This window comes from Bombus vancouverensis, chromosome 17 (assembly GCF_051014615.1).
Source record: "Bombus vancouverensis nearcticus chromosome 17, iyBomVanc1_principal, whole genome shotgun sequence".
Taxonomy (NCBI): domain Eukaryota; kingdom Metazoa; phylum Arthropoda; class Insecta; order Hymenoptera; family Apidae; genus Bombus; species Bombus vancouverensis.
Window position 1 is genome coordinate 74,379 of NC_134927.1, and position 72,089 is coordinate 146,467.

A 72,089-nucleotide genomic window follows, 5' to 3' on the forward strand; every position below is an offset into this window, starting at 1 on the left:
AACGTCATATTATATAACCTATTACGTTATAACGTCATACCATATAACCTATTTCGTTATAACGTCATCCCATATAACGTAATAAGTTATAACGTCATCCCATATAACGTAATACGTTACAACGTCATCCCATATAACGTAATACGTTATAGCGTCATCCCATATAACGTAATACGGTATAACGTCATACCATATAACCTATTACGTTATAACGTCATATCATATAACCTATTCACGTTATAACGTCATACCATATAACGTATTGCGTGATAACGTCATCCCATATAACGTAATACGTTATAACGTTATACCATATAACGTAATACGTTATAACGTCCTCCCATATAACGAAATACGTTATAACGTCATCCCGTATAACGTAATACGTGATAGCGTCATCCCATATAACGTAATTCGGTATAACGTCATATTATATAACCTATTACGTTATAACGTCATACCATATAACCTATTTCGTTATAACGTCATCCCATATAACGTAATAAGTTATAACGTCATCCCATATAACGTAATACGTTACAACGTCATCCCATATAACGTAATACGGTATAACGTCGTACCATATAACGTAAGACGTTATAACGTCATCCCGTATAACGTAATACGTTATAGCGTCATCCCGTATAACGTAATACGTTATAGCTTCATCCCATATAACGTAATACGGTATAACGTCATACCATATAACGTAATACGGTATAACGTCGTACCATATAACGTAATACGTTATAGCGACATCCCATATAACGTAATACGGTATAACGTCATACCATATAACCTATTACGTTATAACGTCATACCATATAACCTATTTGCGTTATAACGTCATACCATATAACGTATTACGTGATAACGTCATCCCATATAACGTAATACGATATTACGTCATCCCATATAACGTAATACGTTATGACGACGTCCCATTTAACGTAATACGTTACAACGTCCTCCCATATAACGAAATACGTTATAACGTCATCCCGTATAACGTAATACGTTATAGCGTCATCCCATATAACGTAATTCGGTATAACGTCATATTATATAACCTATTACGTTATAACGTCATACCATATAACCTATTTCGTTATAACGTCATCCCATATAACGTAATAAGTTATAACGTCATCCCATATAACGTAATACGTTACAACGTCATCCCATATAACGTAATACGGTATAACGTCGTACCATATAACGTAAGACGTTATAACGTCATCCCGTATAACGTAATACGTTATAGCGTCATCCCGTATAACGTAATACGTTATAGCTTCATCCCATATAACGTAATACGGTATAACGTCATACCATATAACGTAATACGGTATAACGTCGTACCATATAACGTAATACGTTGTAGCGACATCCCATATAACGTAATACGGTATAACGTCATACCATTTAACCTATTACGTTATAACGTCATACCATATAACCTATTTGCGTTATAACGTCATACCATATAACGTATTACGTGATAACGTCATCCCATATAACGTAATACGTTATTACGTCATCCCATATAACGTAATACGTTATGACGACGTCCCATTTAACGTAATACGTTACAACGTCATCCCGTATAACGTAATACGTTATAACGTTGTCCCATATAACGTAATACGGTATAACGTCATACCTTATAACCTATTACGTTATAACGTCATGCGATGTAACCTATTTACGTTATAACGTCATACCATATAACGTATTGCGTGATAACGTCATCCCATATATCGTAATACGTTATAACGTCATACCATATAACGTAATACGGTATAACGTCATACCATATAACCTATTACGTTATAACGTCATACCATATAACCTATTCACGTTATAACGTCATTCCATATAACGTATTACGTGATAACGTCATCCCATATAACGTAATACGTTATAACGTCATCCCATATAACGTAATACGTTATAACATCATACCATATAACGTAATACGTTATAACGTCCGCCCATATAACGAAATACGTTATAACGTCATCCCATATAACGTAATACGTTATAACGTCATCCCATTTAACGTCATAAGGTATAACGTCATACCATATAACCTGTTACGTTATAACGTCATGCCATATAACCTATTTACGTTATAACGTCATACCATATAACGGATTACGTGATAACGTCATCCCATATAACGTAATACGTTATAACGTCATACCATATAACGTAATACATTATAACGTCATACCATATAACGTAATACGTTATAACGTCCTCCCATATAACGAAATACGTTACAACGTCATCCCATATAACGTAATACGTTATAGCGTCATCCCATATAACGTAATACGGTATAATGTCATACCACATAACCTATTACGTTATAACGTCATGCCATATAACCTATTCACGTTATAACGTCATTCCATATAACGGATTACGTGATAACGTCATCCCATATAACGTAATACGTTATAACGTCATCCCATATAACGTAATACGTTATAACATCATACCATATAACGTAATACGTTATAACGTCCGCCCATATAACGAAATACGTTATAACGTCATCCCATATAACGTAATACGTTATAACGTCATCCCATATAACGTAATACGTTATAACGTCCTCCCATATAACGAAATACGTTATAACGTCATCTCGTATAACGTAATACGTTATAGCGTCATCCCATATAACGTAATTCGGTATAACGTCATATTATATAACCTATTACGTTATAACGTCATACCATATAACCTATTTCGTTATAACGTCATCCCATATAACGTAATAAGTTATAACGTCATCCCATATAACGTAATACGTTACAACGTCATCCCATATAACGTAATACGGTATAATGTCATACCACATAACCTATTACGTTATAACGTCATGCCATATAACCTATTTACGTTATAACGTCATACCATATAACGTATTACGTGATAACGTCATCCCCTATAACGTAATAGGTTATAACGTCATACCATATAACGTAATACATTATAACGTCATACCATATAACGTAATTCGGTATAACGTCATATTATATAACCTATTACGTTATAACGTCATACCATATAACCTATTTCGTTGTAACGTCATCCCATATAACGTAATAAGTTATAACGTCATCCCATATAACGTAATACGTTACAACGTCATCCCATATAACGTAATACGTTATAGCGTCATCCCATATAACGTAATACGGTATAACGTCATACCATATAACCTATTACGTTATAACGTCATAGCATATAACCTATTCACGTTATAACGTCATACCATATAACGTATTGCGTGATAACGTCATCCCATATAACGTAATTCGGTATAACGTCATATTATATAACCTATCACGTTATAACGTCATACCATATAACCTATTTCGTTATAACGTCATCCCATATAACGTAATAAGTTATAACGTCATCCCATATAACGTAATACGTTACAACGTCATCCCATATAACGTAATACGGTATAACGTCGTACCATATAACGTAAGACGTTATAACGTCATCCCGTATAACGTAATACGTTATAGCGTCATCCCGTATAACGTAATACGTTATAGCTTCATTCCATATAACGTAATACGGTATAACGTCATACCATATAACGTAATACGGTATAACGTCGTACCATATAACGTAATACGTTATAGCGACATCCCATATAACGTAATACGGTATAACGTCATACCATATAACCTATTACGTTATAACGTCATACCATATAACCTATTTGCGTTATAACGTCATACCATATAACGTATTACGTGATAACGTCATCCCATATAACGTAATACGTTATTACGTCATCCCATATAACGTAATACGTTATGACGACGTCCCATTTAACGTAATACGATACAACGTCATCTCGTATAACGTAATACGTTATAACGTCGTCCCATATAACGTAATACGGTATAACGTCATACCTTATAACCTATTACGTTATAACGTCATACGATGTAACCTATTTACGTTATAACGTCATACCATATAACGTATTACGTGATAACGTCATCCCATATATCGTAATACGTTATAACGTCATACCATATAACGTAATACGGTATAACGTCATACCATATAACCTATTACGTTATAACGTCATACCATATAACCTATTCACGTTATAACGTCATACCATATAACGGATTACGTGATAACGTCATCCCATATAACGTAATACGTTACAACGTCATCCCATATAACGTAATACGGTGTAACGTCGTACCATATAACGTAAGACGTTATAACGTCATCCCGTATAACGTAATACGTTATAGCGTCATCCCGTATAACGTAATACGTTATAGCTTCATACCATATAACGTAATACGGTATAACGTCATACCATATAACGTAATACGGTATAACGTCGTACCATATAACGTAATACGTTATAGCGACATCCCATATAACGTAATACGGTATAACGTCATACCATATAACCTGTTACGTTATAACGTCATACCATATAACCTATTTGCGTTATAACGTCATACCATATAACGTATTACGTGATAACGTCATCCCATATAACGTAATACGTTATTACGTCATCCCATATAACGTAATACGTTATGACGACTACCCATTTAACGTAATACGTTACAACGTCATCCCATATAACGTAATACGTTACAACGTCATCCCGTATAACGTAATACGTTATAGCGTCATCCCGTATAACGTAATACGTTATAGCGTCATCCCATATAACGTAATACGGTATAACGTCATACCATATAACGTAATACGGTATAACGTCATACCATATAACGTAATACGGTATAACGTCGTACCATATAACGTAATATGTTATAACGTCATCCCGTATAACGTAATACGTTATAGCGTCATCCCATATAACGTAATACGGTATAACGTCATACCATATAACCTATTACGTTATAACGTCATATCATATAACCTATTTACGTTATAACGTCATACCATATAATGTATTGCGTGATAACGTCATCCCATATAACGTAATACGTTATAACGTTATACCATATAACGTAATACGTTATAACGTCCTCCCATATAACGAAATACGTTATAACGTCATCCCGTATAACGTAATACGTTATAGCGTCATCCCATATAACGTAATACGGTATAATGTCATACCACATAACCTATTACGTTATAACGTCATACCATATAACCTATTTCGTTATAACGTCCTCCCATATAACGTAATACGGTATAACGTCATACCATATAACCTGTTACGTTATAACGTCATATCATATAACCTATTTACGTTATAACGACATACCATATAACGTATTGCGTGATAACGTCATCCCATATAACGTAGTACGTTATAACGTTATACCATATAACGTAATACGTTATAACGTCCTCCCATATAACGAAATACGTTATAACGTCATCCCGTATAACGTAATACGTTATAGCGTCATCTCATATAACGTAATACGGTATAATGTCAGACCACATAACCTATTACGTTATAACGTCATACCATATAACCTATTTCGTTATAACGTCCTCCCATATAACGTAATACGGTATAACGTCATACCATATAACCTATTACGTTATAACGTCATATCATATAACCTATTTACGTTATAACGTCATACCATATAACCTATTTCGTTATAACGTCATCCCATATAATGTAATACGTTATAACGTCATCCCATATATCGTAATAAGTTACAACGTCATACCATATAACGAAATACGTTATAACGTCATTCCATATAATGTAATACGTTATAACGTCATCCCATATAACGTAATACGGTATAACGTCGTACCATATAACGTAAGACGTTATAACGTCATCCCGTATAACGTAATACGTTATAGCGTCATCCCATATAACGTAATACGGTATAACGTCATACCATATAACGTAATACGGTACAACGTCGTACCATATAACGTAATATGTTATAACGTCATCCCGTATAACGTAATATGTTATAGCGTTATCCCATATAACGTAATACGGTATAACGTCATACCATATAACCTATTACGTTATAACGTCATATCATATAACCTATTTACGTTATAACGTATTACCAGATAACGTATTGCGTGATAACGTCATCTCATATAACGTAATACGTTATAACGTTATACCATATAACGTAATACGTTATAACGTCCTCCCATATAACGAAATACGGTATAACGTCGTACCATATAACCTGTTACATTATAACGTCATATCATATAACCTATTTACGTTATAACGTCATACCATATAACGTATTGCGTGATAACGTCATCCCATATAACGTAGTACGTTATAACGTCGTACCATATAACGTAAGACGTTATAACGTCATCCCGTATAACGTAATACGTTATAGCGTCATCCCGTATAACGTAATACGTTAGAGCGTCATCCCATATAACGTAATACGGTATAACGTCATACCATATAACGTAATACGGTACAACGTCGTACCATATAACGTAATATGTTATAACGTCATCCCGTATAACGTAATACGTTATAGCGTCATCCCATATAACGTAATACGGTATAATGTCATACCACATAACCTATTACGTTATAACGTCATACCATATAACCTATTCACGTTATAACGTCATTCCATATAACGGATTACGTGATAACGTCATCCCATATAACGTAATACGTTATAACGTCATCCCATATAACGTAATACGTTATAACATCATACCATATAACGTAATACGTTATAACGTCCGCCCATATAACGAAATACGTTATAACGTCATCCCATATAACGTAATACGTTATAACGTCATCCCATATAACGTAATACGTTATAACGTCCTCCCATATAACGAAATACGTTATAACGTCATCTCGTATAACGTAATACGTTATAGCGTCATCCCATATAACGTAATTCGGTATAACGTCATATTATATAACCTATTACGTTATAACGTCATCCCATATAACGTAATAAGTTATAACGTCATCCCATATAACGTAATACGTTACAACGTCATCCCATATAACGTAATACGTTATAGCGTCATCCCATATAACGTAATACGGTATAACGTCATACCATATAACCTATTACGTTATAACGTCATAGCATATAACCTATTACGTTATAACGTCATACCATATAACCTATTCACGTTATAACGTCATTCCATATAACGGATTACGTGATAACGTCATCCCATATAACGTAATACGTTATAACGTCATCCCATATAACGTAATACGTTATAACATCATACCATATAACGTAATACGTTATAACGTCCGCCCATATAACGAAATACGTTATAACGTCATCCCATATAACGTAATACGTTATAACGTCATCCCATATAACGTAATACGTTATAACGTCCTCCCATATAACGAAATACGTTATAACGTCATCTCGTATAACGTAATACGTTATAGCGTCATCCCATATAACGTAATTCGGTATAACGTCATATTATATAACCTATTACGTTATAACGTCATACCATATAACCTATTTCGTTATAACGTCATCCCATATAACGTAATACGTTACAACGTCATCCCATATAACGTAATACGGTATAATGTCATACCACATAACCTATTACGTTATAACGTCATGCCATATAACCTATTTACGTTATAACGTCATACCATATAACGTATTACGTGATAACGTCATCCCCTATAACGTAATAGGTTATAACGTCATACCATATAACGTAATACATTATAACGTCATACCATATAACGTAATTCGGTATAACGTCATATTATATAACCTATTACGTTATAACGTCATACCATATAACCTATTTCGTTGTAACGTCATCCCATATAACGTAATAAGTTATAACGTCATCCCATATAACGTAATACGTTACAACGTCATCCCATATAACGTAATACGTTATAGCGTCATCCCATATAACGTAATACGGTATAACGTCATACCATATAACCTATTACGTTATAACGTCATAGCATATAACCTATTCACGTTATAACGTCATACCATATAACGTATTGCGTGATAACGTCATCCCATATAACGTAATTCGGTATAACGTCATATTATATAACCTATCACGTTATAACGTCATACCATATAACCTATTTCGTTATAACGTCATCCCATATAACGTAATAAGTTATAACGTCATCCCATATAACGTAATACGTTACAACGTCATCCCATATAACGTAATACGGTATAACGTCGTACCATATAACGTAAGACGTTATAACGTCATCCCGTATAACGTAATACGTTATAGCGTCATCCCGTATAACGTAATACGTTATAGCTTCATTCCATATAACGTAATACGGTATAACGTCATACCATATAACGTAATACGGTATAACGTCGTACCATATAACGTAATACGTTATAGCGACATCCCATATAACGTAATACGGTATAACGTCATACCATATAACCTATTACGTTATAACGTCATACCATATAACCTATTTGCGTTATAACGTCATACCATATAACGTATTACGTGATAACGTCATCCCATATAACGTAATACGTTATTACGTCATCCCATATAACGTAATACGTTATGACGACGTCCCATTTAACGTAATACGATACAACGTCATCTCGTATAACGTAATACGTTATAACGTCGTCCCATATAACGTAATACGGTATAACGTCATACCTTATAACCTATTACGTTATAACGTCATACGATGTAACCTATTTACGTTATAACGTCATACCATATAACGTATTACGTGATAACGTCATCCCATATATCGTAATACGTTATAACGTCATACCATATAACGTAATACGGTATAACGTCATACCATATAACCTATTACGTTATAACGTCATACCATATAACCTATTCACGTTATAACGTCATACCATATAACGGATTACGTGATAACGTCATCCCATATAACGTAATACGTTACAACGTCATCCCATATAACGTAATACGGTGTAACGTCGTACCATATAACGTAAGACGTTATAACGTCATCCCGTATAACGTAATACGTTATAGCGTCATCCCGTATAACGTAATACGTTATAGCTTCATACCATATAACGTAATACGGTATAACGTCATACCATATAACGTAATACGGTATAACGTCGTACCATATAACGTAATACGTTATAGCGACATCCCATATAACGTAATACGGTATAACGTCATACCATATAACCTGTTACGTTATAACGTCATACCATATAACCTATTTGCGTTATAACGTCATACCATATAACGTATTACGTGATAACGTCATCCCATATAACGTAATACGTTATTACGTCATCCCATATAACGTAATACGTTATGACGACTACCCATTTAACGTAATACGTTACAACGTCATCCCATATAACGTAATACGTTACAACGTCATCCCGTATAACGTAACACGTTATAGCGTCATCCCGTATAACGTAATACGTTATAGCGTCATCCCATATAACGTAATACGGTATAACGTCATACCATATAACGTAATACGGTATAACGTCATACCATATAACGTAATACGGTATAACGTCGTACCATATAACGTAATATGTTATAACGTCATCCCGTATAACGTAATACGTTATAGCGTCATCCCATATAACGTAATACGGTATAACGTCATACCATATAACCTATTACGTTATAACGTCATATCATATAACCTATTTACGTTATAACGTCATACCATATAATGTATTGCGTGATAACGTCATCCCATATAACGTAATACGTTATAACGTTATACCATATAACGTAATACGTTATAACGTCCTCCCATATAACGAAATACGTTATAACGTCATCCCGTATAACGTAATACGTTATAGCGTCATCCCATATAACGTAATACGGTATAATGTCATACCACATAACCTATTACGTTATAACGTCATACCATATAACCTATTTCGTTATAACGTCCTCCCATATAACGTAATACGGTATAACGTCATACCATATAACCTGTTACGTTATAACGTCATATCATATAAAATATTTACGTTATAACGACATACCATATAACGTATTGCGTGATAACGTCATCCCATATAACGTAGTACGTTATAACGTTATACCATATAACGTAATACGTTATAACGTCCTCCCATATAACGAAATACGTTATAACGTCATCCCGTATAACGTAATACGTTATAGCGTCATCTCATATAACGTAATACGGTATAATGTCAGACCACATAACCTATTACGTTATAACGTCATACCATATAACCTATTTCGTTATAACGTCCTCCCATATAACGTAATACGGTATAACGTCATACCATATAACCTATTACGTTATAACGTCATATCATATAACCTATTTACGTTATAACGTCATACCATATAACGTATTACGTGATAACGTCATCCCATATAACGTAATACGTTATAACGTTACATCATATAACGTAATACGTTATAACGTCCTCCCATATAACGAAATACGTTATAACGTCATCCCGTATAACGTAATACGTTATAGCGTCATCCCATATAACGTAATACGGTATAACGTCATACCATATAACCTATTTCGTTATAACGTCATCCCATATAATGTAATACGTTATAACGTCATCCCATATATCGTAATAAGTTACAACGTCATACCATATAACGAAATACGTTATAACGTCATTCCATATAATGTAATACGTTATAACGTCATCCCATATAACGTAATACGGTATAACGTCGTACCATATAACGTAAGACGTTATAACGTCATCCCGTATAACGTAATACGTTATAGCGTCATCCCATATAACGTAATACGGTATAACGTCATACCATATAACGTAATACGGTACAACGTCGTACCATATAACGTAATATGTTATAACGTCATCCCGTATAACGTAATATGTTATAGCGTTATCCCATATAACGTAATACGGTATAACGTCATACCATATAACCTATTACGTTATAACGTCATATCATATAACCTATTTACGTTATAACGTATTACCAGATAACGTATTGCGTGATAACGTCATCCCATATAACGTAATACGTTATAACGTTATACCATATAACGTAATACGTTATAACGTCCTCCCATATAACGAAATACGGTATAACGTCGTACCATATAACCTGTTACATTATAACGTCATATCATATAACCTATTTACGTTATAACGTCATACCATATAACGTATTGCGTGATAACGTCATCCCATATAACGTAGTACGTTATAACGTTATACCATATAACGTAATACGTTATAACGTCATCCCGTATAACGTAATACGTTATGGCGTCATCCCGTATAACGTAATACGTTAGAGCGTCATCCCATATAACGTAATACGGTATAACGTCATACCATATAACGTAATACGGTACAACGTCGTACCATATAACGTAATATGTTATAACGTCATCCCGTATAACGTAATACGTTATAGCGTCATCCCATATAACGTAATACGGTATAATGTCATACCACATAACCTATTACGTTATAACGTCATACCATATAACCTATTTCGTTATAACGTCCTCCCATATAACGTAATACGGTATAACGTCATACCATATAACCTGTTACGTTATAACGTCATATCATATAACCTATTTACGTTATAACGTCATACCATATAACGTATTGCGTGATAACGTCATCCCATATAACGTAGTACGTTATAACGTTATACCATATAACGTAATACGTTATAACGTTCTCCCATATAACGAAATACGTTATAACGTCATCCCATATAACGTAATACGGTATAACGTCATACCATATAACGTAATACGGTATAACGTCATACCATATAACGTAATACGGTATAACGTCGTACCATATAACGTAATATGTTATAACGTCATCCCGTATAACGTAATACGTTATAGCGTCATCCCATATAACGTAATACGGTATAACGTCATACCATATAACCTATTACGTTATAACGTCATATCATATAACCTATTTACGTTATAACGTCATACCATATAATGTATTGCGTGATAACGTCATCCCATATAACGTAATACGTTATAACGTTATACCATATAACGTAATACGTTATAACGTTCTCCCATATAACGAAATACGTTATAACGTCATCCCATATAACGTAATACGTTATAACGTCCTCCCATATAACGAAATACGTTATAACGTCATCTCGTATAACGTAATACGTTATAGCGTCATCCCATATAACGTAATTCGGTATAACGTCATATTATATAACCTATTACGTTATAACGTCATACCATATAACCTATTTCGTTATAACGTCATCCCATATAACGTAATAAGTTATAACGTCATCCCATATAACGTAATACGTTACAACGTCATCCCATATAACGTAATACGGTATAATGTCATACCACATAACCTATTACGTTATAACGTCATGCCATATAACCTATTTACGTTATAACGTCATACCATATAACGTATTACGTGATAACGTCATCCCCTATAACGTAATAGGTTATAACGTCATACCATATAACGTAATACATTATAACGTCATACCATATAACGTAATTCGGTATAACGTCATATTATATAACCTATTGCGTTATAACGTCATACCATATAACCTATTTCGTTGTAACGTCATCCCATATAACGTAATAAGTTATAACGTCATCCCATATAACGTAATACGTTACAACGTCATCCCATATAACGTAATACGTTATAGCGTCATCCCATATAACGTAATACGGTATAACGTCATACCATATAACCTATTACGTTATAACGTCATAGCATATAACCTATTCACGTTATAACGTCATACCATATAACGTATTGCGTGATAACGTCATCCCATATAACGTAATTCGGTATAACGTCATATTATATAACCTATTACGTTATAACGTCATACCATATAACCTATTTCGTTATAACGTCATCCCATATAACGTAATAAGTTATAACGTCATCCCATATAACGTAATACGTTACAACGTCATCCCATATAACGTAATACGGTATAACGTCGTACCATATAACGTAAGACGTTATAACGTCATCCCGTATAACGTAATACGTTATAGCGTCATCCCGTATAACGTAATACGTTATAGCTTCATCCCATATAACGTAATACGGTATAACGTCATACCATATAACGTAATACGGTATAACGTCGTACCATATAACGTAATACGTTATAGCGACATCCCATATAACGTAATACGGTATAACGTCATACCATATAACCTATTACGTTATAACGTCATACCATATAATCTATTTGCGTTATAACGTCATACCATATAACGTATTACGTGATAACGTCATCCCATATATCGTAATACGTTATAACGTCATACCATATAACGTAATACGGTATAACGTCATACCATATAACCTATTACGTTATAACGTCATACCATATAACCTATTCACGTTATAACGTCATACCATATAACGGATTACGTGATAACGTCATCCCATATAACGTAATACGTTACAACGTCATCCCATATAGCGTAATACGGTGTAACGTCGTACCATATAACGTAAGACGTTATAACGTCATCCCGTATAACGTAATACGTTATAGCGTCATCCCGTATAACGTAATACGTTATAGCTTCATACCATATAACGTAATACGGTATAACGTCATACCATATAACGTAATACGGTATAACGTCGTACCATATAACGTAATACGTTATAGCGACATCCCATATAACGTAATACGGTATAACGTCATACCATATAACCTGTTACGTTATAACGTCATACCATATAACCTATTTGCGTTATAACGTCATACCATATAACGTATTACGTGATAACGTCATCCCATATAACGTAATACGTTATTACGTCATCCCATATAACGTAATACGTTATGACGACGTCCCATTTAACGTAATACGATACAACGTCATCTCGTATAACGTAATACGTTATAACGTCGTCCCATATAACGTAATACGGTATAACGTCATACCTTATAACCTATTACGTTATAACGTCATACGATGTAACCTATTTACGTTATAACGTCATACCATATAACGTATTACGTGATAACGTCATCCCATATATCGTAATACGTTATAACGTCATACCATATAACGTAATACGGTATAACGTCATACCATATAACCTATTACGTTATAACGTCATACCATATAACCTATTCACGTTATAACGTCATACCATATAACGGATTACGTGATAACGTCATCCCATATAACGTAATACGTTACAACGTCATCCCATATAGCGTAATACGGTGTAACGTCGTACCATATAACGTAAGACGTTATAACGTCATCCCGTATAACGTAATACGTTATAGCGTCATCCCGTATAACGTAATACGTTATAGCTTCATACCATATAACGTAATACGGTATAACGTCATACCATATAACGTAATACGGTATAACGTCGTACCATATAACGTAATACGTTATAGCGACATCCCATATAACGTAATACGGTATAACGTCATACCATATAACCTGTTACGTTATAACGTCATACCATATAACCTATTTGCGTTATAACGTCATACCATATAACGTATTACGTGATAACGTCATCCCATATAACGTAATACGTTATTACGTCATCCCATATAACGTAATACGTTATGACGACTACCCATTTAACGTAATACGTTACAACGTCATCCCATATAACGTAATACGTTACAACGTCATCCCGTATAACGTAATACGTTATAGCGTCATCCCGTATAACGTAATACGTTATAGCGTCATCCCATATAACGTAATACGGTATAACGTCATACCATATAACGTAATACGGTATAACGTCATACCATATAACGTAATACGGTATAACGTCGTACCATATAACGTAATATGTTATAACGTCATCCAGTATAACGTAATACGTTATAGCGTCATCCCATATAACGTAATACGGTATAACGTCATACCATATAACCTATTTACGTTATAACGTCATACCATATAATGTATTGCGTGATAACGTCATCCCATATAACGTAATACGTTATAACGTTATACCATATAACGTAATACGTTATAACGTCCTCCCATATAACGAAATACGTTATAACGTCATCCCGTATAACGTAATACGTTATAGCGTCATCCCATATAACGTAATACGGTATAATGTCATACCACATAACCTATTACGTTATAACGTCATACCATATAACCTATTTCGTTATAACGTCCTCCCATATAACGTAATACGGTATAACGTCATACCATATAACCTGTTACGTTATAACGTCATATCATATAACCTATTTACGTTATAACGACATACCATATAACGTATTGCGTGATAACCTCATCCCATATAACGTAGTACGTTATAACGTTATACCATATAACGTAATACGTTATAACGTCCTCCCATATAACGAAATACGTTATAACGTCATCCCGTATAACGTAATACGTTATAGCGTCATCTCATATAACGTAATACGGTACAACGTCGTACCATATAACGAAATACGTTATAACGTCATCCCGTATAACGTAATACGTTATAGCGTCATCCCATATAACGTAATACGGTATAACGTCATACCATATAACCTATTACGTTATAACGTCATATCATATAACCTATTTACGTTATAACGTCATACCATATAACGTATTACGTGATAACGTCATCCCATATAACGTAATACGTTATAACGTTACATCATATAACGTAATACGTTATAACGTCCTCCCATATAACGAAATACGTTATAACGTCATCCCGTATAACGTAATACGTTATAGCGTCATCCCATATAACGTAATACGGTATAACGTCATACCATATAACCTATTACGTTATAACGTCATACCATATAACCTATTTCGTTATAACGTCATCCCATATAATGTAATACGTTATAACGTCATCCCATATATCGTAATAAGTTACAACGTCATACCATATAACGAAATACGTTATAACGTCATTCCATATAATGTAATACGTTATAACGTCATCCCATATAACGTAATACGGTATAACGTCATACCATATAACGTAATACGGTACAACGTCGTACCATATAACGTAATATGTTATAACGTCATCCCGTATAACGTAATATGTTATAGCGTTATCCCATATAACGTAATACGGTATAACGTCATACCATATAACCTATTACGTTATAACGTCATATCATATAACCTATTTACGTTATAACGTATTACCAGATAACGTATTGCGTGATAACGTCATCCCATATAACGTAATACGTTATAACGTTATACCATATAACGTAATACGTTATAACGTCCTCCCATATAACGAAATACGGTATAACGTCGTACCATATAACCTGTTACATTATAACGTCATATCATATAACCTATTTACGTTATAACGTCATAACATATAACGTATTGCGTGATAACGTCATCCCATATAACGTAGTACGTTATAACGTTATACCATATAACGTAATACGTTATAACGTCATCCCGTATAACGTAATACGTTATGGCGTCATCCCGTATAACGTAATACGTTAGAGCGTCATCCCATATAACGTAATACGGTATAACGTCATACCATATAACGTAATACGGTACAACGTCGTACCATATAACGTAATATGTTATAACGTCATCCCGTATAACGTAATACGTTATAGCGTCATCCCATATAACGTAATACGGTATAATGTCATACCACATAACCTATTACGTTATAACGTCATACCATATAACCTATTTCGTTATAACGTCCTCCCATATAACGTAATACGGTATAACGTCATACCATATAACCTGTTACGTTATAACGTCATATCATATAACCTATTTACGTTATAACGTCATACCATATAACGTATTGCGTGATAACGTCATCCCATATAACGTAGTACGTTATAACGTTATACCATATAACGTAATACGTTATAACGTCCTCCCATATAACGAAATACGTTATAACGTCATCCCGTATAACGTAATACGTTATAGCGTCATCTCATATAACGTAATACGGTATAATGTCAGACCACATAACCTATTACGTTATAACGTCATACCATATAACCTATTTCGTTATAACGTCCTCCCATATAACGTAATACGGTATAACGTCATACCATATAACCTATTACGTTATAACGTCATATCATATAACCTATTTACGTTATAACGTCATACCATATAACGTATTACGTGATAACGTCATCCCATATAACGTAATACGTTATAACGTCATACCATATAACGTATTGCGTGATAACGTCATCCCATATAACGTAGTACGTTATAACGTTATACCATATAACGTAATACGTTATAACGTCCTCCCATATAACGAAATACGTTATAACGTCATCCCGTATAACGTAATACGTTATAGCGTCATCCCATATAACGTAATACGTTATAACGTCCTCCCATATAACGAAATACGTTATAACGTCATCCCGTATAACGTAATACGTTATAGCGTCATCCCATATAACGTAATACGGTATAATGTCATACCACATAACCTATTACGTTATAACGTCATACCATATAACCTATTTCGTTATAACGTCCTCCCATATAACGTAATACGGTATAACGTCATACCATATAACCTGTTACGTTATAACGTCATATCATATAACCTATTTACGTTATAACGACATACCATATAACGTATTGCGTGATAACGTCATCCCATATAACGTAGTACGTTATAACGTTATACCATATAACGTAATACGTTATAACGTCCTCCCATATAACGAAATACGTTATAACGTCATCCCGTATAACGTAATACGTTATAGCGTCATCTCATATAACGTAATACGGTACAACGTCGTACCATATAACGAAATACGTTATAACGTCATCCCGTATAACGTAATACGTTATAGCGTCATCCCATATAACGTAATACGGTATAACGTCATACCATATAACCTATTACGTTATAACGTCATATCATATAACCTATTTACGTTATAACGTCATACCATATAACGTATTACGTGATAACGTCATCCCATATAACGTAATACGTTATAACGTTACATCATATAACGTAATACGTTATAACGTCCTCCCATATAACGAAATACGTTATAACGTCATCCCGTATAACGTAATACGTTATAGCGTCATCCCATATAACGTAATACGGTATAACGTCATACCATATAACCTATTACGTTATAACGTCATACCATATAACCTATTTCGTTATAACGTCATCCCATATAATGTAATACGTTATAACGTCATCCCATATATCGTAATAAGTTACAACGTCATACCATATAACGAAATACGTTATAACGTCATTCCATATAATGTAATACGTTATAACGTCATCCCATATAACGTAATACGGTATAACGTCATACCATATAACGTAATACGGTACAACGTCGTACCATATAACGTAATACGTTATAGCGTCATCCCGTATAACGTAATACGTTATAGCGTCATCCCATATAACGTAATACGGTATAACGTCATACCATATAACGTAATACGGTATAACGTCATACCATATAACGTAATACGGTATAACGTCGTACCATATAACGTAATATGTTATAACGTCATCCAGTATAACGTAATACGTTATAGCGTCATCCCATATAACGTAATACGGTATAACGTCATACCATATAACCTATTTACGTTATAACGTCATACCATATAATGTATTGCGTGATAACGTCATCCCATATAACGTAATACGTTATAACGTTATACCATATAACGTAATACGTTATAACGTCCTCCCATATAACGAAATACGTTATAACGTCATCCCGTATAACGTAATACGTTATAGCGTCATCCCATATAACGTAATACGGTATAATGTCATACCACATAACCTATTACGTTATAACGTCATACCATATAACCTATTTCGTTATAACGTCCTCCCATATAACGTAATACGGTATAACGTCATACCATATAACCTGTTACGTTATAACGTCATATCATATAACCTATTTACGTTATAACGACATACCATATAACGTATTGCGTGATAACGTCATCCCATATAACGTAGTACGTTATAACGTTATACCATATAACGTAATACGTTATAACGTCCTCCCATATAACGAAATACGTTATAACGTCATCCCGTATAACGTAATACGTTATAGCGTCATCTCATATAACGTAATACGGTACAACGTCGTACCATATAACGAAATACGTTATAACGTCATCCCGTATAACGTAATACGTTATAGCGTCATCCCATATAACGTAATACGGTATAACGTCATACCATATAACCTATTACGTTATAACGTCATATCATATAACCTATTTACGTTATAACGTCATACCATATAACGTATTACGTGATAACGTCATCCCATATAACGTAATACGTTATAACGTTACATCATATAACGTAATACGTTATAACGTCCTCCCATATAACGAAATACGTTATAACGTCATCCCGTATAACGTAATACGTTATAGCGTCATCCCATATAACGTAATACGGTATAACGTCATACCATATAACCTATTACGTTATAACGTCATACCATATAACCTATTTCGTTATAACGTCATCCCATATAATGTAATACGTTATAACGTCATCCCATATATCGTAATAAGTTACAACGTCATACCATATAACGAAATACGTTATAACGTCATTCCATATAATGTAATACGTTATAACGTCATCCCATATAACGTAATACGGTATAACGTCATACCATATAACGTAATACGGTACAACGTCGTACCATATAACGTAATATGTTATAACGTCATCCCGTATAACGTAATATGTTATAGCGTTATCCCATATAACGTAATACGGTATAACGTCATACCATATAACCTATTACGTTATAACGTCATATCATATAACCTATTTACGTTATAACGTATTACCAGATAACGTATTGCGTGATAACGTCATCCCATATAACGTAATACGTTATAACGTTATACCATATAACGTAATACGTTATAACGTCCTCCCATATAACGAAATACGGTATAACGTCGTACCATATAACCTGTTACATTATAACGTCATATCATATAACCTATTTACGTTATAACGTCATAACATATAACGTATTGCGTGATAACGTCATCCCATATAACGTAGTACGTTATAACGTTATACCATATAACGTAATACGTTATAACGTCATCCCGTATAACGTAATACGTTATGGCGTCATCCCGTATAACGTAATACGTTAGAGCGTCATCCCATATAACGTAATACGGTATAACGTCATACCATATAACGTAATACGGTACAACGTCGTACCATATAACGTAATATGTTATAACGTCATCCCGTATAACGTAATACGTTATAGCGTCATCCCATATAACGTAATACGGTATAATGTCATACCACATAACCTATTACGTTATAACGTCATACCATATAACCTATTTCGTTATAACGTCCTCCCATATAACGTAATACGGTATAACGTCATACCATATAACCTGTTACGTTATAACGTCATATCATATAACCTATTTACGTTATAACGTCATACCATATAACGTATTGCGTGATAACGTCATCCCATATAACGTAGTACGTTATAACGTTATACCATATAACGTAATACGTTATAACGTCCTCCCATATAACGAAATACGTTATAACGTCATCCCGTATAACGTAATACGTTATAGCGTCATCTCATATAACGTAATACGGTATAATGTCAGACCACATAACCTATTACGTTATAACGTCATACCATATAACCTATTTCGTTATAACGTCCTCCCATATAACGTAATACGGTATAACGTCATACCATATAACCTATTACGTTATAACGTCATATCATATAACCTATTTACGTTATAACGTCATACCATATAACGTATTACGTGATAACGTCATCCCATATAACGTAATACGTTATAACGTCATACCATATAACGTATTGCGTGATAACGTCATCCCATATAACGTAGTACGTTATAACGTTATACCATATAACGTAATACGTTATAACGTCCTCCCATATAACGAAATACGTTATAACGTCATCCCGTATAACGTAATACGTTATAGCGTCATCCCATATAACGTAATACGGTATAACGTCATACCATATAACCTATTACGTTATAACGTCATACCATATAACCTATTTCGTTATAACGTCATCCCATATAATGTAATACGTTATAACGTCATCCCATATATCGTAATAAGTTACAACGTCATACCATATAACGAAATACGTTATAACGTCAATCCATATAATGTAATACGTTATAACGTCATCCCATATAACGTAATACGGTATAACGTCGTACCATATAACGTAAGACGTTATAACGTCATCCCGTATAACGTAATACGTTATAGCGTCATCCCATATAACGTAATACGGTATAACGTCATACCATATAACCTATTACGTTATAACGTCATCCCATATAACGTAATACGGTATAACGTCGTACCATATAACGTAATACGGTACAACGTCGTACCATATAACGTAATATGTTATAACGTCATCCCGTATAACGTAATACGTTATAGCGTTATCCCATATAACGTAATACGGTATAACGTCATACCATATAACCTATTACGTTATAACGTCATATCATATAACCTATTTACGTTATAACGTATTACCAGATAACGTATTGCGTGATAACGTCATCCCATATAACGTAATACGTTATAACGTTATACCATATAACGTAATACGTTATAACGTCCTCCCATATAACGAAATACGTTATAACGTCATCCCGTATAACGTAATACGTTATAGCGTCATCCCATATAACGTAATACGGTATAATGTCATACCACATAACCTATTACGGTATAACGTCATACCATATAACCTATTTCGTTATAACGTCCTCCCATATAACGTAATACGGTATAACGTCATGCCATATAACCTATTACGTTATAACGTCATATCATATAACCTATTTACGTTATAACGTCATACCATATAACGTATTACGTGATAACGTCATCCCATATAACGTAATACGTTATAACGTTATACCATATAACGTAATACGTTATAACGTCCTCCCATATAACGAAATACGTTATAACGTCATCCCGTATAACGTAATACGTTATAGCGTCATCCCATATAACGTAATACGGTATAACGTCATACCATATAACCTATTACGTTATAACGTCATGCCATATAACCTATTCACGTCATAACGTCATTCCATATAACGGATTACGTGATAACGTCATCCCATATAACGTAATACGTTATAACGTCATCCCATATAACGTAATACGTTATAACATCATACCATATAACGTAATACGTTATAACGTCCGCCCATATAACGAAATACGTTATAACGTCATCCCATATAACGTAATACGTTATAACGTCATCCCATATAACGTAATACGTTATAACGTCCTCCCATATAACGAAATACGTTATAACGTCATCTCGTATAACGTAATACGTTATAGCGTCATCCCATATAACGTAATTCGGTATAACGTCATATTATATAACCTATTACGTTATAACGTCATACCATATAACCTATTTCGTTATAACGTCATCCCATATAACGTAATAAGTTATAACGTCATCCCATATAACGTAATACGTTACAACGTCATCCCATATAACGTAATACGGTATAATGTCATACCACATAACCTATTACGTTATAACGTCATGCCATATAACCTATTTACGTTATAACGTCATACCATATAACGTATTACGTGATAACGTCATCCCCTATAACGTAATAGGTTATAACGTCATACCATATAACGTAATACATTATAACGTCATACCATATAACGTAATTCGGTATAACGTCATATTATATAACCTATTACGTTATAACGTCATACCATATAACCTATTTCGTTGTAACGTCATCCCATATAACGTAATAAGTTATAACGTCATCCCATATAACGTAATACGTTACAACGTCATCCCATATAACGTAATACGTTATAGCGTCATCCCATATAACGTAATACGGTATAACGTCATACCATATAACCTATTACGTTATAACGTCATATCATATAACCTATTCACGTTATAACGTCATACCATATAACGTATTGCGTGATAACGTCATCCCATATAACGTAATTCGGTATAACGTCATATTATATAACCTATTACGTTATAACGTCATACCATATAACCTATTTCGTTATAACGTCATCCCATATAACGTAATAAGTTATAACGTCATCCCATATAACGTAATACGTTACAACGTCATCCCATATAACGTAATACGGTATAACGTCGTACCATATAACGTAAGACGTTATAACGTCATCCCGTATAACGTAATACGTTATAGCGTCATCCCGTATAACGTAATACGTTATAGCTTCATCCCATATAACGTAATACGGTATAACGTCATACCATATAACGTAATACGGTATAACGTCGTACCATATAACGTAATACGTTATAGCGACATCCCATATAACGTAATACGGTATAACGTCATACCATATAACCTATTACGTTATAACGTCATACCATATAACCTATTTGCGTTATAACGTCATACCATATAACGTATTACGTGATAACGTCATCCCATATAACGTAATACGTTATTACGTCATCCCATATAACGTAATACGTTATGACGACGTCCCATTTAACGTAATACGATACAACGTCATCTCGTATAACGTAATACGTTATAACGTCGTCCCATATAACGTAATACGGTATAACGTCATACCTTATAACCTATTACGTTATAACGTCATACGATGTAACCTATTTACGTTATACCGTCATACCATATAACGTATTACGTGATAACGTCATCCCATATATCGTAATACGTTATAACGTCATACCATATAACGTAATACGGTATAACGTCATACCATATAACCTATTACGTTATAACGTCATACCATATAACCTATTCACGTTATAACGTCATACCATATAACGGATTACGTGATAACGTCATCCCATATAACGTAATACGTTACAACGTCATCCCATATAACGTAATACGGTGTAACGTCGTACCATATAACGTAAGACGTTATAACGTCATCCCGTATAACGTAATACGTTATAGCGTCATCCCGTATAACGTAATACGTTATAGCTTCATACCATATAACGTAATACGGTATAACGTCATACCATATAACGTAATACGGTATAACGTCGTACCATATAACGTAATACGTTATAGCGACATCCCATATAACGTAATACGGTATAACGTCATACCATATAACCTGTTACGTTATAACGTCATACCATATAACCTATTTGCGTTATAACGTCATACCATATAACGTATTACGTGATAACGTCATCCCATATAACGTAATACGTTATTACGTCATCCCATATAACGTAATACGTTATGACGACTACCCATTTAACGTAATACGTTACAACGTCATCCCATATAACGTAATACGTTACAACGTCATCCCGTATAACGTAATACGTTATAGCGTCATCCCCTATAACGTAATACGTTATAGCGTCATCCCATATAACGTAATACGGTATAACGTCATACCATATAACGTAATACGGTATAACGTCATACCATATAACGTAATACGGTATAACGTCGTACCATATAACGTAATATGTTATAACGTCATCCCGTATAACGTAATACGTTATAGCGTCATCCCATATAACGTAATACGGTATAACGTCATACCATATAACCTATTACGTTACAACGTCATATCATATAACCTATTTACGTTATAACGTCATACCATATAATGTATTGCGTGATAACGTCATCCCATATAACGTAATACGTTATAACGTTATACCATATAACGTAATACGTTATAACGTCCTCCCATATAACGAAATACGTTATAACGTCATCCCGTATAACGTAATACGTTATAGCGTCATCCCATATAACGTAATACGGTATAATGTCATACCACATAACCTATTACGTTATAACGTCATACCATATAACCTATTTCGTTATAACGTCCTCCCATATAACGTAATACGGTATAACGTCATACCATATAACCTGTTACGTTATAACGTCATATCATATAACCTATTTACGTTATAACGACATACCATATAACGTATTGCGTGATAACGTCATCCCATATAACGTAGTACGTTATAACGTTATACCATATAACGTAATACGTTATAACGTCCTCCCATATAACGAAATACGTTATAACGTCATCCCGTATAACGTAATACGTTATAGCGTCATCTCATATAACGTAATACGGTATAATGTCAGACCACATAACCTATTACGTTATAACGTCATACCATATAACCTATTTCGTTATAACGTCCTCCCATATAACGTAATACGGTATAACGTCATACCATATAACCTATTACGTTATAACGTCATATCATATAACCTATTTACGTTATAACGTCATACCATATAACGTATTACGTGATAACGTCATCCCATATAACGTAATACGTTATAACGTTACATCATATAACGTAATACGTTATAACGTCCTCCCATATAACGAAATACGTTATAACGTCATCCCGTATAACGTAATACGTTATAGCGTCATCCCATATAACGTAATACGGTATAACGTCATACCATATAACCTATTACGTTATAACGTCATACCATATAACCTATTTCGTTATAACGTCATCCCATATAATGTAATACGTTATAACGTCATCCCATATATCGTAATAAGTTACAACGTCATACCATATAACGAAATACGTTATAACGTCATTCCATATAATGTAATACGTTATAACGTCATCCCATATAACGTAATACGGTATAACGTCGTACCATATAACGTAAGACGTTATAACGTCATCCCGTATAACGTAATACGTTATAGCGTCATCCCATATAACGTAATACGGTATAACGTCATACCATATAACGTAATACGGTACAACGTCGTACCATATAACGTAATATGTTATAACGTCATCCCGTATAACGTAATATGTTATAGCGTTATCCCATATAACGTAATACGGTATAACGTCATACCATATAACCTATTACGTTATAACGTCATATCATATAACCTATTTACGTTATAACGTATTACCAGATAACGTATTGCGTGATAACGTCATCCCATATAACGTAATACGTTATAACGTTATACCATATAACGTAATACGTTATAACGTCCTCCCATATAACGAAATACGGTATAACGTCGTACCATATAACCTGTTACGTTATAACGTCATATCATATAACCTATTTACGTTTTAACGTCATACCATATAACGTATTGCGTGATAACGTCATCCCATATAACGTAGTACGTTATAACGTTATACCATATAACGTAATACGTTATAACGTCCTCCCATATAACGAAATACGTTATAACGTCATCCCGTATAACGTAATACGTTATAGCGTCATCTCATATAACGTAATACGGTATAATGTCAGACCACATAACCTATTACGTTATAACGTCATACCATATAACCTATTTCGTTATAACGTCCTCCCATATAACGTAATACGGTATAACGTCATACCATATAACCTATTACGTTATAACGTCATATCATATAACCTATTTACGTTATAACGTCATACCATATAACGTATTACGTGATAACGTCATCCCATATAACGTAATAGGTTATAACGTTATATCATATAACGTAATACGTTATAACGTCCTCCCATATAACGAAATACGTTATAACGTCATCCCGTATAACGTAATACGTTATAGCGTCATCCCATATAACGTAATACGGTATAACGTCATACCATATAACCTATTACGTTATAACGTCATACCATATAACCTATTTCGTTATAACGTCATCCCATATAATGTAATACGTTATAACGTCATCCCATATATCGTAATAAGTTACAACGTCATACCATATAACGAAATACGTTATAACGTCATTCCATATAATGTAATACGTTATAACGTCATCCCATATAACGTAATACGGTATAACGTCGTACCATATAACGTAAGACGTTATAACGTCATCCCGTATAACGTAATACGTTATAGCGTCATCCCATATAACGTAATACGGTATAACGTCATACCATATAACCTATTACGTTATAACGTCATCCCATATAACGTAATACGGTATAACGTCGTACCATATAACGTAATACGGTACAACGTCGTACCATATAACGTAATATGTTATAACGTCATCCCGTATAACGTAATACGTTATAGCGTTATCCCATATAACGTAATACGGTATAACGTCATACCATATAACCTATTACGTTATAACGTCATATCATATAACCTATTTACGTTATAACGTATTACCAGATAACGTATTGCGTGATAACGTCATCCCATATAACGTAATACGTTATAACGTTATACCATATAACGTAATACGTTATAACGTCCTCCCATATAACGAAATACGTTATAACGTCATCCCGTATAACGTAATACGTTATAGTGTCATCCCATATAACGTAATACGGTATAATGTCATACCACATAACCTATTACGGTATAACGTCATACCATATAACCTATTTCGTTATAACGTCCTCCCATATAACGTAATACGGTATAACGTCATGCCATATAACCTATTACGTTATAACGTCATATCATATAACCTATTTACGTTATAACGTCATACCATATAACGTATTACGTGATAACGTCATCCCATGTAACGTAATACGTTATAACGTTATACCATATAACGTAATACGTTATAACGTCCTCCCATATAACGAAATACGTTATAACGTCATCCCGTATAACGTAATACGTTATAGCGTCATCCCATATAACGTAATACGGTATAACGTCATACCATATAACCTATTACGTTATAACGTCATGCCATATAACCTATTCACGTTATAACGTCATTCCATATAACGGATTACGTGATAACGTCATCCCATATAACGTAATACGTTATAACGTCATCCCATATAACGTAATACGTTATAACATCATACCATATAACGTAATACGTTATAACGTCCGCCCATATAACGAAATACGTTATAACGCCATCCCATATAACGTAATACGTTATAACGTCATCCCATATAACGTAATACGTTATAACGTCCTCCCATATAACGAAATACGTTATAACGTCATCCCGTATAACGTAATACGTTATAGCGTCATCCCATATAACGTAATTCGGTATAACGTCATATTATATAACCTATTACGTTATAACGTCATACCATATAACCTATTTCGTTATAACGTCATCCCATATAGCGTAATAAGTTATAACGTCATCCCATATAACGTAATACGTTACAACGTCATCCCATATAACGTAATACGGTATAATGTCATACCACATAACCTATTACGTTATAACGTCATGCCATATAACCTATTTACGTTATAACGTCATACCATATAACGTATTACGTGATAACGTCATCCCCTATAACGTAATAGGTTATAACGTCATACCATATAACGTAATACATTATAACGTCATACCATATAACGTAATTCGGTATAACGTCATATTATATAACCTATTACGTTATAACGTCATGCCATATAACCTATTTCGTTATAACGTCATCCCATATAACGTAATAAGTTATAACGTCATCCCATATAACGTAATACGTTACAACGTCATCCCATATAACGTAATACGTTATAGCGTCATCCCATATAACGTAATACGGTATAACGTCATACCATATAACCTATTACGTTATAACGTCATATCATATAACCTATTCACGTTATAACGTCATACCATATAACGTATTGCGTGATAACGTCATCCCATATAACGTAATACGTTATAACGTTATACCATATAACGTAATACGTTATAACGTCCTCCCATATAACGAAATACGTTATAACGTCATCCCGTATAACGTAATACGTTATAGCGTCATCCCATATAACGTAATTCGGTATAACGTCATATTATATAACCTATTACGTTATAACGTCATACCATATAACCTATTTCGTTATAACGTCATCCCATATAACGTAATAAGTTATAACGTCATCCCATATAACGTAATACGTTACAACGTCATCCCATATAACGTAATACGGTATAACGTCGTACCATATAACGTAAGACGTTATAACGTCATCCCGTATAACGTAATACGTTATAGCGTCATCCCGTATAACGTAATACGTTATAGCTTCATCCCATATAACGTAATACGGTATAACGTCATACCATATAACGTAATACGGTATAACGTCGTACCATATAACGTAATACGTTATAGCGACATCCCATATAACGTAATACGGTATAACGTCATACCATATAACCTATTACGTTATAACGTCATACCATATAACCTATTTGCGTTATAACGTCATACCATATAACGTATTACGTGATAACGTCATCCCATATAACGTAATACGTTATTACGTCATCCCATATAACGTAATACGTTATGACGACGTCCCATTTAACGTAATACGATACAACGTCATCTCGTATAACGTAATACGTTATAACGTCGTCCCATATAACGTAATACGGTATAACGTCATACCTTATAACCTATTACGTTATAACGTCATACGATGTAACCTATTTACGTTATAACGTCATACCATATAACGTATTACGTGATAACGTCATCCCATATATCGTAATACGTTATAACGTCATACCATATAACGTAATACGGTATAACGTCATACCATATAACCTATTACGTTATAACGTCATACCATATAACCTATTCACGTTATAACGTCATACCATATAACGGGTTACGTGATAACGTCATCCCATATAACGTAATACGTTATTACGTCATCCCATATAACGTAATACGTTATGACGACTACCCATTTAACGTAATACGTTACAACGTCATCCCATATAACGTAATACGTTATAACGTCATCCCATATAACGTAATACATTATAACGTCATACCATATAACGTAATACGTTATAACGTCTTCCCATATAACGAAATACGTTACAACGTCATCCCATATAACGTAATACGTTATAGCGTCATCCCATATAACGTAATACGGTATAATGTCATACCACATAACCTATTACGTTATAACGTCATGCCATATAACCTATTTACGTTATAACGTCATACCATATAACGTATTAGGTGATAACGTCATCCCCTATAACGTAATACGTTATAACGTCATACCATATAACGTAATACATTATAACGTCATACCATATAACGTAATACGTTATAACGTCCTCCCATATAACGTAATACGTTATAACGTCATCCCATATAACGTAATACGTTATAACGTCATCCCATATAACGTAATAAGTTATAACGTCATACCATATAACGTAATACGTTATAACGTCCTCCCATATAACGAAATTCGTTATCACGTCATTCCATATAACGTAATACGTTATAACGTCATCCCATATAACGTAATACGGTATAACGTCGTACCATATGACGTAATACGTTATAACGTCGTCCCATATAACGTAATACGTTATAACGTCATCCCATATAACGTAATACGTTATAACGTCATCCCATATAACGTAATGCGTTATAACGTCATACCATATAACGTAATACGTTATAACGTTTTCCCATATAACGAAATACGTTACAACGACATCCAATATAACGTAATACCGTATAACGTCATACCATATAATCTATTACGATATAACGTCGTACCATATGACCTATTTAAGTTATAACGTCATACCATATAACGTATTACGTGATGACGTCATCCCATATAACGTAATACGTTATAACGTTATACCATATAACGTAATACGTTATAACGTTCTCCCATATAACGAAATACGTTATAACGTCATCCCGTATCACGTAATACGTTATAGCTTCATCCCATATAACGTAATACGGTATAACGTCATACCATATAACGTAATACGGTATAACGTCGTACCATATAACGTAATATGTTATAACGTCATCCCGTATAACGTAATACGTTATAGCGTCATCCCATATAACGTAATAAGGTATAACGTCATACCATATAACCTATTAAGTTATAACGTCATACCATATAACCTATTTACGTTATAACGTCATACCATATAACGTATTGCGCGATAACGTCATCCCATATAACGTAATAAGGTATAACGTCATACCATATAACCTATTACGTTATAACGTCATCCCATATAATGTAATACGTTATAACGTCATCCCATATAATGTAATACGTTATAACGTCATCCCATATAACGTAATAAGTTACAACGTCATACCATATAACGTAATACGTTATAACGTCCTCCCGTATAACGCAATACGCTATAGCGTCATCCCGTTTAATGTAATACGTTATAGCGTCATCCCATATAACGTAATACGGTATAATGTCATACCACATAACCTATTACGTTATAACGTCATACCATATAACCTATTTCGTTATAACGTCCTCCCATATAATGTAATATGTTATAACGTCATCCCATATAACGTAATAAGTTACAACGTCATACCATATAACGTAATACGGTATAACGTCGTACCATATAACGTAAGACTTTATAACGTCATCCCGTATAACGTAATACGTTATAGCGTCATCCCGTATAACGTAATACGTTATAGCTTCATCCCATATAACGTAATACGGTATAACGTCATACCATATAACGTAATACGGTATAACGTCGTACCATATAACGTAATACGTTATAGCGACATCCCATATAACGTAATACGGTATAACGTCATACCATATAACCTATTACGTTATAACGTCATACCATATAACCTATTTGCGTTATAACGTCATACCATATAACGTATTACGTGATAACGTCATCCCATATAACGTAATACGTTATTACGTCATCCCATATAACGTAATACGTTATGACGACGTCCCATTTAACGTAATACGTTACAACGTCATCCCGTATAACGTAATACGTTATAACGTTGTCCCATATAACGTAATACGGTATAACGTCATACCTTATAACCTATTACGTTATAACGTCATGCGATGTAACCTATTTACGTTATAACGTCATACCATATAACGTATTGCGTGATAACGTCATCCCATATATCGTAATACGTTATAACGTCATACCATATAACGTAATACGGAATAACGTCATACCATATAACCTATTACGTTATAACGTCATACCATATAACCTATTCACGTTATAACGTCATTCCATATAACGTATTACGTGATAACGTCATCCCATATAACGTAATACGTTATAACGTCATCCCATATAACGTAATACGTTATAACATCATACCATATAACGTAATACGTTATAACGTCCGCCCATATAACGAAATACGTTATAACGTCATCCCATATAACGTAATACGTTATAACGTCATCCCATTTAACGTCATAAGGTATAACGTCATACCATATAACCTGTTACGTTATAACGTCATGCCATATAACCTATTTACGTTATAACGTCATACCATATAACGGATTACGTGATAACGTCATCCCATATAACGTAATACGTTATAACGTCATACCATATAACGTAATACATTATAACGTCATACCATATAACGTAATACGTTATAACGTCCTCCCATATAACGAAATACGTTACAACGTCATCCCATATAACGTAATACGTTATAGCGTCATCCCATATAACGTAATACGGTATAATGTCATACCACATAACCTATTACGTTATAACGTCATGCCATATAACCTATTCACGTTATAACGTCATTCCATATAACGGATTACGTGATAACGTCATCCCATATAACGTAATACGTTATAACGTCATCCCATATAACGTAATACGTTATAACATCATACCATATAACGTAATACGTTATAACGTCCGCCCATATAACGAAATACGTTATAACGTCATCCCATATAACGTAATACGTTATAACGTCATCCCATATAACGTAATAAGTTATAACGTCATCCCATAAAACGTAATACGTTACAACGTCATCCCATATAACGTAATACGGTATAATGTCATACCACATAACCTATTACGTTATAACGTCATGCCATATAACCTATTTACGTTATAACGTCATACCATATAACGTATTACGTGATAACGTCATCCCCTATAACGTAATAGGTTATAACGTCATACCATATAACGTAATGCATTATAACGTCATACCATATAACGTAATTCGGTATAACGTCATATTATATAACCTATTACGTTATAACGTCATACCATATAACCTATTTCGTTATAACGTCATCCCATATAACGTAATAAGTTATAACGTCATCCCATAAAACGTAATACGTTACAACGTCATCCCATATAACGTAATACGGTATAATGTCATACCACATAACCTATTACGTTATAACGTCATGCCATATAACCTATTTACGTTATAACGTCATACCATATAACGTATTACGTGATAACGTCATCCCCTATAACGTAATAGGTTATAACGTCATACCATATAACGTAATGCATTATAACGTCATACCATATAACGTAATTCGGTATAACGTCATATTATATAACCTATTACGTTATAACGTCATACCATATAACCTATTTCGTTATAACGTCATCCCATATAACGTAATAAGTTATAACGTCATCCCATATAACGTAATACGTTACAACGTCATCCCATATAACGTAATACGTTATAACGTCCTCCCATATAACGAAATACGTTATAACGTCATCTCGTATAACGTAATACGTTATAACGTCATCCCATTTAACGTCATAAGGTATAACGTCATACCATATAACCTATTACGTTATAACGTCATACCATATAACGTAATACGTTATAACGTCCTCCCATATAACGTAATACGTTATAACGTCATCCCATATAACGTAATACGTTATAACGTTATCCCATATAACGTAATAAGTTATAACGTCATACCATATAACGTAATACGTTATAACGTCCTCCCATATAACGAAATACGTTATAACGTCATTCCATATAACGTAATACGTTATAACGTCATCCCATATAACGTAATACGGTATAACGTCGTACCATATGACGTAATACGTTATAACGTCGTCCCATATAACGTAATACGTTATAACGTCATCCCATATAACGTAATACGTTATAACGTCATCCCATATAACGTAATGCGTTATAACGTCATACCATATAACGTAATACGTTATAACGGTTTCCCATATAACGAAATACGTTACAACGACATCCAATATAACGTAATACCGTATAACGTCATACCATATAATCTATTACGATATAACGTCGTACCATATGACCTATTTACGTTATAACGTCATACCATATAACGTATTACGTGATGACGTCATCCCATATAACGTAATACGTTATAACGTTATACCATATAACGTAATACGTTATAACGTCCTCCCATATAACGAAATACGTTATAACGTCATCCCGTATCACGTAATACGTTATAGCTTCATCCCATATAACGTAATACGGTATAACGTCATACCATATAGCGTAATACGGTATAACGTCGTACCATATAACGTAATATGTTATAACGTCATCCCGTATAACGTATTACGTTATAGCGTCATCCCATATAACGTAATACGGTATAACGTCATACCTTATAACCTATTACGTTATAACGTCATACGATGTAACCTATTTACGTTATAACGTCATACCATATAACGTATTACGTGATAACGTCATCCCATATATCGTAATACGTTATAACGTCATACCATATAACGTAATACGGTATAACGTCATACCATATAACCTATTACGTTATAACGTCATACCATATAACCTATTCACGTTATAACGTCATACCATATAACGGGTTACGTGATAACGTCATCCCATATAACGTAATACGTTATTACGTCATCCCATATAACGTAATACGTTATGACGACTACCCATTTAACGTAATACGTTACAACGTCATCCCATATAACGTAATACGTTATAACGTCATCCCATATAACGTAATACATTATAACGTCATACCATATAACGTAATACGTTATAACGTCTTCCCATATAACGAAATACGTTACAACGTCATCCCATATAACGTAATACGTTATAGCGTCATCCCATATAACGTAATACGGTATAATGTCATACCACATAACCTATTACGTTATAACGTCATGCCATATAACCTATTTACGTTATAACGTCATACCATATAACGTATTACGTGATAACGTCATCCCCTATAACGTAATACGTTATAACGTCATACCATATAACGTAATACATTATAACGTCATACCATATAACGTAATACGTTATAACGTCCTCCCATATAACGTAATACGTTATAACGTCATCCCATATAACGTAATACGTTATAACGTCATCCCATATAACGTAATAAGTTATAACGTCATACCATATAACGAAATACGTTATAGCGTCATCCCATATAACGTAATACGGTATAATGTCATACCACATAACCTATTACGTTATAACGTCATGCCATATAACCTATTTACGTTATAACGTCATACCATATAACGTATTACGTGATAACGTCATCCCATATAACGTAATACGGTATAACGTCGTACCATATGACGTAATACGTTATAACGTCGTCCCATATAACGTAATACGTTATAACGTCATCCCATATAACGTAATACGTTATAACGTCATCCCATATAACGTAATGCGTTATAACGTCATACCATATAACGTAATACGTTATAACGTTTTCCCATATAACGAAATACGTTACAACGACATCCAATATAACGTAATACCGTATAACGTCATACCATATAATCTATTACGATATAACGTCGTACCATATGACCTATTTACGTTATAACGTCATACCATATAACGTATTACGTGATGACGTCATCCCATATAACGTAATACGTTATAACGTTATACCATATAACGTAATACGTTATAACGTCCTCCCATATAACGAAATACGTTATAACGTCATCCCGTATCACGTAATACGTTATAGCTTCATCCCATATAACGTAATACGGTATAACGTCATACCATATAACGTAATACGGTATAACGTCGTACCATATAACGTAATATGTTATAACGTCATCCGGTATAACGTAATACGTTATAGCGTCATCCCATATAACGTAATAAGGTATAACGTCATACCATATAACCTATTAAGTTATAACGTCATACCATATAACCTATTTACGTTATAACGTCATACCATATAACGTATTGCGCGATAAGGTCATCCCATATAACGTACAAGGTATAACGTCATACCATATAACCTATTACGTTATAACGTCATCCCATATAATGTAATACGTTATAACGTCATCCCATATAATGTAATACGTTATAACGTCATCCCATATAACGTAATAAGTTACAACGTCATACCATATAACGTAATACGTTATAACGTCCTCCCGTATAACGCAATACGCTATAGCGTCATCCCGTTTAATGTAATACGTTATAGCGTCATCCCATATAACGTAATACGGTATAATGTCATACCACATAACCTATTACGTTATAACGTCATACCATATAACCTATTTCGTTATAACGTCCTCCCATATAATGTAATATGTTATAACGTCATCCCATATAACGTAATAAGTTACAACGTCATACCATATAATGTAATACGGTATAACGTCGTACCATATAACGTAAGACTTTATAACGTCATCCCGTATAACGTAATACGTTATAGCGTCATCCCGTATAACGTAATACGTTATAGCTTCATCCCATATAACGTAATACGGTATAACGTCATACCATATAACGTAATACGGTATAACGTCGTACCATATAACGTAATACGTTATAGCGACATCCCATATAACGTAATACGGTATAACGTCATACCATATAACCTATTACGTTATAACGTCATACCATATAACCTATTTGCGTTATAACGTCATACCATATAACGTATTACGTGATAACGTCATCCCATATAACGTAATACGTTATTACGTCATCCCATATAACGTAATACGTTATGACGACGTCCCATTTAACGTAATACGTTACAACGTCATCCCGTATAACGTAATACGTTATAACGTTGTCCCATATAACGTAATACGGTATAACGTCATACCTTATAACCTATTACGTTATAACGTCATGCGATGTAACCTATTTACGTTATAACGTCATACCATATAACGTATTGCGTGATAACGTCATCCCATATATCGTAATACGTTATAACGTCATACCATATAACGTAATACGGAATAACGTCATACCATATAACCTATTACGTTATAACGTCATACCATATAACCTATTCACGTTATAACGTCATTCCATATAACGTATTACGTGATAACGTCATCCCATATAACGTAATACGTTGTAACGTCATCCCATATAACGTAATACGTTATAACATCATACCATATAACGTAATACGTTATAACGTCCGCCCATATAACGAAATACGTTATAACGTCATCCCATATAACGTAATACGTTATAACGTCATCCCATTTAACGTCATAAGGTATAACGTCATACCATATAACCTGTTACGTTATAACGTCATGCCATATAACCTATTTACGTTATAACGTCATACCATATAACGGATTACGTGATAACGTCATCCCATATAACGTAATACGTTATAACGTCATACCATATAACGTAATACATTATAACGTCATACCATATAACGTAATACGTTATAACGTCCTCCCATATAACGAAATACGTTACAACGTCATCCCATATAACGTAATACGTTATAGCGTCATCCCATATAACGTAATACGGTATAATGTCATACCACATAACCTATTACGTTATAACGTCATGCCATATAACCTATTCACGTTATAACGTCATTCCATATAACGGATTACGTGATAACGTCATCCCATATAACGTAATACGTTATAACGTCATCCCATATAACGTAATACGTTATAACATCATACCATATAACGTAATACGTTATAACGTCCGCCCATATAACGAAATACGTTATAACGTCATCCCATATAACGTAATACGTTATAACGTCATCCCATATAACGTAATACGTTATAACGTCCTCCCATATAACGAAATACGTTATAACGTCATCTCGTATAACGTAATACGTTATAGCGTCATACCATATAACGTAATTCGGTATAACGTCATATTATATAACCTATTACGTTATAACGTCATACCATATAACCTATTTCGTTATAACGTCATCCCATATAACGTAATAAGTTATAACGTCATCCCATAAAACGTAATACGTTACAACGTCATCCCATATAACGTAATACGGTATAATGTCATACCACATAACCTATTACGTTATAACGTCATGCCATATAACCTATTTACGTTATAACGTCATACCATATAACGTATTACGTGATAACGTCATCCCCTATAACGTAATAGGTTATAACGTCATACCATATAACGTAATGCATTATAACGTCATACCATATAACGTAATTCGGTATAACGTCATATTATATAACCTATTACGTTATAACGTCATACCATATAACCTATTTCGTTATAACGTCATCCCATATAACGTAATAAGTTATAACGACATCCCATATAACGTAATACGTTACAACGTCATCCCATATAACGTAATACGTTATAACGTCCTCCCATATAACGAAATACGTTATAACGTCATCTCGTATAACGTAATACGTTATAACGTCATCCCATTTAACGTCATAAGGTATAACGTCATACCATATAACCTATTACGTTATAACGTCATACCATATAACGTAATACGTTATAACGTCCTCCCATATAACGTAATACGTTATAACGTCATCCCATATAACGTAATACCTTATAACGTTATCCCATATAACGTAATAAGTTATAACGTCATACCATATAACGTAATACGTTATAACGTCCTCCCATATAACGAAATACGTTATAACGTCATTCCATATAACGTAATACGTTATAACGTCATCCCATATAACGTAATACGGTATAACGTCGTACCATATGACGTAATACGTTATAACGTCGTCCCATATAACGTAATACGTTATAACGTCATCCCATATAACGTAATACGTTATAACGTCATCCCATATAACGTAATGCGTTATAACGTCATACCATATAACGTAATACGTTATAACGTTTTCCCATATAACGAAATACGTTACAACGACATCCAATATAACGTAATACCGTATAACGTCATACCATATAATCTATTACGATATAACGTCGTACCATATGACCTATTTACGTTATAACGTCATACCATATAACGTATTACGTGATGACGTCATCCCATATAACGTAATACGTTATAACGTTATACCATATAACGTAATACGTTATAACGTCCTCCCATATAACGAAATACGTTATAACGTCATCCCGTATCACGTAATACGTTATAGCTTCATCCCATATAACGTAATACGGTATAACGTCATACCATATAGCGTAATACGGTATAACGTCGTACCATATAACGTAATATGTTATAACGTCATCCCGTATAACGTATTACGTTATAGCGTCATCCCATATAACGTAATACGGTATAACGTCATACCATATAACCTATTAAGTTATAACGTCATACCATATAACCTATTTACGTTATAACGTCATACCATATAACGTATTGCGCGATAACGTCATCCCATATAACGTAATAAGGTATAACGTCATACCATATAACCTATTACGTTATAACGTCATCCCATATAATGTAATACGTTATAACGTCATCCCGTATAACGTAATACGTTATAGCGACATCCCATATAACGTAATACGGTATAACGTCATACCATATAACCTATTACGTTATAACGTCATACCATATAACCTATTTGCGTTATAACGTCATACCATATAACGTATTACGTGATAACGTCATCCCATATAACGTAATACGTTACTACGTCATCCCATATAACGTAATACGTTATGACGACGTCCCATTTAACGTAATACGATACAACGTCATTCCATATAATGTAATACGTTATAACGTCATCCCATATAACGTAATACGGTATAACGTCGTACCATATAACGTAATATGTTATAACGTCATCCCGTATAACGTAATACGTTATAGCGTCATCCCATATAATGTAATACGTTATAACGTCATCCCATATAATGTAATACGTTATAACGTCATCCCATATAACGTAATAAGTTACAACGTCATACCATATAACGTAATACGTTATAACGTCCTCCCATATAACGCAATACGTTATAGCGTCATCCCGTTTAATGTAATACGTTATAACGTCATCCCATATAACGTAATACGTTATAACGTCATCCCATATAACGTAATGCGTTATAACGTCATACCATATAACGTAATACGTTATAACGTTTTCCCATATAACGAAATACGTTACAACGACATCCAATATAACGTAGTACCGTATAACGTCATACCATATAACCTATTACGTTATAACGTCATATCATATAACCTATTTACGTTATAACGTCATACCATATAACCTATTTCGTTATAACGTCATCCCATATAATGTAATTTGTTATAACGTCATCCCATATAACGTAATAAGTTACAACGTCATTCCATATAATGTAATACGTTATAACGTCATCCCATATAACGTAATACGGTATAACGTCGTACCATATAACGTAATATGTTATAACGTCATCCCGTATAACGTAATACGTTATAGCGTCATCCCATATAACGTAATACGGTATAACGTCATACCATATAACGTAATACGGTATAACGTCGTACCATATAACGTAATATGTTATAACGTCATCCCGTATAATGTAATACGTTATAGCGTCATCCCATATAACGTAATACGGTATAACGTCATACCATATAACCTATTACGTTATAACGTCATATCATATAACCTATTTACGTTATAACGTCATACCATATAACCTATTTCGTTATAACGTCATCCCATATAATGTAATTTGTTATAACGTCATCCCATATAACGTCATAAGTTACAACGTCATTCCATATAATGTAATACGTTATAACGTCATCCCATATAACGTAATACGGTATAACGTCGTACCATATAACGTAATACGTTATAACGTCATCCCGTATAACGTAATACGTTATAGCGTCATCCCGTATAATGTAATACGTTATAGCGTCATCCCGTATAACGTAATACGTGATAACGTCATCCCATATAACGTAATACGTTATAACGTTATACCATATAACGTAATACGTTATAACGTCCTCCCATATAACGAAATACGTTATAACGTCATCCCGTATAACGTAATACGTTATAGCGTCATCCCATATAACGTAATACGGTATAATGTCATACCACATAATCTATTACGTTATAACGTCATACCATATAACCTATTTCGTTATGACGTCATCCCATATAATGTAATTTGTTATAACGTCATCCCATATAACGTAATAAGTTACAACGTCATCCCATATAACGTAATACGTTACAACGTCATCCCATATAACGTAATACGGTATAACGTCGTACCATATAACGTAAGACGTTATAACGTCATCCCGTATAACGTAATACGTTATAGCGTCATCCCGTATAACGTAATACGTTATAACGTCCTCCCATATAACGAAATACGTTATAACGTCATTCCATATAACGTAATACGTTATAACGTCGACCCATATAACGTAATACGGTATAACGTCGTACCATATGACGTAATACGTTATAACGTCGTCCCATATAACGTAATACGTTATAACGTCATCCCATATAACGTAATACGGTATAACGTCATACCATATAACCTATTAAGTTATAACGTAATACCATATAACGTAATGCGTTATAACGCCATACCATATAACGTAATACGTTATAACGTTTTCCCATATAACGAAATACGTTACAACGACATCCAATATAACGTAATACCGTATAACGTCATACCATATAATCTATTACGATATAACGTCGTACCATATAACCTATTTCGTTATGACGTCATCCCATATAATGTAATTTGTTATAACGTCATCCCATATAACGTAATAAGTTACAACGTCATCCCATATAACGTAATACGTTACAACGTCATCCCATATAACGTAATACGGTATAACGTCATACCATATAACGTAATACGGTATAACGTCGTACCATATAACGTAATACGTTATAGCGACATCCCATATAACGTAATACGGTATAGCGTCATCCCATATAACGTAATACGTTATAACGTCATCCCATTTAACGTCATAAGGTATAACGTCATACCATATAACCTGTTACGTTATAACGTCATGCCATATAACCTATTTACGTTATAACGTCATACCATATAACGTATTACGTTATAACGTCATCCCATATAACGTAATAAGTTATCACGTCATACCATATAACGTAATACGTTATAACGTCCTCCCATATAACGAAATACGTTATAACGTCATTCCATATAACGTAATACGTTATTACGTCGACCCATATAACGTAATACGGTATAACGTCGTACCATATGACGTAATACGTTATAACGTAGTCCCATATAACGTAATACGTTATAACGTCATCCCATATAACGTAATACGTTATAACGTCATCCCATATAACGTAATGCGTTATAACGCCATACCATATAACGTAATACGTTATAACGTTTTCCCATATAACGAAATACGTTACAACGACATCCAATATAACGTAATACCGTATAACGTCATACCATATAATCTATTACGATATAACGTCGTACCATATAACCTATTGACGTTATAACGTCATACCATATAACGTATTACGTGATGACGTCATCCCATATAACGTAATACGTTATAACGTTATACCATATAACGTAATACGTTATAACGTCCTCCCATATAACGAAATACGTTATAACGTCATCCAGTATCACGTAATACGTTATAGCGTCATCCCATATAACGTAATACGGTATAACGTCATACCATATAACGTAATACGGTATCACGTCGTACCATATAACGTAATATGTTATAACGTCGTACCATATAACGCAATATGTTATAACGTCATCCCGTATAACGTAATACGTTATAGCGTCATCCCATATAACGTAATACGGTATAACGTCATACCGTATAACCTATTTCGTTATAACGTCATCCCATATAACGTAATACGGTATAACGTCATACCATATAACCTATTACGTTATAACGTCATACCATATAACCTATTTCGTTATAACGTCATCCCATATAATGTAATACGTTATAACGTCATCCCGTATAACGTAATACGGTATAACGTCATACCATATAACGTAATACGATATAACGTCGTACCATATAACGTAATATGTTATAACGTCATCCCGTATAACGTAATACGTTATAGCGTCATCCCATATAACGTAATAAGTTACAACGTCATTCCATATAATGTAATACGTTATAACGTCATCCCATATAACGTAATACGGTATAACGTCGTACCATATAACGTAATACGTTATAACGTCATCCCGTATAACGTAATACGTTATAGCGTCATCCCGTATAATGTAATACGTTATAGCGTCATCCCGTATAACGTAATACGTGATAACGTCATCCCATATAACGTAATACGCTATAACGTTATACCATATAACGTAATACGTTATAACGCCCTCCCATATAACGAAATACGTTATAACGTCATCCCGTATAACGTAATACGTTATAGCGTCATCCCATATAACGTAATACGGTATAATGTCATACCACATAACCTATTACGTTATAACGTCATACCATATAACCTATTTACGTTATAACGTCATACCATATAACGGATTACGTGATAACGTCATCCCATATAACGTAATACGTTATAACGTCATACCATATAACGTAATACATTATAACGTCATACCATATAACGTAATACGTTATAGCGTCATCCCATATAACGTAATACGTTACAACGTCATCCCATATAACGTAATACGGTATAACGTCGTACCATATAACGTAAGACGTTATAACGTCATCCCGTATAACGTAATACGTTATAGCGTCATCCCGTATAACGTAATACGTTATAGATTCATCCCATATAACGTAATACGGTATAACGTCATACCATATAACGTAATACGGTATAACGTCGTACCATATAACGTAATACGTTATAGCGACATCCCATATAACGTAATACGGTATAACGTCATCCCATATAACGTAATACGTTATAACGTCATCCCATTTAACGTCATAAGGTATAACGTCATACCATATAACCTGTTACGTTATAACGTCATGCCATATAACCTATTTACGTTATAACGTCATACCATATAACGGATTACGTGATAACGTCATCCCATATAACGTAATACGTTATAACGTCATACCATATAACGTAATACATTATAACGTCATACCATATAACGTAATACGTTATAACGTCCTCCCATATAACGAAATACGTTACAACGTCATCCCATATAACGTAATACGTTATAGCGTCATCCCATATAACGTAATACGGTATAATGTCATACCACATAACCTATTACGTTATAACGTCATGCCATATAACCTATTTACGTTATAACGTCATACCATATAACGTATTACGTGATAACGTCATCCCCTATAACATAATACGGTATAACGTCGTACCATATAACGTTATACGTTATAACGTTATACCATATAACGTAATACGTTATAACGTCCTCCCATATAACGAAATACGTTATAACGTCATCCCGTATAACGTAATACGTTATAGCGTCATCCCGTATAATGTAATACGTTGTAGCGTCATCCCGTATAACGTAATACGTGATAACGTCATCCCATATAACGTAATACGTTATAACGTTATACCATATAACGTAATACGTTATAACGTCCTCCCATATAACGAAATACGTTATAACGTCATCCCGTATAACGTAATACGTTATAGCGTCATCCCATATAACGTAATACGGTATAATGTCATACCACATAACCTATTACGTTATAACGTCATACCATATAACCTATTTCGTTATAACGTCATCCCATATAATGTAATTTGTTATAACGTCATCCCATATAACGTAATAAGTTACAACGTCATCCCATATAACGTAATACGTTACAACGTCATCCCATATAACGTAATACGGTATAACGTCGTACCATATAACGTAAGACGTTATAACGTCATCCCGTATAACGTAATACGTTATAGCGTCATCCCGTATAACGTAATACGTTATAGCTTCATCCCATATAACGTAATACGGTATAACGTCATACCATATAACGTAATACGGTATAACGTCGTACCATATAACGTAATACGTTATAGCGACATCCCATATAACGTAATACGGTATAACGTCATCCCATATAACGTAATACGTTATAACGTCATCCCATTTAACGTCATAAGGTATAACGTCATACCATATAACCTGTTACGTTATAACGTCATGCCATATAACCTATTTACGTTATAACGTCATACCATATAACGGATTACGTGATAACGTCATCCCATATAACGTAATACGTTCTAACGTCATACCATATAACGTAATACACTATAACGTCATACCATATAACGTAATACGTTATAACATCCTCCCATATAACGAAATACGTTACAACGTCATCCCATATAACGTAATACGTTATAGCGTCATCCCATATAACGTAATACGGTATAATGTCATACCACATAACCTATTACGTTATAACGTCATGCGATATAACCTATTTACGTTATAACGTCATACCATATAACGTATTACGTGGTAACGTCATCCCCTATAACGTAATACGTTATAACGTCATACCATATAACGTAATACATTATAACGTCATACCATATAACGTAATACGTTATAACGTCCTCCCATATAACGTAATACGTTATAACGTCATCCCATATAACGTAATACGTTATAACGTCATCCCATATAACGTAATAAGTTATAACGTCATACCATATAACGTAATACGTTATAACGTCCTCCCATATAACGAAATACGTTATAACGTCATTCCATATAACGTAATACGTTACAACGTCGACCCATATAACGTAATACGGTATAACGTCTTACCATATGACGTAATACGTTATAACGTCGTCCCATATAACGTAATACGTTATAACGTCATCCCATATAACGTAATACGTTATAACGTCATCCCATATAACGTAATGCGTTATAACGTCCTCCCATATAACGTAATACGTTATAACGTCATCCCATATAACGTAATACCTTATAACGTTATCCCATATAACGTAATAAGTTATAACGTCATACCATATAACGTAATACGTTATAACGTCCTCCCATATAACGAAATACGTTATAACGTCATTCCATATAACGTAATACGTTATAACGTCATCCCATATAACGTAATACGGTATAACGTCGTACCATATGACGTAATACGTTATAACGTCGTCCCATATAACGTAATACGTTATAACGTCATCCCATATAACGTAATACGTTATAACGTCATCCCATATAACGTAATGCGTTATAACGTCATACCATATAACGTAATACGTTATAACGTTTTCCCATATAACGAAATACGTTACAACGACATCCAATATAACGTAATACCGTATAACGTCATACCATATAATCTATTACGATATAACGTCGTACCATATGACCTATTTACGTTATAACGTCATACCATATAACGTATTACGTGATGACGTCATCCCATATAACGTAATACGTTATAACGTTATACCATATAACGTAATACGTTATAACGTCCTCCCATATAACGAAATACGTTATAACGTCATCCCGTATCACGTAATACGTTATAGCTTCATCCCATATAACGTAATACGGTATAACGTCATACCATATAGCGTAATACGGTATAACGTCGTACCATATAACGTAATATGTTATAACGTCATCCCGTATAACGTATTACGTTATAGCGTCATCCCATATAACGTAATACGGTATAACGTCATACCATATAACCTATTAAGTTATAACGTCATACCATATAACCTATTTACGTTATAACGTCATACCATATAACGTATTGCGCGATAACGTCATCCCATATAACGTAATAAGGTATAACGTCATACCATATAACCTATTACGTTATAACGTCATCCCATATAATGTAATACGTTATAACGTCATCCCGTATAACGTAATACGTTATAGCGACATCCCATATAACGTAATACGGTATAACGTCATACCATATAACCTATTACGTTATAACGTCATACCATATAACCTATTTGCGTTATAACGTCATACCATATAACGTATTACGTGATAACGTCATCCCATATAACGTAATACGTTATTACGTCATCCCATATAACGTAATACGTTATGACGACGTCCCATTTAACGTAATACGATACAACGTCATTCCATATAATGTAATACGTTATAACGTCATCCCATATAACGTAATACGGTATAACGTCGTACCATATAACGTAATATGTTATAACGTCATCCCGTATAACGTAATACGTTATAGCGTCATCCCATATAATGTAATACGTTATAACGTCATCCCATATAATGTAATACGTTATAACGTCATCCCATATAACGTAATAAGTTACAACGTCATACCATATAACGTAATACGTTATAACGTCCTCCCATATAACGCAATACGTTATAGCGTCATCCCGTTTAATGTAATACGTTATAACGTCATCCCATATAACGTAATACGTTATAACGTCATCCCATATAACGTAATGCGTTATAACGTCATACCATATAACGTAATACGTTATAACGTTTTCCCATATAACGAAATACGTTACAACGACATCCAATATAACGTAGTACCGTATAACGTCATACCATATAACCTATTACGTTATAACGTCATATCATATAACCTATTTACGTTATAACGTCATACCATATAACCTATTTCGTTATAACGTCATCCCATATAATGTAATTTGTTATAACGTCATCCCATATAACGTAATAAGTTACAACGTCATTCCATATAATGTAATACGTTATAACGTCATCCCATATAACGTAATACGGTATAACGTCGTACCATATAACGTAATATGTTATAACGTCATCCCGTATAACGTAATACGTTATAGCGTCATCCCATATAACGTAATACGGTATAACGTCATACCATATAACGTAATACGGTATAACGTCGTACCATATAACGTAATATGTTATAACGTCATCCCGTATAATGTAATACGTTATAGCGTCATCCCATATAACGTAATACGGTATAACGTCATACCATATAACCTATTACGTTATAACGTCATATCATATAACCTATTTACGTTATAACGTCATACCATATAACCTATTTCGTTATAACGTCATCCCATATAATGTAATTTGTTATAACGTCATCCCATATAACGTCATAAGTTACAACGTCATTCCATATAATGTAATACGTTATAACGTCATCCCATATAACGTAATACGGTATAACGTCGTACCATATAACGTAATACGTTATAACGTCATCCCGTATAACGTAATACGTTATAGCGTCATCCCGTATAATGTAATACGTTATAGCGTCATCCCGTATAACGTAATACGTGATAACGTCATCCCATATAACGTAATACGTTATAACGTTATACCATACAACGTAATACGTTATAACGTCCTCCCATATAACGAAATACGTTATAACGTCATCCCGTATAACGTAATACGTTATAGCGTCATCCCATATAACGTAATACGGTATAATGTCATACCACATAATCTATTACGTTATAACGTCATACCATATAACCTATTTCGTTATGACGTCATCCCATATAATGTAATTTGTTATAACGTCATCCCATATAACGTAATAAGTTACAACGTCATCCCATATAACGTAATACGTTACAACGTCATCCCATATAACGTAATACGGTATAACGTCGTACCATATAACGTAAGACGTTATAACGTCATCCCGTATAACGTAATACGTTATAGCGTCATCCCGTATAACGTAATACGTTATAACGTCCTCCCATATAACGAAATACGTTATAACGTCATTCCATATAACGTAATACGTTATAACGTCGACCCATATAACGTAATACGGTATAACGTCGTACCATATGACGTAATACGTTATAACGTCGTCCCATATAACGTAATACGTTATAACGTCATCCCATATAACGTAATACGGTATAACGTCATACCATATAACCTATTAAGTTATAACGTAATACCATATAACGTAATGCGTTATAACGCCATACCATATAACGTAATACGTTATAACGTTTTCCCATATAACGAAATACGTTACAACGACATCCAATATAACGTAATACCGTATAACGTCATACCATATAATCTATTACGATATAACGTCGTACCATATAACCTATTTCGTTATGACGTCATCCCATATAATGTAATTTGTTATAACGTCATCCCATATAACGTAATAAGTTACAACGTCATCCCATATAACGTAATACGTTACAACGTCATCCCATATAACGTAATACGGTATAACGTCATACCATATAACGTAATACGGTATAACGTCGTACCATATAACGTAATACGTTATAGCGACATCCCATATAACGTAATACGGTATAGCGTCATCCCATATAACGTAATACGTTATAACGTCATCCCATTTAACGTCATAAGGTATAACGTCATACCATATAACCTGTTACGTTATAACGTCATGCCATATAACCTATTTACGTTATAACGTCATACCATATAACGTATTACGTTATAACGTCATCCCATATAACGTAATAAGTTATCACGTCATACCATATAACGTAATACGTTATAACGTCCTCCCATATAACGAAATACGTTATAACGTCATTCCATATAACGTAATACGTTATTACGTCGACCCATATAACGTAATACGGTATAACGTCGTACCATATGACGTAATACGTTATAACGTAGTCCCATATAACGTAATACGTTATAACGTCATCCCATATAACGTAATACGTTATAACGTCATCCCATATAACGTAATGCGTTATAACGCCATACCATATAACGTAATACGTTATAACGTTTTCCCATATAACGAAATACGTTACAACGACATCCAATATAACGTAATACCGTATAACGTCATACCATATAATCTATTACGATATAACGTCGTACCATATAACCTATTGACGTTATAACGTCATACCATATAACGTATTACGTGATGACCTCATCCCATATAACGTAATACGTTATAACGTTATACCATATAACGTAATACGTTATAACGTCCTCCCATATAACGAAATACGTTATAACGTCATCCAGTATCACGTAATACGTTATAGCGTCATCCCATATAACGTAATACGGTATAACGTCATACCATATAACGTAATACGGTATCACGTCGTACCATATAACGTAATATGTTATAACGTCGTACCATATAACGCAATATGTTATAACGTCATCCCGTATAACGTAATACGTTATAGCGTCATCCCATATAACGTAATACGGTATAACGTCATACCGTATAACCTATTACGTTATAACGTCATCCCATATAACGTAATACGGTATAACGTCATACCATATAACCTATTACGTTATAACGTCATACCATATAACCTATTTCGTTATAACGTCATCCCATATAATGTAATACGTTATAACGTCATCCCATATAACGTAATACGGTATAACGTCATACCATATAACGTAATACGATATAACGTCGTACCATATAACGTAATATGTTATAACGTCATCCCGTATAACGTAATACGTTATAGCGTCATCCCATATAACGTAAGACGGTATAACGTCATACCATATAACCTATTACGTTATAACGTCATATCATATAACCTATTTACGTTATAACGTCATACCATATAACCTATTTCGTTATAGCGTCATCCCATATAATGTAATTTGTTATAACGTCATCCCATATAACGTAATAAGTTACAACGTCATTCCATATAATGTAATACGTTATAACGTCATCCCATATAACGTAATACGGTATAACGTCGTACCATATAACGTAATACGTTATAACGTCATCCCGTATAACGTAATACGTTATAGCGTCATCCCGTATAATGTAATACGTTATAGCGTCATCCCGTATAACGTAATACGTGATAACGTCATCCCATATAATGTAGTTTGTTATAACGTCATCCCATATAACGTAATAAGTTACAACGTCATTCCATATAATGTAATACGTTATAACGTCATCCCATATAACGTAATACGGTATAACGTCGTACCATATAACGTAATACGTTATAACGTCATCCCGTATAACGTAATACGTTATAGCGTCATCCCGTATAATGTAATACGTTATAGCGTCATCCCGTATAACGTAATACGTGATAACGTCATCCCATATAACGTAATACGCTATAACGTTATACCATATAACGTAATACGTTATAACGTCCTCCCATATAACGAAATACGTTATAACGTCATCCCGTATAACGTAATACGTTATAGCGTCATCCCATATAACGTAATACGGTATAATGTCATACCACATAACCTATTACGTTATAACGTCATACCATATAACCTATTTACGTTATAACGTCATACCATATAACGGATTACGTGATAACGTCATCCCATATAACGTAATACGTTATAACGTCATACCATATAACGTAATACATTATAACGTCATACCATATAACGTAATACGTTATAGCGTCATCCCATATAACGTAATACGTTACAACGTCATCCCATATAACGTAATACGGTATAACGTCGTACCATATAACGTAAGACGTTATAACGTCATCCCGTATAACGTAATACGTTATAGCGTCATCCCGTATAACGTAATACGTTATAGCTTCATCCCATATAACGTAATACGGTATAACGTCATACCATATAACGTAATACGGTATAACGTCGTACCATATAACGTAATACGTTATAGCGACATCCCATATAACGTAATACGGTATAACGTCATCCCATATAACGTAATACGTTATAACGTCATCCCATTTAACGTCATAAGGTATAACGTCATACCATATAACCTGTTACGTTATAACGTCATGCCATATAACCTATTTACGTTATAACGTCATACCATATAACGGATTACGTGATAACGTCATCCCATATAACGTAATACGTTATAACGTCATACCATATAACGTAATACATTATAACGTCATACCATATAACGTAATACGTTATAACGTCCTCCCATATAACGAAATACGTTACAACGTCATCCCATATAACGTAATACGTTATAGCGTCATCCCATATAACGTAATACGGTATAATGTCATACCACATAACCTATTACGTTATAACGTCATGCCATATAACCTATTTACGTTATAACGTCATACCATATAACGTATTACGTGATAACGTCATCCCCTATAACATAATACGGTATAACGTCGTACCATATAACGTTATACGTTATAACGTTATACCATATAACGTAATACGTTATAACGTCCTCCCATATAACGAAATACGTTATAACGTCATCCCGTATAACGTAATACGTTATAGCGTCATCCCGTATAATGTAATACGTTGTAGCGTCATCCCGTATAACGTAATACGTGATAACGTCATCCCATATAACGTAATACGTTATAACGTTATACCATATAACGTAATACGTTATAACGTCCTCCCATATAACGAAATACGTTATAACGTCATCCCGTATAACGTAATACGTTATAGCGTCATCCCATATAACGTAATACGGTATAATGTCATACCACATAACCTATTACGTTATAACGTCATACCATATAACCTATTTCGTTATAACGTCATCCCATATAATGTAATTTGTTATAACGTCATCCCATATAACGTAATAAGTTACAACGTCATCCCATATAACGTAATACGTTACAACGTCATCCCATATAACGTAATACGGTATAACGTCGTACCATATAACGTAAGACGTTATAACGTCATCCCGTATAACGTAATACGTTATAGCGTCATCCCGTATAACGTAATACGTTATAGCTTCATCCCATATAACGTAATACGGTATAACGTCATACCATATAACGTAATACGGTATAACGTCGTACCATATAACGTAATACGTTATAGCGACATCCCATATAACGTAATACGGTATAACGTCATCCCATATAACGTAATACGTTATAACGTCATCCCATTTAACGTCATAAGGTATAACGTCATACCATATAACCTGTTACGTTATAACGTCATGCCATATAACCTATTTACGTTATAACGTCATACCATATAACGGATTACGTGATAACGTCATCCCATATAACGTAATACGTTCTAACGTCATACCATATAACGTAATACATTATAACGTCATACCATATAACGTAATACGTTATAACATCCTCCCATATAACGAAATACGTTACAACGTCATCCCATATAACGTAATACGTTATAGCGTCATCCCATATAACGTAATACGGTATAATGTCATACCACATAACCTATTACGTTATAACGTCATGCGATATAACCTATTTACGTTATAACGTCATACCATATAACGTATTACGTGGTAACGTCATCCCCTATAACGTAATACGTTATAACGTCATACCATATAACGTAATACATTATAACGTCATACCATATAACGTAATACGTTATAACGTCCTCCCATATAACGTAATACGTTATAACGTCATCCCATATAACGTAATACGTTATAACGTCATCCCATATAACGTAATAAGTTATAACGTCATACCATATAACGTAATACGTTATAACGTCCTCCCATATAACGAAATACGTTATAACGTCATTCCATATAACGTAATACGTTACAACGTCGACCCATATAACGTAATACGGTATAACGTCTTACCATATGACGTAATACGTTATAACGTCGTCCCATATAACGTAATACGTTATAACGTCATCCCATATAACGTAATACGTTATAACGTCATCCCATATAACGTAATGCGTTATAACGCCATACCATATAACGTAATACGTTATAACGTTTTCCCATATAACGAAATACGTTACAACGACATCCAATATAACGTAATACCGTATAACGTCATACCATATAATCTATTACGATATAACGTCGTACCATATAACCTATTTACGTTATAACGTCATACCATATAACGTATTACGTGATGACGTCATCCCATATAACGTAATACGTTATAACGTTATACCATATAACGTAATACGTTATAACGTCCTCCCATATAACGAAATACGTTATAACGTCATCCCGTATCACGTAATACGTTGTAGCGTCATCCCATATAACGTAATACGGTATAACGTCATACCATATAACGTAATACGGTATAACGTCGTACCATATAACGTAATATGTTATAACGTCATCCCGTATAACGTAATACGTTATAGCGTCATCCCATATAACGTAATACGGTATAACGTCATACCATATAACCTATTAAGTTATAACGTCATACCATATAACCTATTTACGTTATAACGTCATACCATATAACGTATTGCGCGATAACGTCATCCCATATAACGTAATACGGTATAACGTCATACCATATAACCTATTACGTTATAACGTCATACCATATAACCTATTTCGTTATAACGTCATCCCATATAATGTAATACGTTATAACGTCCTCCCGTATAACGCAATACGTTATAGCGTCATCCCGTATAATGTAATACGTTATAGCGTCATCCCGTATAACGTAATACGTAATAACGTCATCCCATATAACGTAATACGTTTTACCGTTATACCATATAACGTAATACGTTATAACGTCCTCCCATATAACGAAATACGTTATAACGTCATCCTGTATAACGTAATACGTTATAGCGTCATCCCATATAACGTAATACGGTATAATGTCATACCACATAACCTATTACGTTATAACGTCATACCATATAACCTATTTCGTTATAACGTCCTCCCATATAATGTAATATGTTATAACGTCATCCCATATAACGTAATAAGTTACAACGTCATACCATATAACCTATTACGTTATAACGTCATACCATATAACGTAATACGGTATAACGTCATACCATATAACCTATTACGTTATAACGTCATATCATATAACCTATTTACGTTATAACGTCATACCATATAACCTATTTCGTTATAACGTCATCCCATATAATGTAATTTGTTATAACGTCATCCCATATAACTTAATAAGTTACAACGTCATTCCATATAATGTAATACGTTATAACGTCATCCCATATAACGTAATACGTTATAACGTCGTACCATATAACGTAATATGTTATAACGTCATCCCGTATAACGTAATACGTTATAGCGTCATCCCATATAACGTAATACGGTATAACGTCATACCATATAACGTAATACGGTATAACGTCGTACCATATAACGTAATATGTTATAACGTCATCCCGTATAACGTAATACGTTATAGCGTCATCCCATATAACGTAATACGGTATAACGTCATACCATATAACCTATTACGTTATAACGTCATATCATATAACCTATTTACGTTATAACGTCATACCATATAACCTATTTCGTTATAACGTCATCCCATATAATGTAATTTGTTATAACGTCATCCCATATAACGTAATAAGTTACAACGTCATCCCATATAATGTAATACGTTATAACGTCATCCCATGTAACGTAATACGGTATAATGTCATACCACGTAACCTATTACGTTATAACGTCATACCATATAACCTATTTCGTTATAACGTCCTCCCATATAACGTAATACGTTATAACGTCATCCCGTATAACGTAATACGTTATAGCGTCATCCCATATAACGTAATACGGTATAACGTCATACCATATAACGTAATACGGTATAACGTCGTACCATATAACGTAATACGTTATAACGTCATCCCGTATAACGTAATACGTTATAACGTCATACCATATAACCTATTTCGTTATAACGTCCTCCCATATAACGTAATACGTTATAACGTCATCCCATATAACGTAATACGGTATAATGTCATACCACGTAACCTATTACGTTATAACGTCATACCATATAACCTATTTCGTTATAACGTCCTCCCATATAACGTAATACGTTATAACGTCATCCCGTATAACGTAATACGTTATAGCGTCATCCCATATAACGTAATACGGTATAACGTCATACCATATAACCTATTACGTTATAACGTCATATCATATAACCTATTTACGTTATAACGTCATACCATATAACCTATTTCGTTATAACGTCATCCCATATAATGTAATTTGTTATAACGTCATCCCATATAACGTAATAAGTTACAACGTCATTCCATATAATGTAATACGTTATAACGTCATCCCATGTAACGTAATACGGTATAATGTCATACCACGTAACCTATTACGTTATAACGTCATACCATATAACCTATTTCGTTATAACGTCCTCCCATATAACGTAATACGTTATAGCGTCATCCCATATAACGTAATACGGTATAATGTCATACCACATAACCTATTACGTTATAACGTCATGCCATATAACCTATTTACGTTATAACGTCATACCATATAACGTATTACGTGATAACGTCATCCCCTATAACGTAATACGTTATAACGTCATACCATATAACGTAATACATTATAACGTCATACCATATAACGTAATACGTTATAACGTCCTCCCATATAACGTAATACGTTATAACGTCATCCCATATAACGTAATACGTTATAACGTCATCCCATATAACGTAATAAGTTATAACGTCATACCATATAACGTAATACGTTATAACGTCCTCCCATATAACGAAATACGTTATAACGTCATTCCATATAACGTAATACGTTATAACGTCATCCCATATAACGTAATACGGTATAACGTCGTACCATATGACGTAATACGTTATAACGTCGTCCCATATAACGTAATACGTTATAACGTCATCCCATATAACGTAATACGTTATAACGTCATCCCATATAACGTAATGCGTTATAACGTCATACCATATAACGTAATACGTTATAACGTTTTCCCATATAACGAAATACGTTACAACGACATCCAATATAACGTAATACCGTATAACGTCATACCATATAATCTATTACGATATAACGTCGTACCATATGACCTATTTACGTTATAACGTCATACCATATAACGTATTACGTGATGACGTCATCCCATATAACGTAATACGTTATAACGTCATACCATATAACGTAATACGGTATAACGTCGTACCATATAACGTAATATGTTATAACGTCATCCCGTATAACGTATTACGTTATAGCGTCATCCCATATAACGTAATACGGTATAACGTCATACCATATAACGTAATACGGTATAACGTCGTACCATATAACGTAATATGTTATAACGTCATCCCGTATAACGTATTACGTTATAGCGTCATCCCATATAACGTAATACGGTATAACGTCATACCATATAACCTATTAAGTTATAACGTCATACCATATAACCTATTTACGTTATAACGTCATACCATATAACGTATTGCGCGATAACGTCATCCCATATAACGTAATAAGGTATAACGTCATACCATATAACCTATTACGTTATAACGTCATCCCATATAATGTAATACGTTATAACGTCATCCCGTATAACGTAATACGTTATAGCGACATCCCATATAACGTAATACGGTATAACGTCATACCATATAACCTATTACGTTATAACGTCATACCATATAACCTGTTTGCGTTATAACGTCATACCATATAACGTATTACGTGATAACGTCATCCCATATAACGTAATACGTTATTACGTCATCCCATATAACGTAATACGTTATGACGACGTCCCATTTAACGTAATACGATACAACGTCATCTCGTATAACGTAATACGTTATAACGTCGTCCCATATAACGTAATAAGTTACAACGTCATACCATATAACCTATTACGTTATAACGTCATCCCATATAATGTAATACGTTATAACGTCATCCCATATAATGTAATACGTTATAACGTCATCCCATATAACGTAATAAGTTACAACGTCATACCATATAACGTAATACGTTATAACGTCCTCCCGTATAACGCAATACGTTATAGCGTCATCCCGTTTAATGTAATACGTTATAACGTCATCCCATATAACGTAATACGTTATAACGTCATCCCATATAACGTAATGCGTTATAACGTCATACCATATAACGTAATACGTTATAACGTTTTCCCATATAACGAAATACGTTACAACGACATCCAATATAACGTAATACCGTATAACGTCATACCATATAACCTATTACGTTATAACGTCATATCATATAACCTATTTACGTTATAACGTCATACCATATAACCTATTTCGTTATAACGTCATCCCATATAATGTAATTTGTTATAACGTCATCCCATATAACGTAATAAGTTACAACGTCATTCCATATAATGTAATACGTTATAACGTCATCCCATATAACGTAATACGGTATAACGTCGTACCATATAACGTAATATGTTATAACGTCATCCCGTATAACGTAATACGTTATAGCGTCATCCCATATAACGTAATACGGTATAACGTCATACCATATAACGTAATACGGTATAACGTCGTACCATATAACGTAATACGTTATAACGTTATACCATATAACGTAATACGTTATAACGTCCTCCCATATAACGAAATACGTTATAACGTCATCCCGTATAACGTAATACGTTATAGCGTCATCCCATATAACGTAATACGGTATAATGTCATACCACATAACCTATTACGTTATAACGTCATACCATATAACCTATTTCGTTATGACGTCATCCCATATAATGTAATTTGTTATAACGTCATCCCATATAACGTAATAAGTTACAACGTCATCCCATATAACGTAATACGTTACAACGTCATCCCATATAACGTAATACGGTATAACGTCGTACCATATAACGTAAGACGTTATAACGTCATCCCGTATAACGTAATACGTTATAGCGTCATCCCGTATAACGTAATACGTTATAGCTTCATCCCATATAACGTAATACGGTATAACGTCATACCATATAACGTAATACGGTATAACGTCGTACCATATAACGTAATACGTTATAGCGACATCCCATATAACGTAATACGGTATAGCGTCATCCCATATAACGTAATACGTTATAACGTCATCCCATTTAACGTCATAAGGTATAACGTCATACCATATAACCTGTTACGTTATAACGTCATGCCATATAACCTATTTACGTTATAACGTCATACCATATAACGTATTACGTTATAACGTCATCCCATATAACGTAATAAGTTATCACGTCATACCATATAACGTAATACGTTATAACGTCCTCCCATATAACGAAATACGTTATAACGTCATTCCATATAACGTAATACGTTATAACGTCGACCCATATAACGTAATACGGTATAACGTCGTACCATATGACGTAATACGTTATAACGTCGTCCCATATAACGTAATACGTTATAACGTCATCCCATATAACGTAATACGTTATAACGTCATCCCATATAACGTAATGCGTTATAACGCCATACCATATAACGTAATACGTTATAACGTTTTCCCATATAACGAAATACGTTACAACGACATCCAATATAACGTAATACCGTATAACGTCATACCATATAATCTATTACGATATAACGTCGTACCATATAACCTATTGACGTTATAACGTCATACCATATAACGTATTACGTGATGACGTCATCCCATATAACGTAATACGTTATAACGTTATACCATATAACGTAATACGTTATAACGTCCTCCCATATAACGAAATACGTTATAACGTCATCCAGTATCACGTAATACGTTATAGCGTCATCCCATATAACGTAATACGGTATAACGTCATACCATATAACGTAATACGGTATCACGTCGTACCATATAACGTAATATGTTATAACGTCATCCCGTATAACGTAATACGTTATAGCGTCATCCCATATAACGTAATACGGTATAACGTCATACCATATAACCTATTAAGTTATAACGTAATACCATATAACCTATTACGTTATAACGTCATACCATATAACCTATTTCGTTATAACGTCATCCCATATAATGTAATACGTTATAACGTCATCCCATATAACGTAATACGGTATAACGTCATACCATATAACGTAATACGGTATAACGTCGTACCATATAACGTAATATGTTATAACGTCATCCCGTATAACGTAATACGTTATAGCGTCATCCCATATAACGTAAGACGGTATAACGTCATACCATATAACCTATTACGTTATAACGTCATATCATATAACCTATTTACGTTATAACGTCATACCATATAACCTATTTCGTTATAACGTCATCCCATATAATGTAATTTGTTATAACGTCATCCCATATAACGTAATAAGTTACAACGTCATTCCATATAATGTAATACGTTATAACGTCATCCCATATAACGTAATACGGTATAACGTCGTACCATATAACGTAATACGTTATAACGTCATCCCGTATAACGTAATACGTTATAGCGTCATCCCGTATAATGTAATACGTTATAGCGTCATCCCGTATAACGTAATACGTGATAACGTCATCCCATATAATGTAATTTGTTATAACGTCATCCCATATAACGTAATAAGTTACAACGTCATTCCATATAATGTAATACGTTATAACGTCATCCCATATAACGTAATACGGTATAACGTCGTACCATATAACGTAATACGTTATAACGTCATCCCGTATAACGTAATACGTTATAGCGTCATCCCGTATAATGTAATACGTTATAGCGTCATCCCGTATAACGTAATACGTGATAACGTCATCCCATATAACGTAATACGCTATAACGTTATACCATATAACGTAATACGTTATAACGTCCTCCCATATAACGAAATACGTTATAACGTCATCCCGTATAACGTAATACGTTATAGCGTCATCCCATATAACGTAATACGGTATAATGTCATACCACATAACCTATTACGTTATAACGTCATACCATATAACCTATTTACGTTATAACGTCATACCATATAACGGATTACGTGATAACGTCATCCCATATAACGTAATACGTTATAACGTCATACCATATAACGTAATACATTATAACGTCATACCATATAACGTAATACGTTATAGCGTCATCCCATATAACGTAATACGTTACAACGTCATCCCATATAACGTAATACGGTATAACGTCGTACCATATAACGTAAGACGTTATAACGTCATCCCGTATAACGTAATACGTTATAGCGTCATCCCGTATAACGTAATACGTTATAGCTTCATCCCATATAACGTAATACGGTATAACGTCATACCATATAACGTAATACGGTATAACGTCGTACCATATAACGTAATACGTTATAGCGACATCCCATATAACGTAATACGGTATAACGTCATCCCATATAACGTAATACGTTATAACGTCATCCCATTTAACGTCATAAGGTATAACGTCATACCATATAACCTGTTACGTTATAACGTCATGCCATATAACCTATTTACGTTATAACGTCATACCATATAACGGATTACGTGATAACGTCATCCCATATAACGTAATACGTTATAACGTCATACCATATAACGTAATACATTATAACGTCATACCATATAACGTAATACGTTATAACGTCCTCCCATATAACGAAATACGTTACAACGTCATCCCATATAACGTAATACGTTATAGCGTCATCCCATATAACGTAATACGGTATAATGTCATACCACATAACCTATTACGTTATAACGTCATGCCATATAACCTATTTACGTTATAACGTCATACCATATAACGTATTACGTGATAACGTCATCCCCTATAACGTAATACGGTATAACGTCGTACCATATAACGTTATACGTTATAACGTTATACCATATAACGTAATACGTTATAACGTCCTCCCATATAACGAAATACGTTATAACGTCATCCCGTATAACGTAATACGTTATAGCGTCATCCCGTATAATGTAATACGTTATAGCGTCATCCCGTATAACGTAATACGTGATAACGTCATCCCATATAACGTAATACGTTATAACGTTATACCATATAACGTAATACGTTATAACGTCCTCCCATATAACGAAATACGTTATAACGTCATCCCGTATAACGTAATACGTTATAGCGTCATCCCATATAACGTAATACGGTATAATGTCATACCACATAACCTATTACGTTATAACGTCATACCATATAACCTATTTCGTTATAACGTCATCCCATATAATGTAATTTGTTATAACGTCATCCCATATAACGTAATAAGTTACAACGTCATCCCATATAACGTAATACGTTACAACGTCATCCCATATAACGTAATACGGTATAACGTCGTACCATATAACGTAAGACGTTATAACGTCATCCCGTATAACGTAATACCTTATAGCGTCATCCCGTATAACGTAATACGTTATAGCTTCATCCCATATAACGTAATACGGTATAACGTCATACCATATAACGTAATACGGTATAACGTCGTACCATATAACGTAATACGTTATAGCGACATCCCATATAACGTAATACGGTATAACGTCATCCCATATAACGTAATACGTTATAACGTCATCCCATTTAACGTCATAAGGTATAACGTCATACCATATAACCTGTTACGTTATAACGTCATGCCATATAACCTATTTACGTTATAACGTCATACCATATAACGGATTACGTGATAACGTCATCCCATATAACGTAATACGTTATAACGTCATACCATATAACGTAATACATTATAACGTCATACCATATAACGTAATACGTTATAACGTCCTCCCATATAACGAAATACGTTACAACGTCATCCCATATAACGTAATACGTTATAGCGTCATCCCATATAACGTAATACGGTATAATGTCATACCACATAACCTATTACGTTATAACGTCATGCGATATAACCTATTTACGTTATAACGTCATACCATATAACGTATTACGTGGTAACGTCATCCCCTATAACGTAATACGTTATAACGTCATACCATATAACGTAATACATTATAACGTCATACCATATAACGTAATACGTTATAACGTCCTCCCATATAACGTAATACGTTATAACGTCATCCCATATAACGTAATACGTTATAACGTCATCCCATATAACGTAATAAGTAATAACGTCATACCATATAACGTAATACGTTATAACGTCCTCCCATATAACGAAATACGTTATAACGTCATTCCATATAACGTAATACGTTACAACGTCGACCCATATAACGTAATACGGTATAACGTCTTACCATATGACGTAATACGTTATAACGTCGTCCCATATAACGTAATACGTTATAACGTCATACCATATAACCTATTTCGTTATAACGTCCTCCCATATAACGTAATACGTTATAACGTCATCCCATATAACGTAATACGGTATAATGTCATACCACGTAACCTATTACGTTATAACGCCATACCATATAACGTAATACGTTATAACGTTTTCCCATATAACGAAATACGTTACAACGACATCCAATATAACGTAATACCGTATAACGTCATACCATATAATCTATTACGATATAACGTCGTACCATATAACCTATTTACGTTATAACGTCATACCATATAACGTATTACGTGATGACGTCATCCCATATAACGTAATACGTTATAACGTTATACCATATAACGTAATACGTTATAACGTCCTCCCATATAACGAAATACGTTATAACGTCATCCCGTATCACGTAATACGTTGTAGCGTCATCCCATATAACGTAATACGGTATAACGTCATACCATATAACGTAATACGGTATAACGTCGTACCATATAACGTAATATGTTATAACGTCATCCCGTATAACGTAATACGTTATAGCGTCATCCCATATAACGTAATACGGTATAACGTCATACCATATAACCTATTAAGTTATAACGTCATACCATATAACCTATTTACGTTATAACGTCATACCATATAACGTATTGCGCGATAACGTCATCCCATATAACGTAATACGGTATAACGTCATACCATATAACCTATTACGTTATAACGTCATACCACATAACCTATTTCGTTATAACGTCATCCCATATAATGTAATACGTTATAACGTCCTCCCGTATAACGCAATACGTTATAGCGTCATCCCGTATAATGTAATACGTTATAGCGTCATCCCGTATAACGTAATACGTAATAACGTCATCCCATATAACGTAATACGTTTTACCGTTATACCATATAACGTAATACGTTATAACGTCCTCCCATATAACGAAATACGTTATAACGTCATCCTGTATAACGTAATACGTTATAGCGTCATCCCATATAACGTAATACGGTATAATGTCATACCACATAACCTATTACGTTATAACGTCATACCATATAACCTATTTCGTTATAACGTCCTCCCATATAATGTAATATGTTATAACGTCATCCCATATAACGTAATAAGTTACAACGTCATACCATATAACCTATTACGTTATAACGTCATACCATATAACGTAATACGGTATAACGTCATACCATATAACCTATTACGTTATAACGTCATATCATATAACCTATTTACGTTATAACGTCATACCATATAACCTATTTCGTTATAACGTCATCCCATATAATGTAATTTGTTATAACGTCATCCCATATAACTTAATAAGTTACAACGTCATTCCATATAATGTAATACGTTATAACGTCATCCCATATAACGTAATACGGTATAACGTCATACCATATAACGTAATACGGTATAACGTCGTACCATATAACGTAATATGTTATAACGTCATCCCGTATAACGTAATACGTTATAGCGTCATCCCATATAACGTAATACGGTATAACGTCATACCATATAACCTATTACGTTATAACGTCATATCATATAACCTATTTACGTTATAACGTCATACCATATAACCTATTTCGTTATAACGTCATCCCATATAATGTAATTTGTTATAACGTCATCCCATATAACGTAATAAGTTACAACGTCATTCCATATAATGTAATACGTTATAACGTCATCCCATGTAACGTAATACGGTATAATGTCATACCACGTAACCTATTACGTTATAACGTCATACCATATAACCTATTTCGTTATAACGTCCTCCCATATAACGTAATACGTTATAACGTCATCCCGTATAACGTAATACGTTATAGCGTCATCCCATATAACGTAATACGGTATAACGTCATACCATATAACGTAATACGGTATAACGTCGTACCATATAACGTAATACGTTATAACGTCATCCCGTATAACGTAATACGTTATAACGTCATACCATATAACCTATTTCGTTATAACGTCCTCCCATATAACGTAATACGTTATAACGTCATCCCATATAACGTAATACGGTATAATGTCATACCACGTAACCTATTACGTTATAACGTCATACCATATAACCTATTACGTTATAACGTCCTCCCATATAACGTAATACGTTATAACGTCATCCCGTATAACGTAATACGTTATAGCGTCATCCCATATAACGTAATACGGTATAACGTCATACCATATAACCTATTACGTTATAACGTCATATCATATAACCTATTTACGTTATAACGTCATACCATATAACCTATTTCGTTATAACGTCATACCATATAACCTATTTCGTTATAACGTCATCCCATATAATGTAATTTGTTATAACGTCATCCCATATAACTTAATAAGTTACAACGTCATTCCATATAATGTAATACGTTATAACGTCATCCCATATAACGTAATACGTTATAACGTCGTACCATATAACGTAATATGTTATAACGTCATCCCGTATAACGTAATACGTTATAGCGTCATCCCATATAACGTAATACGGTATAACGTCATACCATATAACGTAATACGGTATAACGTCGTACCATATAACGTAATACGTTATAACGTCATCCCGTATAACGTAATACGTTATAGCGTCATCCCGTATAATGTAATACGTTATAGCGTCATCCCGTATAACGTAATACGTGATAACGTCATCCCATATAACGTAATACGTTATAACGTTATACCATATAACGTAATACGTTATAACGTCCTCCCATATAACGAAATACGTTATAACGTCATCCCGTATAACGTAATACGTTATAGCGTCATCCCATATAACGTAATACGGTATAATGTCATACCACGTAACCTATTACGTTATAACGTCATACCATATAACCTATTTCGTTATAACGTCCTCCCATATAACGTAATACGGTATAACGTCATACCATATAACCTATTACGTTATAACGTCATACCATATAACCTATTTCGTTATAACGTCATCCCATATAATGTAATATGTTATAACGTCATCCCATATAAGGTAATAAGTTACAACGTCATACCATATAACCTATTACGTTATAACGTCATACCATATAACCAATTTCGTTATAACGTCATACCATATAACGTATTACGTGATAACGTCATCCTATATAAAGCAATACGTTATTACGTCATCCCATATAACGTAATAAGTTACAACGTCATACCATATAACGAAATACGTTATAACGTCATCCCGTATAACGTAATACGTTATAGCGTCATTCCATATAACGTAATACGGTATAACGTCATACCATATAACCTAATACGTTATAACGTCATCCCGTATAACGTAATACGTTATAGCGTCATCCCGTATAACGTAATACGTTATAGCGTCATCCCATATAACGTAATACGGTATAACGTCATACCATATAACGTAATACGGTATAGCGTCGTACCATACAACGTAATACGTTATAACGTCATCCCGTATAAAGTAATACGTTATAGCGTCATCCCATATAACGTAATACGGTATAACGTCATATCATATAACGTAATACGTTATAACGTCCTCCCATATAACGAAATACGTTATAACGTCATCCCGTATAACGTAATACGTTATAACGTCATCCCATTTAACGTCATAAGGTATAACGTCATACCATATAACCTGTTACGTTATAACGTCATGCCATATAACCTATTTACGTTATAACGTCATACCATATAACGGATTACGTGATAACGTCATCCCATATAACGTAATACGTTATAACGTCATACCATATAACGTAATACATTATAACGTCATACCATATAACGTAATACGTTATAACGTCCTCCCATATAACGAAATACGTTACAACGTCATCCCATATAACGTAATACGTTATAGCGTCATCCCATATAACGTAATACGGTATAATGTCATACCACATAACCTATTACGTTATAACGTCATGCCATATAACCTATTTACGTTATAACGTCATACCATATAACGTATTACGTGATAACGTCATCCCCTATAACGTAATACGGTATAACGTCGTACCATATAACGTTATACGTTATAACGTTATACCATATAACGTAATACGTTATAACGTCCTCCCATATAACGAAATACGTTATAACGTCATCCCGTATAACGTAATACGTTATAGCGTCATCCCGTATAATGTAATACGTTATAGCGTCATCCCGTATAACGTAATACGTGATAACGTCATCCCATATAACGTAATACGTTATAACGTTATACCATATAACGTAATACGTTATAACGTCCTCCCATATAACGAAATACGTTATAACGTCATCCCGTATAACGTAATACGTTATAGCGTCATCCCATATAACGTAATACGGTATAATGTCATACCACATAACCTATTACGTTATAACGTCATACCATATAACCTATTTCGTTATAACGTCATCCCATATAATGTGATTTGTTATAACGTCATCCCATATAACGTAATAAGTTACAACGTCATCCCATATAACGTAATACGTTACAACGTCATCCCATATAACGTAATACGGTATAACGTCGTACCATATAACGTAAGACGTTATAACGTCATCCCGTATAACGTAATACGTTATAGCGTCATCCCGTATAACGTAATACGTTATAGCTTCATCCCATATAACGTAATACGGTATAACGTCATACCATATAACGTAATACGGTATAACGTCGTACCATATAACCTATTTACGTTATAACGTCATACCATATAACGTATTACGTGGTAACGTCATCCCCTATAACGTAATACGTTATAACGTCATACCATATAACGTAATACATTATAACGTCATACCATATAACGTAATACGTTATAACGTCCTCCCATATAACGAAATACGTTACAACGTCATCCCATATAACGTAATACGTTATAGCGTCATCCCATATAACGTAATACGGTATAATGTCATACCACATAACCTATTACGTTATAACGTCATGCGATATAACCTATTTACGTTATAACGTCATACCATATAACGTATTACGTGGTAACGTCATCCCCTATAACGTAATACGTTATAACGTCATACCATATAACGTAATACATTATAACGTCATACCATATAACGTAATACGTTATAACGTCCTCCCATATAACGTAATACGTTATAACGTCATCCCATATAACGTAATACGTTATAACGTCATCCCATATAACGTAATAAGTAATAACGTCATACCATATAACGTAATACGTTATAACGTCCTCCCATATAACGAAATACGTTATAACGTCATTCCATATAACGTAATACGTTACAACATCGACCCATATAACGTAATACGGTATAACGTCTTACCATATGACGTAATACGTTATAACGTCGTCCCATATAACGTAATACGTTATAACGTCATACCATATAACCTATTTCGTTATAACGTCCTCCCATATAACGTAATACGTTATAACGTCATCCCATATAACGTAATACGGTATAATGTCATACCACGTAACCTATTACGTTATAACGCCATACCATATAACGTAATACGTTATAACGTTTTCCCATATAACGAAATACGTTACAACGACATCCAATATAACGTAATACCGTATAACGTCATACCATATAATCTATTACGATATAACGTCGTACCATATAACCTATTTACGTTATAACGTCATACCATATAACGTATTACGTGATGACGTCATCCCATATAACGTAATACGTTATAACGTTATACCATATAACGTAATACGTTATAACGTCCTCCCATATAACGAAATACGTTATAACGTCATCCCGTATCACGTAATACGTTGTAGCGTCATCCCATATAACGTAATACGGTATAACGTCATACCATATAACGTAATACGGTATAACGTCGTACCATATAACGTAATATGTTATAACGTCATCCCGTATAACGTAATACGTTATAGCGTCATCCCATATAACGTAATACGGTATAACGTCATACCATATAACCTATTAAGTTATAACGTCATACCATATAACCTATTTACGTTATAACGTCATACCATATAACGTATTGCGCGATAACGTCATCCCATATAACGTAATACGGTATAACGTCATACCATATAACCTATTACGTTATAACGTCATACCATATAACCTATTTCGTTATAACGTCATCCCATATAATGTAATACGTTATAACGTCCTCCCGTATAACGCAATACGTTATAGCGTCATCCCGTATAATGTAATACGTTATAGCGTCATCCCGTATAACGTAATACGTAATAACGTCATCCCATATAACGTAATACGGTATAACGTCATACCATATAACCTATTAAGTTATAACGTCATACCATATAACCTATTTACGTTATAACGTCATACCATATAACGTATTGCGCGATAACGTCATCCCATATAACGTAATAAGGTATAACGTCATACCATATAACCTATTACGTTATAACGTCATCCCATATAATGTAATACGTTATAACGTCATCCCGTATAACGTAATACGTTATAGCGACATCCCATATAACGTAATACGGTATAACGTCATACCATATAACCTATTACGTTATAACGTCATACCATATAACCTGTTTGCGTTATAACGTCATACCATATAACGTATTACGTGATAACGTCATCCCATATAACGTAATACGTTATTACGTCATCCCATATAACGTAATACGTTATGACGACGTCCCATTTAACGTAATACGATACAACGTCATCTCGTATAACGTAATACGTTATAACGTCGTCCCATATAACGTAATAAGTTACAACGTCATACCATATAACCTATTACGTTATAACGTCATCCCATATAATGTAATACGGTATAACGTCATACCATATAACCTATTAAGTTATAACGTCATACCATATAACCTATTTACGTTATAACGTCATCCCGTATAACGTAATACGTTATAGCGTCATCCCATATAACGTAATACGGTATAACGTCATACCATATAACCTATTAAGTTATAACGTCATACCATATAACCTATTTACTTTATAACGTCATACCATATAACGTATTACGTTATAGCGTCATCCCATATAACGTAATACGGTATAACGTCATACCATATAACCTATTAAGTTATAACGTCATACCATATAACCTATTTACGTTATAACGTCATACCATATAACGTATTGCGCGATAACGTCATCCCATATAACGTAATAAGGTATAACGTCATACCATATAACCTATTACGTTATAACGTCATCCCATATAATGTAATACGTTATAACGTCATCCCGTATAACGTAATACGTTATAGCGACATCCCATATAACGTAATACGGTATAACGTCATACCATATAACCTATTACGTTATAACGTCATACCATATAACCTGTTTGCGTTATAACGTCATACCATATAACGTATTACGTGATAACGTCATCCCATATAACGTAATACGTTATTACGTCATCCCATATAACGTAATACGTTATGACGACGTCCCATTTAACGTAATACGATACAACGTCATCTCGTATAACGTAATACGTTATAACGTCGTCCCATATAACGTAATAAGTTACAACGTCATACCATATAACCTATTACGTTATAACGTCATCCCATATAATGTAATACGTTATAACGTCATCCCATATAATGTAATACGTTATAACGTCATCCCATATAACGTAATAAGTTACAACGTCATACCATATAACGTAATACGTTATAACGTCCTCCCGTATAACGCAATACGTTATAGCGTCATCCCGTTTAATGTAATACGTTATAACGTCATCCCATATAACGTAATACGTTATAACGTCATCCCATATAACGTAATGCGTTATAACGTCATACCATATAACGTAATACGTTATAACGTTTTCCCATATAACGAAATACGTTACAACGACATCCAATATAACGTAATACCGTATAACGTCATACCATATAACCTATTACGTTATAACGTCATATCATATAACCTATTTACGTTATAACGTCATACCATATAACCTATTTCGTTATAACGTCATCCCATATAATGTAATTTGTTATAACGTCATCCCATATAACGTAATAAGTTACAACGTCATTCCATATAATGTAATACGTTATAACGTCATCCCATATAACGTAATACGGTATAACGTCGTACCATATAACGTAATATGTTATAACGTCATCCCGTATAACGTAATACGTTATAGCGTCATCCCATATAACGTAATACGGTATAACGTCATACCATATAACGTAATACGGTATAACGTCGTACCATATAACGTAATACGTTATAACGTTATACCATATAACGTAATACGTTATAACGTCCTCCCATATAACGAAATACGTTATAACGTCATCCCGTATAACGTAATACGTTATAGCGTCATCCCATATAACGTAATACGGTATAATGTCATACCACATAACCTATTACGTTATAACGTCATACCATATAACCTATTTCGTTATGACGTCATCCCATATAATGTAATTTGTTATAACGTCATCCCATATAACGTAATAAGTTACAACGTCATCCCATATAACGTAATACGTTACAACGTCATCCCATATAACGTAATACGGTATAACGTCGTACCATATA